This window comes from Solanum dulcamara, chromosome 11 (assembly GCF_947179165.1).
Source record: "Solanum dulcamara chromosome 11, daSolDulc1.2, whole genome shotgun sequence".
In the NCBI taxonomy this organism is placed as follows: Eukaryota; Viridiplantae; Streptophyta; class Magnoliopsida; order Solanales; family Solanaceae; genus Solanum; species Solanum dulcamara.
The window spans coordinates 7,817,441-7,889,529 of record NC_077247.1 but is presented as its reverse complement, the minus strand read 5'-3'; the positions used below and the strand labels follow the sequence as shown (position 1 = coordinate 7,889,529).

The 72,089-nt window shown below is 38.3% G+C and overlaps 1 protein-coding gene and 1 pseudogene across 3 annotated transcripts; both read left to right on the top strand.

Moving 5' to 3' along the window:
* Positions 1-1,745: 1,745 nt before the first annotated feature.
* LOC129875418 (5S ribosomal RNA) lies at positions 1,746-1,865 on the top strand (annotated as a pseudogene).
* A 25,700-nt stretch (positions 1,866-27,565) lies between these two features.
* Positions 27,566-70,239, top strand: LOC129874143 (uncharacterized). Of its 3 annotated transcripts, none has more exons than XM_055949385.1 (10): positions 27,566-27,906; positions 35,618-35,840; positions 35,975-36,061; positions 36,281-36,450; positions 37,632-37,774; positions 40,477-40,651; positions 40,724-41,318; positions 41,934-42,046; positions 49,228-49,471; positions 69,561-70,239. In XM_055949385.1, exons 1-10 carry the CDS (start codon positions 27,692-27,694, stop codon positions 69,825-69,827), a joined length of 2,232 nt encoding a protein of 743 aa, XP_055805360.1. In that variant the 5' UTR covers positions 27,566-27,691; the 3' UTR covers positions 69,828-70,239. The 3 variants fall into 3 exon arrangements, with proteins under 3 accessions (XP_055805360.1, XP_055805359.1, XP_055805361.1); XM_055949384.1 differs by having other exon boundaries at positions 35,963-36,061; XM_055949386.1 differs by lacking the exon at positions 69,561-70,239 and adding an exon at positions 60,513-61,005 and having other exon boundaries at positions 35,963-36,061.
* Positions 70,240-72,089: the final 1,850 nt, after the last annotated feature.

The following is a 72,089-nucleotide window of genomic DNA, read 5'->3' as shown; positions in this document are numbered from 1 at the left end:
TGTGTGCCTTGTGTGGCTGCAATCTGATATGATCTGAATATATACATGTGTGCCCTATGAGGCATTGTTGGCATTTTCTGCGTGCAGGTGTTGAGATAGTAAGAAATATAGAGGAAACTCTGCCCAACGTTTCCTAGAAATAAGAAGAGAAGGATATACCGGACTGTAGTATGTCTTGGAAAGTCGTGCCCACAACTATAACGAGATTTGATTAAACTACGAGTATGGCTAACCCCGAGAAATGAGTTAATTGTTGAATTGGTGGCAATAGAAACTAGGAGGTCAATACTGGTATAGTAGAACGAAGTTGGAAAGGACCTATAAGCCAACGAAGCTGACTTAGGAAAGACTGATAGATCTTAATAGAATGATATATTAAGGCACTAACTGTATTGGCACATAGGGCTAAACTATGACAAGTTATTGTTAAAAGAAGTAACAATATGATGAAGACGGAAGTACAAGGGACAAAGGATGGTGACGGATGTGAAGTATTAATAAGACAGCTTGTGAGACGTTAAGGATAAGCCTAACTAAGAAGAGTAAGTAACCCATAGTAAGAATCGTGAAAAAGGTCAAGCGGTGTTATACTATGGGACTGAATGCGAACAGGGTACTAGGTGAATATAACAGAAACCATTATGAGAATAAGTAAAGCTTAGTAAGGAATTAACTAAAAGGTATGACGTGGTCCATGCGAATGGAATGAAAAGATAGGTGTGAAACGGAAAAGCAAGCTATGGAAAAAATAAGGAAAATTTATCAAGTGTTGTAAGAAAAGTTTCAAATAAAGGTTATATGATGACGAAAAGGATAGCCAGTGCAAGGAAATAAAGGGTAATATGGAATTCCTTGCACCCAACCAAAAACGGAGGATATAGGAGTAACATGGAACTCCTTGTACACAAAATCAAATGGACATAGACAAGAGGAGTGAAAGGATTACCAAGGGATGCACTATAGATAGATGTGATTAATTAAGTATGAGTATCGAACGAAGAGGGAAATAGACAGTTACGAACAGGAGGTATAGTACGATAAAGAGGTGATAAGATAAAGCCACTACTACAACAAAGTTGATATGGTTTTAAGCAGGATTAGAAGTGAGCCTTAATCACACGACAAAGATGAAAGCTCATGAGGCATAAAGAAGTATTGGGTATACGTGACTCCATTTTGGAGATTAGTGAGATCCTGCAAGGAGAGGGAATGTCGATTTGCAGAACAACTGTTGTATTATGAGGTTATTAGAAGAATAAGTGGTATCCACTGGAATCAGTCTAGTGTTATGATGAAGCTCGAAACACGGACCATCAGAGTATAAGTGGTCCCGAGTGGAGAATTTGAACCGATCATGGGCATGAGCCAATTACTGATTGGGATGGATGGAATATGGCTTTGAATGCACTGCTACATTACGGATATTACTCGAGTACCAACCGTCAGATGAGATTTTATATGATATATTGTGAATACCAAAGCACCCTATGGTTGTGCTAGGGGTTCTTATAAGAGCAACCAAATGTATGGACGATCTAACAGAAGATGTGGACATGGTGCAGCATGTTAAAAATGTTGGAGTAGAATCATTCGCGTGTGAATAGCTGAAAATAAACGGAGGATGACATGGGTACACCTTAAAAGGGGGGAAGTGGACAAGAGAGTACAAGCGTAAGAGAAAATCAACCGACGCTATCGTATGTAAATGGGAACGCTTAAACTTTAAACGAGACCCCATAAGGGATAGACGCGATCATACCCGCACTAATGCACCGGATTCCGTCTAAACTCCGAAGTTAAGTGTGCTTGGTTGAGAGTAGCACTGGGATGGGTGACCCCCTGGGAAGTGAAAAAGGGAACGAAACAAGTATGACAAAAAAAGATTGTGAGTGCGTGTTAGTACAATGACACATATAGAACAGAGTAAGCCAAGAGCAGAAAAGATGATGACTAAAATGGAATGCACTTCATGCAAATAGAACAAGAATAGTTGTGCGGCCTATGAATATTGGCATATTAAGAGTAAGATCAAGGGATTACTCGATAACAAGAAGTCGGTAATAGCAATGTGATAGCCACATTTAGAATCGATTAAGGAAAAGTGTAAGATGGTTCGAGGCAGAACTAGTAAGATATAATTAATATTAAGGAAAAAAGCCATAGTAGAGCCCTGACCTCGACTGAAGGAGGTAAGCCGCTAGTATAGCGATGCTAAGGCATTTTCTAAATTTCTCTAAGTACCTACATACGTTTGTGTAGGAATTACAACATAATGTTTGGTAATAAAATTGGAAAGAAGATCTGAGCATACCTAAGGTATTACAAGTTGAATTAAAAGGAATTGTATAATAGCTTAAATGAAGTGGAGCATCAAAGGCTTGATATCTTGTTACGGAGGATGGGAATCCCGACGAGGAAATGGAAGGCAATTAATGTAGGTTATAGTCCATGCTGACCTCACACTCTACGGAAGTATAAGTTTATATGAGTTAAGATGGATAAAGCTGCCTATGAGTGGGACGCACTATCCGATTTAAAGCAATACATGCAGTTTTCACAGATCAATACTCTGCAAATATATAAACGACCCTCCCAGAATATTTCTCGGGGAGGAGGTCTATGTAATAGAGAGTTATCCTACGAGGGGCACTTATTGCCATACTGGGTCGGCAAATTAAAAGGTTGCGAACTAAGAATGTAGCTTCTGTCAAGATGTTGTGGAGGAGTAAGAATCGTGAAGAAATAACTTGGGAAACTGAAGAGTACATTAAACACAGGTATCCGTACCTACTCCCAATGTCTACAAGTAACCTCCACTCCTGGAACTCGTATATTAATTACTTGGAGAAAAATATATGTTATCACAATAGAAAGGAATCTCCCTACAATTTGTATAAAGTCTTAAAGGAAGTTTTATTCAACATTCGGGGATGAATGTTCTAAAGGGGGGAAGTATGTTACATCCTACACTCTCGAGCTCAGAATGTCTCTTAAGTTCTTTAGACATTATCATGTGGGCCGAATAAGCTACGACACTATCAAATGACTCCAAGAAAAGGAGAATGTGATACCCTATAGTAGAGAAGGTTGGAAATAGAGTCATAAGAATCCGGAAGGAATTGGAGGCTAAGTAATGAGTCATAGGACTCAAGTTACCTACGTAAGCTACTAATTTAGAAGTCTTATACACTTGAGTTGCTTAAGTACATACCAAGCTTAGTAAGCATGGATTACATGGGCACCTAAAATAAGATGAGATTACGAACCCACGAGGAAGGGGAAAAGACGACATGTGGAAGCCAATGAAGGAGCGACACGTGGCAGCACCTCAAGCAAGCAGGTGACCCACCTACTTAGGGTCAAGTAGGTGACCCACCTACTTGGGAGGTGGGGCCTACAAGGACATGTGGCAGCCTAGGGGTAAGGCATGGATCTGTGGCCCGATAGGGTCTGGACACGTGTCACCATATGGGGATGACACATGTCACCTCCTAGGACCACATATATACATGTATATGTGTCTTATACTTCAGTTCTGATCCATTAAACTTCAGTAAAAACTCAAGAACAAAACCCTAGTTTAGAGAGAAACTAGCGACGGCTAGGAGAAAAAAAGAGGAAAGTCTCAATTTCGTTCCGTAAATTAATTATCTAGCATATACCACGATGATATGGAGGTATTATAAGTATACAATCATTGCTTGGTGCATCCAAAACGGAAAGCAACTAGTCCACACAGTTTCAGCACGCTAAGAAGGGTTCTGAGGCGCGATTTTGGCTAGTTTGGCCAATTTCGAGTAAGGTAAGGTTTCTCCTTTAAATTTGGATTTTATGGGGTTTTTATGGAGTGTATTATGTACCTTTTATACTGCTGGAAGTATGAAAATATTGTGGGGATGCTCAGCGAAAGAAACAATCTAAATTGAAGTCGCCGTAGTTAAATTGTAGTCAAAGTGAGGCGTGGTGTGTTTGGAGACTGCTGCTGGTTGGGTGGTGTGTGTTGCAGGGTCTAAATGAGTTCTAAAATAGGTGTGGAAGTTTCTGGTTGCAGCCACACGATTCCATGCTTCGTACGATTAAAGGTTTCGCAAAATAGAAACTAGAAACCCTATTTTGGATATCGTAATTTCGAGCGAGTCGTTTGGAGGTTGGAATGTTTAATGTTGCAAAGTTTTCTATATATACGATCTGATGGTTATGTTTTTGGTTGGATATAGATATTAGGGACGTGATTGATAATTCAGATAGGGCACATTATAGGAGAGGTGTTGTCCGATTTTCGTTAATGCCTTAACTAGTTAAGGAACTAGTCGAGATGGCGATCGAGGGAATGGGGTTTATGAATAATCTTAAGTAATGTAAGATGCTGAAAGGTCTAAATAGGTTGATGTTCTTATTGATTTTATTTTACCTAGGTTCACGGGACGACAAGGTGACCTAGACAAAGACTAACCCATAACAGGTATGTGAAGCTTTTGTTTTGGCGTGTTTTTTGGAATAAGTATGTAAAGCTATTCTTCTTTATTTTGGCATGTCTTAGATATAAGTTATGAATGGTTTGTATATGGAACTTGGGGATAATTCCATTCGTAAATCTCCGAGTACAGTCCATAATTCTTATCCACTTCGTAATGGTAGAACTCCTGTAATAGTTGAGCTATTGCCTTTTTAAGGCTTCTATAGGATAAAAGGTAATATATGTAGAGCCTATTGACTCGTGTTCACTTCTAAATGCTAAGTCTCTTAAGGTAGCTGAGCTTTTACCCTCAAGCCTTTTATACAGGAAATAGTAATCAGATGTATGGGAAGCATGAACTATAACTCCTATTCATTTCTTAATATCAAAGTTCTTGAAGTAGTTGAATTGCTACCCTCAAGTCCCTATATGATAAATACTAATTGAATGTATGAGCTCCCATGCCTAAGAACTCTATAAATACAAGTGTCTCAAATTGCATAAGTTGTTTGGTATTACCTTAATAAAAGCCTAGGACTCTTGAGACTCCGTCGATGTGGCCCCTAATGGAAGTTAGAGGATACGTGAGACGATGATAGTTTTGATCCTGAAATGATAATCGATGACGGTTGTTATATCGAATCTCAGAGGATAAACTAATTGCATGTGGTTCCTCGTTACTTTACTCATACAGGCTGTTAATACGTCACTCACCGCGTCTCATGAAGGGCCGGGCAGGATAAATTCACCGCATCCCATGAAGGGCCGAGCATGATAAATTCACCGCGTCCCATGAAGGACCGGGCATGATAAATTCACCGTATCCCATGAAGGGCCGGGCATGATAAATTCACCGTGTCCCTTGAAGGGCCGGGCATGATAAATTCACCGTGTCCCTTGAAGGGCCGGGCATAATAAATTCACCGCGTCCCATAAAGGGCCGGGCATGATAAATTCACCGCGTCCCATGATGGGTCAGGCATGATATATGATGAAATAATTATTCACCGCGTCCCATGAAGGGCCGGGCATGATTATGATGAAATAATTATGATACCGAGTTCACTAGAGGGCCGGGTACAGGGTATGATAAGGTATATGACTGCATGTCCTAAGCTGCAGGTGCAGTAATCTATTAACTGTTATACATGTTTTCTGTATCCCCATTTCAGTTGTTGTTTCAGTTATTATATGTTATGCTTTATATACTTAGTATATATGTCGTACTGACCCCCCGTTCTCCGGGAGGCTGCATTTCTTGCCCCAGGTACAGATGTTCATTTTGGAGATCGGTCAGCTTAGGAGTTCCTCTCAGTTATGTCGGAAGTGCTTTACTGTCCTGGAGCCTAATTTTTGATACTGGTCATTTAATATACATATTTATTTATTCAGGGTGCGGCGGGGGACTTGTCCCGCCATATGATGCAGTTATTACTCTTAGAGGTCTATAGACATGTGTATTGGGTTATTTTTAAGTTTGTTTCAGTTGTGCTCATACGATGTATTGCAAATGTTTTCGTTGTATGGCAGCCTCATCGGCTCGCGTGCCCTTTCCTGTTATGATACAAGTGAATAAGGCTACAAGTTCCTGAAAAAAAAGTTTTTAACCCACTGGGGTTTGTATATAGTATCACATCACACACGATTCAACTTAAGGGTAGCTAATAGATACGCATAAGGGGGTCCAAGTCAGACCCCAGTCGTGGCCTACGGGGTTGGGTCATGACAATCTCCATTCATCTCATTATCATCTCCAGAGTAGTAGTTCTCACCACCATGTTGTTTATTATCCCATGGACCATCATAGAACTCATAGGACTCACCATCATACTCATGAGCCCCATTACCATGTTCATAAGGACTATCATAGCCCTCACAAGACTCACTTTTGCCATGCTCGTAGCTCGCATTGCTACAAGCGTATTCACTAATATCATCTCCAATATATTCGAAAGTTACAGATGATATTCTTCCTTGTTATCAAATTTTACCAACCTACAAAACTTAGCAAACAAGGTTAGTAGCAAAAGTCCTCATGCCTCTCATATTTGAACTCACACTCACCTTCTAAAAGTGTCTTCCCAAAGTTGATAGAGAACACCTTTGCCCAATCAATTCACAAAATCACTAATTATTTGTGGTGGAGTGGATTTTTGTGACTCTTGAAAGAAATATGACTGAAAGGAAGCTTAAGAACATGAATTAAGAGGAGAAAAGTAGAAGAAAAGAGGCACACAAAAAATCAGACTCAATCAAAACTAAGTAACAAAACTAGAAGAAATTGCTCGTTGTTACTTAATTTGAAGAATCAAAGAGATGATTTGATATTTATAAACTAGTTAACAAGTAATTAATGATGTTAATTAGTTATTAATTAGTTGAGAAATACAAGAAAAATGAGTGTAGAAGAAGAAAAAAGTGAATTCGGACACTTAGAAAAATCTTGAAGCCTCAAAGAAGTTCATCACCTCAAAGAGTTTGATTGAATGATTTGATGATTAAAACTAGTTAAAAAGTAAATAAAGATATTAATTATTTGTTAAATAGTTGAAAAATGAAATAAAAATAAGTTTAGAAGAAGAAGAAGTGAATTTGGACACTTAGAAAAATTTTTGGGTCCCAAAGATTTTAGGACTCCAAAATTTAGCTAAGAATGGAATGCATACTCTCTAAAGTTGCACCGTACACGCATGCAGGTGCAAGTAGAGGATTATTGCTTTGTCTCTACTGATGTGGCACACGCATAGCTGCTGTGTTGGCAGTCAATGATTGATTTTGACCATTGACTACTGATGTGGCATGTCCATGTGGAATTTCAGTTTCTTTTTTTTTGGAAATTCAATTTTTTATTTTTTTGAATTTTGATTTTTTTTTCAAATTTCCACTAGTGTGCCAACAAACACTTTTGACCAACTTTGACCTGAGAAAAATGGATCAAATATTCCTTTGGTCTTCTTCCTCTTCAAAAATACTTGAAGATCTTCAAGAACACACACTAAATCCCAACACCCTCAAATCAACTCATAATTGGCTCAAAATTTAGGATTAGCATCCCCTTGACATAGAAAACAATCTTCAATAAATTAACCTCCAATTCCTCCTCAATCAAAAGACCCACTTCCAAAATTTGAAAAGTTTCAAAAGCTCAAAATCCTTCAATGGTAACTTCACTTATACAACTTCATATTGAATGAAATTTGAAACCTAGACTTAAAATACACTAGGAAACAAGGATTTAGTGTAAAAAACAACAAATCAAACACAAAATATTTTTGGAATTTTTTTTGGATTTTTTGGATGATTTTTTTTTTATTTTTGAATAGATCAAATTTCTAAGACTTAGATTTGTGGAAATAAACCTAAACATAGGCTCTGATACCAAATGATAAGATTTCAATAAGGGATAAATCCAATTGAAATCAAATTGTTACACCCCACAATTTCCAAACTCGAAATGTCTCTTAAGTTCCTTAGATATTGTCAGGTGAGACGGATAGTCTACGACACTATTAAACAACCCTACAAAAGGAGAATGTGATACCCTATAGTAGAAAAGGTTGGAAATAGGGTCAAGAGACGATGGAGGGAGTGGGAGGCCAAGTAATGAGTCGTAGTACTCGATGTACCTACGTATGCTCCTAACTTAGAAGTTTTTCATACCTAATCTATTTGAATACATACCAAGCTTGTGTAGCATGGATAACATTGGCTCTTAAAATAAGACGAGATTACGAACCCACAAGGAAGAGCAAAACAAATGACGCGGGGCAGCCAATGAAGGGGTGACACGTGGCAGCACCTCAAGCAAGCAGGTGACCCACCTTCTTGGGGTCAAGTAGGTGACCCACCTTCTTAGGGGAGGTGGGCTCCACTGCCACGTGGCAGCCTCTCCTTCAACGCATGGATGCGGTGGCCCAATAGAGGCTGGACACATGTCACCTCTAGGGGATAACACATGTCACCTCCTAGGACCACCTATATATATGTAATATGTGACTTTACCTCAGTTCTTATCCCAAAATTTCATCCAAAGTGAAGAGAAAACAGACCCTAGTCTAGGGAGAAAAACGTGACGGCTAGAAGGGAAAAAAAAGGTAAGTCCCGGTTTCATTCCGTGAATTAATTATCTAGAATATAACACAATGATATGGAAGTATTAGTAGTATAAAATTAGAGTTTGTTGCAGCAAAAATTGGTCAACAAGCTACCACGACATTACATCGCACAACAAAAGTTCCGAGGCACAATTTCGGCGAGTTCTAGCCAATTCCGGGAAAGGTAAGGTCTTCCCCTCTAATTTGAAGTTTATGATGTTATTATAGGGTGTATTACACACCTTCTGGGCTGATGTAAGTGGGGAAAAGTCATTAAAAGTTTGACATTCGAAATAAACGAAATTGGAATTGCTATAGTTGAATTGTAATTGAATAATGCGTTGTGCTTGTGGTGTGTGACTGCTGGTCATGTGGTGATATATGGTGGTGCTGGAATATGATTTAATAAGGGCGTGGGAGCTTCTGGTTGCAGCCACACTACCCTCCGCTTCGCACAAATTAAAGAATTCACGAAAGGAAGGATAAAAACCCTAGTTTTGGTATCGTAGTTTCGAATGAGTTATTTGGGGTTTATATTTTGTAATGTTGCTATAATATACATATATATGAGCTACTGTTTATGTTTTTGGTTGTCTGTAGGTTTTAAGGACATGATTGGGAAGTTCGGATAGGGCACATTATAGGGGAGGTGCTGTCCGATTTTCGTTAATGCCTTAACTAGTTAAGGGACTAGTCGAGAAGGCGAGCGAAGGGATGAATGCTATGAATATTCGTGGGTAGTCTAAGTTGCTGAAAAGTCTAAGGTTGTTAATACTTGCATTACTTCCATGTTAAATAGGTTTTGAGGACAGCGATGCGAACACAATTAAGGGGAGTCCATAAGAGGTATATGAAGCCTATCCCTTCTCTTCTTTTGGCATGTCGTAGATGTAAGTAAATAGTGATATAATCTCTAAAGTGATTCCATCCCTGAATGTCTTCTATTCACTCCTGAATGTCGAGCCTTTATGATAGTTAAGTTACTTGCCTTGAATCGTTTATATACTGAGGACTTAATGAAAATATGGACTCCTAGTCATAGGACTATACGAAGGCAAATACTTCCGAGTTCTTAAGTGAATAGCAATACTTTAGTATACGTCTAGGGACCTTGGGATGCTAATTAATGTAGCCCCTAATGGCATTTAGAGGGCAGCTAGAATGACTATACTATTACTTGAATCCTCAGACGATAGTTTAGTCCTCTTACATAGTTGAGTCTCTGATGTCAATTTAAATTGCATATAGTTACTCACGACTCTACTCGTGTATACTGTAACCCTTCTTTCACCGAGTCCTGGGCTGGGTATGTTATCGTGCACAATTAACTGCATCACTTACTGAGCCCCTTACTAGAGGGCCGGGTATGTGTGTATATATATGATGATGGGTTGGAATAAGGTGGTAATGGCGCCGGGCCTATAATGGTCCTACAGATGTTATTCACCAGACCCCTGAAAGGGCCGTCTATATTGTATAAACTGAGCATGCATGTTTTTGTGATTCACAAAGTTCAGGTATACGTTTTTGATTTGATAATTTGTTCCCCTGCTTCTCTGTTTCGGATATATCTCCAGTTGTACTATATTACGTTTTAATACTCAGTACATATGTCGTACTGATCCCCCCTTTTCTTTAGAGGGCTGCGTTTCATGCCCGCAGGTACAAGTATATAGGTTGGGGATCCGCTAGTGTAGGAGTCCCACTCAGTAGTCCAAGAGCGCTCCATTGTTCTGGAGCCTAATTTTGGGTACTAAACTCTGATGTACATATTAGTTTTATTCACGGGTACGATGGGGGCCCTATCCCACCTTATGTTATTGTTTTCTTACTCTTAGAGGTCTGTGGATACGGATGCGGGTTGTACGTATGTAAGTTGTGTGTGTATATAAGTGTATATAAGTTGTATGTGCACTATATATAAACTATATATGAGTGGTATATGAGTCGTATATGCGTGAATGTACAGTTGTGCTGATATGACTTATGGTTTAGGGCATTCCCTATGTCGTGGCGGTCTTGTCGGCTCGCGGATATGTGTATCACGGAACAACCCCACAGGTTATAATAGCCTTGTCGGCTTGTATGGTTTCTTACCTGTTGGTGTATTTTGAGTGTGATCAGGAGACATACTAGGTATAGTTGGTCGGGTATACAAGTGTGTCCAGTTTAAGCACCCGTCACAGCCTACGGGGTTGGGTCGTGACAGAAATAGTATCAGAGCAGTTCTTTCTTGGAGTGTCCACAGATCGTGTCTAGTAGAGGCTTGTTTAACAGTATGTTGTGCACCACATCTATAAATAGGAGGTTACAGGACATTTAGGATATTATCTTTTTCTTATCTTAGATCGTGCGATAGAGCTATACTTTCAAGATGACTCTTCACTAGCCAAGTTATATCTTTACAGTAATGCCTCCAAGGAAAGTGAACACTGCCCAAAAGGGCAAGTTGGCAGCAGGGGAAACTAGTCAGACCCCGAGAGTTACTAGGGCCCGTGCCCAGTCTATGCCAAAGATCGTACTTCAGTCGGCAAGCTCTACTACGTCACCGCCTCTAGAGGAGTTTAGGGCAGCAGCAGTTGTCAATCCTGAACCTCCAGTACAGGAACCTCCCATCCCGTAGTAAGGGGCAGAGGATAAAGCTATGAGAGATGCAGTGCAGCTGTTGACTGGACTGATGGCAGGGCAGCCTCGGAGGCATGGCCTAAATGATGCTAATAGACAAGACAGCCTTAGGGTCTGTGATTTCCTAGCTTGTAACCCTCCAGAATATTACGGATCGAGAAATGTAGAGGATCCACAGGAATTCATTCGACAAATGCAGCGTACACTACGAATTATTAGGGCTTCGGAGACTGATTCAGTTGAATTGGCCTCCTATCGGCTATGTGACGTAACCGCTAACTGGCACGAGACTTGGGAGTTATCGAAGGGCGAGGATGCTCCTCCAGCTGAATGGGATGAATTTGCAGAGGCTTTTCTTAGCCACTTCCTACCTCCAGAAATGAGATGATCTAGGGTAGATAAATTCTTGCAGTTGAAGCAGAACGTCAGGAGTGTTCGACACTATAGCCTCGAGTTTGACTCGTTGGCGAGACATGCCCCTACAATTATAACTGATATGGCAGATAGGGTGCATTGGTACGTCATGGGCTTGGATATTTATTTGGTTGATAGTTGTATGGCCGTGGCTTCTTAGCCAGGCATGGATATAGCCCGGGTACAAGCGTACGCCCAAGGGGTAGAAGAGCGACATAGAAGGGGTCAGCCTGACAGAGGGTTTGATAGAAGTCTGCCTAAGAAGGCTAAGTCAGATGGTTATCCAGGGGAGTTTCGCAGCGGGCGGTTCCAGCAGTTTGGTAGGTATCCCTCCCAGCCAGCTCGAAGTGTACCTCCATAGTTTCTAGGTGAACGAGTTGAAAGCGCTAGGTATTCAGGGGTCGGACAAGGCTCTAGAGCTTCAGGTATACAGGTGAACCAGGGTTCTCGACAGTCAATACCACCAATGCTCTAGTGTCCCCATTGTAATAGGCCTTATTTCGGGGAATGTCGTTGGAGTACAGGTGCTTATTTTTCTTATGGCCGTCAAGGCCATATTGCGAGGGAGTGTCCACTTAAAAGTACTCCAGGTGGTATGGCTCAGCCAATAGGGTCAGTTACGGGTTCTTCTTCTTCTGTGGCTATGCGCCCGATGGGGCGGGGAACGCAGATACCAGCAAGCCGTAGTAGAGGCCGTAGGGGATCCTCCAGTTTTGGCGGTCCTTCCAACCGTATGTATGCTTGGGCCAGTAGACAGGACCAGGAAGCGTTGCCGAATGTGGTCACAGGTACTTTATCAATCTTTTCTCAGGACGTATATGCGTTGATGGATCCAGGCTCTACTTTAACATATATATCTCCTTTGTTGCTAGTAGAATTGGAATTAAGCCTGAGTTAATAGAATCGTTTAAGGTTGCTACACCAGTAGGGGATTCTATTGTGGTAAAGCAGGTATATAGACATTGCCCAGTAAATGTGTATAGTTATCGTACCTTGGACGATTTGATAGAGTTAGATATGGTGGAGTTTGACGTTATTATGGGTATGGATTGGCTAGCTTCTTTTCATGCCAATGTAGACTATAAAAATAAAATGGTTCGGTTTCAGTTCCCAGATGGACCAATTGTCGAGTGGTTAGGAAACACAGCGTCACCAAAAGGTAGGTTTATTTCATACCTTAAGGCAAGGAAAATAATCAGCAAGGGGTACATTTATCATTTAGTCCGCGTACACGATTTGGAAGCAGAGGCGCCAACTTTTCAGTCGGTGCCCGTGGTTAATGAATATCCAGATGTGTTTCCAAATGAACTTCCAGGCCTCCCTCCAGAATGGGAGATAGAGTTCACTGTGGACGTGCCACCAGATACTCATCCTATCTCTATCTCCCCATATAGAATGGCACCCGCAGAGTTAAAAGAGCTAAAGGAGCAGTTGAAGGACCTACTGGAGAAGGGTTTTATTAGGCCTAGCATATCACCATAGGGAGCACCAGTGCTGTTTGTGAAAAAGAAAGACAGATCGCTGCGAATATGTATTGACTACAGGCAGCTGAATAAGGTAACAATTAAGAACCGGTATCCCCTCCCCAAAATTGATGATTTGTTTGACCAGTTTCAGGGTGCCTAATGTTTTTCGAAGATAGACCTGCGGTCAGGCTATCATTAGGTGCGGGTGAGAGAGGCAGATATACCAAAGACCGCATTTAGGACCCGATACGGGCATTATGAGTTTAAGGTGATGTCTTTTAGGCTGACAAATGCTCCAACGATATTTATGGATCTAATGAACCGAGTGTTTAAACCATTTTTAGATTTGTTCGTGATCGTATTTATTGATGATATTTTGGTCTATTCACGATCGGAGATGGAATATGCGGACCATTTACGGGCGGTACTAAGGGTACATCAACACCAAAAATTATACACTCAGTTCTCTAAATATGAATTTTGGTTAACGTTAGTGGCTTTTCTTGGGCATATTATTGGAACTGACGGTATTCGGGTGGATATATAGAAGATTGAGGCCGTAAAGGCTTGGCCAAGACCCACAACCCCTACGGAGGTACGTAGCTTGTTGGGGTTAGCAGGGTACTATAGAAGATTCATAGAAAGGTTTACTTCCATTTCAGCACCATTAACAAGACTGACTCAAAAAGCGGCTAAATTTCAATGGACTGATTCCTATGAACGAAGCTTCCAGCTGTTAAAAGAAAAATTGACTACGGCTCTTTTCCTTACTCTTCCAGAAGGACCAAGAGGCTTTGTTATTTATTGTGATGCTTCCGGTATTGGATTAGGGTGCGTTCTGATGCAGCATGGTAGAGTTATAGCTTACGCCTCCAGACAGCTCAGAAAGCACGAAAAGAACTACCCAACGCATGATCTGGAATTAGCTGCGGTGATTCATGCCTTGAAAATATAGAGACACTACTTGTATGGAGTACATATTGACATTTATACGGACCACAAAAGCCTCCAGTATATCTTCAAACAGAAAGAATTGAACTTACGGCAGAGAAGGTGGCTGGAATTATTGAAGGACTATGATGTCGAAATCCTATACCACCCTGGGAAAGCGAATGTGGTAGCGGATGCACTCAACCGTAAGTCAATGGGTAGCTTGGCAGAGGTACAACCAGAATGGAAGGAGATGATCTGTGAGATCTGCCAGCTCGCTAGCCTTGGAGTCTGCTTAACTGATTTAGGTGATGATGGGATTTCTATTCGAGGAGTTGCTGAACCCTCAATAATGGAGGAAGTAAAACGATGTCAATACCAGGACTCTGTCCTAGCACAGTATATGGATGACACTCTCCAAAAGGAAAAGACTCAATTTGAAATCACGGCTGGGGAGATATTACGATATCAAGGCAGAGTCTGTGTACCGGAAGTTGCAAGTTTGCGGCAGCAAGTACTGAAGAGGCACATTATGCCCGTTATTCTATTCATCTGGGATCAACCAAGATGTATCATGACTTCAAATTTTTATATTGGTGGGACGGTATGAAAAGGGATATAGCAGAATTTGTAGCCCAATGCCCGAATTGCCAGCAAGTTAAAGTTGAACATCAAAAACTGGGTGGGCTACTACAGGAGATGGAGATTCCAACCTGGAAATGGGAAGTGATTAACATGGATTTCATTACTGGCTTACCTCGTACTCCCCGGAAATAGGATTCTATATGGGTTATTGTGGATAGGCTGATAAAATCAGCCCACTTTCTCCTAATCAGGACCATATATTCAGCCGAGGACTATGCGAGATTGTACGTCAAGGAAATTGTCATGACCCAACCCCGTAGGCTGCGACTGGGGTCCGACCTGGACCCTCGTGTACCTATCTGTCGACTATAGTCAAATTGGACTATGTATAACGTGATACTACTCACAAAAACCTCAATGGGTTAAAACTTTTTCATGTTCATATAGCCTCCTAGATATAGGAACAAAACACATGAACCCTGTGGGTGATAAAATATTCATACACGTGTGGCCTCTTTCATTTGCATCATGTCATGAAAGGGAAAGCCAGCCGACAAGGCTGCCACAATATAATAGCTTTTACAACATATCGCATAGGCATAAACGAAATAAACTCCTAAACAACCCACACACATATGTCTACAGACCTCTAAGAATATGAACGACAACATATGGCGGGACAGGGCCCCCGCCGTACCCCTGCATAAACAAATATATACATCGTAAGACCAGTACCCAAAATCTAGGCTCCGAAACAGTGGAGCACTTCCAACATAGCTAAGCATAAATCCTAAGCTGGCGGATCTCTGAAATGAACATCTGTACCTACGGGCATGAAATGCAGCCCCCTAAAGAAAGCGGGGTCAGTACAATACATGTACTTAGTATAAGCATACATAACTGAGATAACAATTGAAATAGGGATGCAGGAAACCAAGTATAGCATTTAATAGGGTACTGTACTTGCATCTCATAAAATAAAGTCATGTATACCATTATCACATATCGTATCCGGCCCGCTCAGGGACTCGGTGTTACAAACACATCATCTAGCATGATAACCATATGCATATTGTTAGCACTTTGGAACGTACAGCCCGATCCATATATATTTTAAGCACATGCCGAGGAACGATGGCCCGATTCACATATCATGTAATAATGCCGAGGAATGATGGCCCAATACATATATCGCATAATAATACCGAGGTACGACAGACCGATTTATATAATTCATAACAATGCTGAGATACAATAGCCCAATCTGTATAGTGCATAACCTGTCATGGAACGTACAACCCGATCCTTAGATAGCAAAATGTGCCGAGGTACGTTCGGCCCAATCCATATATATATCATAATGCATATACGTGCACGCAAAACTCTGTAACATATCAAACATCCCTTAGATATCATCATAAAGCATGTTCAAGAGCCACTAGGTATAGGAGCTTACACATCCCAACACTATTCAACCTGTAGGAGACTCAAGGGTTGTAGTTCAACTACTTCAAGGCCCTTATCATTCAAAAGTGGGTACAAGTCATGAGTTTTATCCAGAATCTATAAATGGGGCTATATCCAAATCCATTTCCTATAGCACCTGTAGTCTAGTCTTTCTAGAAGTAGGAAAATACAAGCTTTACATGCACCACTTCCTATCACATGGAAGACTTGAAAAGTAATGACTCAACTTGTTACAGGAGTTCTAATCAGTAGGAACTGAACAAGTGTCTTAACTCACCCTTAGATTTTTAAGAGTGGAATAAATTTAAACTTCATATACACAATACTTACATCTAAGTCATGCCAAAAGAGAGAAAGAATAACTATACATACACTACTTCTCTGCATATAGAAGACATGAGGAATGGAAGCTTAACTACTTTAAGAGTCTTAACATTCAACAGTGAACACGAATTATGAATCATGAATCATGTTCAGAGCTCATGAATAGAGTTACCCCAAGCTTCATACACATATGACTTGTCACTTAAATCTAAGACATGCCCAAAAGAAAGAAAAGATAGGTTTTACATATTTATGCCAAAACATGCCAAAAGAAGGAAACATTAGCTTTACATACCTTTTACGGACTTCTCTTAATCACGTTCTCGTCATCGTCCTCCAAACTTATTTAACATGGAATCAATACGAATATCAACCACCTTAGACTTTTCCAACATCTTATATTACCTACGAGTATTCACAACATTCATTTCCTCGCTCGCCTTCTCAACTAGTTCCTTAACTAGTTAAGGCGTTAACGGAAATCGGGCAGCACCTCCCCTATAATATGCCCTATCCAAATTTCCAATTACACTCCTAATAACTACAGCCAACCAAAAATAACAACCCGCAGCATATGTATAAGCAGTTCACACCAACATAATACAACCCAAACTGCAAATGACTCGCTCGAAACCACGATACCAAAATAAGGTTTCTAGTTTTACATTTTGCAAAACCTTTAACAATACGAAATGGGGGGGTCAGGTGGCTACAACCAGCAGCTCCCACACCCGTTTTAGTATATTTTTAGGCCCTGCAACACAACACCACAACTTGCAGCACCACACCACAAGCACAATACCTTGCTTCGATTACAATTTAACTATAACAACTCCAATTTGGTTTGTTTCAAACGTCAAGCATATTTATGGAATTTACCTATTTCTAGCCACTTACACAACGTCTAATACACTTCATAACCACACCATAAACTCCAAATTGGAAGGAAAACCCTTACCTTAACCTAAACTCGTCAAACTCATCAAAATTATCACAATGTGAATTCTGGATAGCCTACCGTCTTGTATTGACGGTTAGTTTCGAAGGGGTAATTGAGGGAAACAGGATTTGTGTCCTTAATGAAAGTTATAGACATGTGTATTTGGGTCACATACAATTTCAAATTACCTCTACAGAAATTTTGTACAAAATGATATGCCCAAAATACCAACAGCAGTCCTTGTAGAATTTCTAAAACAAAATCTGGGCAGCAGCTCCCCCATGCTTCACCACCCTTTTTCGAGCAAAGAAAAGAAAAGTTGGGTTTTAGAGGCTTAATAAAAGTTATATCCCTATGAAATAGTTTTCCAAAACATCTTGAATCACTTGAAACGAAGCCTTACACAAGGAGTTATACTCATTTTACTAACAGCGGTATCATTCAAAAACGGGTCTGTAAACAAGAACAAAAACCTCCCCTTTTTCCTAACGATAAATTTTATGTTGTTAAACACCGTCATATCACCGTAGGATACCTTAAATAATTAATTCATGAAAATAAATTGAGAAACTTACCTTTATTTTTCTTGGCAAACCCGTAGGTCTCTCTATTGTTCTCTCAAGTTTTCCTTTAATTTTTCAAAGTGAAAGATGCTAAAAATGTGATGAATTAGTCATCACTTGACATATATATCCCTTTTTGGAAGGTGACACTTGTCATCCTCTAAGGGTGACACGTGTCACAACCTTAGGCAGCCATGTCACCTTATGCAACCAATCACATACTGCCACGTGGCGATGTAGGACCCACCTCAAGTAGGTGTGTCACCTACTTGGTCTAAGTAGGTGTATCACCTCCTTAGTTAGAGTAGGTGCATCACCTGCTTGCTTTCGAGTAGGTGTTACGCCTCCTTCTACCTCTCCCGTGGGTTCGTAATCTTGTCTTACTTTAGGAGCCTATGTAATCCTTTCTACGTAAGCTCAACATGTACTCCAGTGGCTTAGTTATGTAAGTCGTCCAAGTTGGTAGCTTACGTAGGTAAGTCGAGTCCTATGACTTATTATTTTGGCCTCCAACTCATTTCCAATCCTTATAGATATATTTCCAACCTTCACTCTTACGGGGCATCACGTCCTCCCTTCCTTAGAGTTATTTAATCATGTTATAGATAATCAAGGTCACGGGACAACTTTCAAGAAGCTTAAGCAGACGTTCCAAAGCATAAAGTTATGGGGTATAACAGAAATAGTATGACTTCATGGAGTTCCCATATCTATTATTTCGGACAGGGGAGCCTAGTTCACAGCCCACTTTTGGCGATCATTCCAGGAAGGCTTGGGAACACAAGTAAGTCCTAGCACAACATTTCATCCCCAGACTAATGGACAGGCCGAACGCACTATTTAGACACTAGAGGATATGTTACGAGCCTGCATAATTGACTTTTAAGGCAGCTGGGATGATCATATACCACTTATTGAGTTTGCCTACAATAACAGTTATCACTCCAATATCCAGATGGAGCCATATGAAGCTTTATACGACAGAAAGTGCAGGTCACCTATCGGTTGGTTCGATGTTGGCAAAATGCAACTAATGGGTCCAGACATAGTCCAGCAGGCAATAGAAAAGGTAAAGCTTATTCGGGAAAGATTATTAACTGCCCAAAGTCGGCAGAAGTCATACGCAGACAGTCGACGTCGACTATTGGAATTTCAAGTGGGGGAATGGATGTGTTTGAAAGTGTCTCCCATGAAAGGAGTAATGAGGTTCGGCAAGAAAAGAAAGTTGAGTCCGAGATACATTGGCCCTTACTTGATCCTTTGCCGAATAGGCAAGGCAGCCTACGAATTAGACTTACCAATGGACCTGGAAGCAGTACATCCAGTTTTCCATGTATCAATGCTTCGTAGATGTGTAGGTAACCCATCCCGAGTGCATTTCCTGGATGACATCCAGGTCACTGAAAAGCTAGCCTATGAAGAACAGCCAATCGCCATCCTGGATCGACAGATTAGAAGATTACGAACTAAGGACGTAGCTACAGTTAAGGTATTGTGGCGGAATAGGAATTGTGAGGAAATGACTTGGGAAGCCGAGAAGGACATGAAATGCAAGTATTCTCACCTATTCCCGATGTTAGCAGGTAACCCCAACTCCTGAAACTTGGATATTAAGTACTTGGATAGAAGTATGGGTTATGGAAACAATAAATAATCTCCCTACGATTTATATGAGGTGCTAAGAGAAGTTTTGTCTAACATTCAGGGACGAATGTTCTAAAGAGGGGAAGGATGTTACACCCCATAATTTCCAAACTCGAAATGTCTCTTAAGTTCCTTAGACATTGTCAGGTGAGCCGTATAGGCTACGACACTATTAAACAACCCTACAAAGGGAGAATGTGATACCCCATAGTAGAAAAGGTTGGAAATAGGATCAAGAGACGATGGAAGGAGTGGGAGGCCAAGTAATGAGTCGTAGGACTCGATGTACCTACGTACGCCCCTAACTTAGAAGTTTTTCATACCTAATCTATTTGAATACATACCAAGCTTGCGTAGCATGGATGACATAGGCTCTTAAAATAAGACGAGATTACGAACCCACGAGGAAGAGAAAAAAAATGACATGGGTTAGCCAATGAGGGGGTGACACATGGAAGCACCTCAAGCAAGAAGGTGACCCATCTCTTGGGGTCAAGTAGGTGACCCACCTGCTTGGGGGAGGTGGGCCCCACTGCCACGTGGCAGCCTCTCCTTTAATGCATGGATGTAGTGGCCCAATAGAGGCTGGACACGTGTCACCTCTAGGGGATAACACATGTCACCTCCTAGGACCACCTATATATATGTAATATGTGACTTTACCTCAGTTCTTATCCCAAAATTTCAGCCAAAGTGAAGAGAAAACAGACCCTAGTCTAGGGAGAAAAACGTGACGGCTAGAAGGGAAAAATAAGGTAAGTCCCGGTTTCATTCCGTGAATTAATTATCTAGCATATAAAACAATGATATGGAAGTATTAGTAGTATAAAATTAGATTTTGGTGCAGCAAAAATTAGTCAGCAAGCTACCACGACATTACATCGCACAACAAAAGTTCCGAGGCACAATTTCGGCGAGTCCTAGCCAATTCTGAGAAAGGTAAGGTCTTCCCCTCTAATTTGAAGTTTATGATATTATTATAGGGTTTATTACACACATTTTGTGCTGTTGAAAGTGGGGAAAAAGTCGTAAAAAGTTTGACATTCGAAATAAACGAAATTGGAATCGCTATAGTTGAATTGTAATCGAATAATGCGTTGTGCTTGTGGTGTGTGACTGCTGGTCGTGTGGTGATGTATGGTAGTGCTGGAATATGAGTTAATAAGGGCGTGGGAGCTACTGGTTGCAGCCACACGACCCTCCGCTTCGCACAAATTAAAGAATTCACGAAAGAAAGGATAAAAATCCTAGTTTTGGTATCGTAGTTTCGAATGAGTTGTTTGGGGTTTATATTGTGTAATGTTGCCATAATATACATATATATGAGCTGCTGGTTATGTTGTTGGTTGGCTGTAGGTGTTAAGGACATGATTGGGAAGTTCGTATAGGGCACATTGTAGGGGAGGTGCTGTCCGATTTCCGTTAACGCCTTAACTAGTTAAGGGACTAGTCGAGAAAGCGAGCGAAGGGATGAATGCTATGAATACTCGTGGGTATTCTAAGTTGCTGAAAAGTCTAAGGTTGATAATACTTGCATTACTTACATGTTAAATAGGTTTCGAGGACAGCGACGCGAACACGATTAAGGAGAGTCCATAAGAGGTATGTGAAGCCTATCCCTTCTCTTCTTTTGGCATGTCTTAGAGGTAAGTAAATAGTGATATAATCTCTAAAGTGATTCCATCCCTGAATGTCTTCTATTCACTCCTGAATGTCAAGCCTTTATGATAGTTAAGTTACTTGCCTTGAATCATTTATATACTGAGGACTTAATGAAAATATGGACTCCTAGTCATAGGACTATACGAAGGCAAATACTCTGGAGTTCTTAAGTGAATAGCAATACTTTAGTATACATCTAGGGACCTCGAGATGCTAATTAATGTAGCCCCTAATGGCATTTAGAGGGCAGCTAGAATGACTATACTATTACTTGAATCCTTAGATGATAGTTTAGTCCTCTTACATAGTTGAGTCTCTGATGTCAATTTAAATTGCATATAGTTACTCACGACTCTACTCGTGTATACTGTAACCCTTCTTTCACCGAGTCCCAGGTCGGGTACGTTATCATTCACAATTCACTACATCACTCACTGATCCTCTCACTAGAGGGTCGGTTACGTATGTATATATATATGATGATGGGTTGGAATAAGGTGGTGATGGCGCCGGGCCTATAATGGTTCTACAGATGTCATTCACCGGACCCCTGAAAGGGTCGGCTATATTGTATAAACTGAGCATGCATGTTTTTGTGATTCACAAAGTTCAGGTATACGTTTTTTATTTGATAATTTGTTCCCCTGCTTCTCTGTTTCGGATATATCTCCAGTTGTACTATATTACGTTTTAATACTCAGTACATATGTCGTACTGATCCCCCCTTTTCTTTAGAGGGCTGCGTTTCATGCCCGCAGGTACAAGTATATAGGTTGGGGATCCGCTAGTGTAGGAGTCCCACTCAGTAGTCCAAGAGCGCTCCATTGTTCTGGAGCCTAATTTTGGGTACTAAACTCTGATGTACATATTAGTTTTATTCACGGGTACGATGGGGGCCCTATCCCACCTTATGTTATTGTTTTCTTACTCTTAGAGGTCGTGGATACGGATATGGGTTGTAGGTATGTAAGTTGTGTGTGTATATAAGTGTATATAAGTTGTATGTGCACTGTATATGAACTATATATGAGTGGTATATGCGTCGCATATGCATGAATGTACAGTTGTGCTGATATGACTTATAGTTTAGGGCATTCCCTGTGTCGTGGCGGCCTTCTCGTCTCGCGGATATGTGTATCACGGAACGACCCCACAGGTTACAATAGCCTTGTCGGCTTGTATGGTTTCTTACCTGTTGGTGTATTTTGAGTGTGATCACGAGACATACTAGGTATAGGTTGTCGGGTATATAGGTGTGTCCAGTTTAGGCACCCGTCATGGCCTACGGGGTTGCATCGTGACATAAATGTGGAATTAATCAACACAAAATAAGATAGATGAGAAATAAGGGATGAGAAGAGAAGAAAAAAAGGCTAATTGAATCTACAATTAACCAAGGGGGAAGGGAAACTTGATTTAGGAAAAGAGAAACTTACTTGAAATACACAAATAAGTGATTCAATATGAAATCAAGGGCAAGAAATCTTCAATCAACAATGAAAATGCACCCATCACTAATTAATATTTAGCTACACTAAACTAAACTAATCTAAAGGGAATCCAACCTTAAATTATACTCTTTAAAGAGTTTCTTCATTCAACATCCAAAATCCCCTTTTCAAATTAAAAAGACTACTACTTATACTAAGAAATAAAGAAAACACTTTCTTTTATAATTTTACCCTTAATGAGATAAAAACCTTGTTTGGTTGTCTTCTTTTGTGAATTCTTGAGTTTATGAGATGACCACTTGCACACATGGCCTCTTTCTTCTTTCACTTCACTTTGATAGACTTTTCACACATTGTATGTCTTTATTTGGTGTCCATAAAGATCCTCTAAAGATTTCATTTTATCTATGCAATCCATGCTGGTATCAACGAGGGACCCTAGTAGCAACCCTTAGTTCTAAAACTATGTGCCGTCGTACATGACTTAATGGTTTAGCTAGTGGATCTACATATAGCTCATGTTATGTTTATGATACAGAGTCTACCTTGATAAATAGCCTTTCTCTTCACGGTGTGAGAGTTATATTAGATTCCATATTATAGCTCATATGGTCTTACATGTCGGTTAAGGTTAATATCCCATATATGTATATGCTATGTTATAGGCTCTTATAAATGATTTGATGATGCATTGACCTTATTAAATATTTTAAGTGTTTTCAAGTTTTATTCATGTTTTCAAGATATTGGTCATGCATCACATGTTCATATTGACTATGTCCGATTATCATTGTTCATGCATACTTCTCGCATATTTAGTGCATTTTATGTACTAATACATATTTTTGTCTACATTATATCATAATGTAAGGTCCGACTATCACTCTACACATCTCGCTCGTGGTTAGACTTTTGGAGTTTACCTTCCTTGCTAGTGAGTCCTCATATTTCGAGGACGCGATATTTATGATTTCTCTGATGTTTCATGACTTTCATTCTATATGTTGGTCTGTCCTGCACCCCATTTAGACTAGTAGAAGCATATTAGAAGGTTATGGAGTCTATGTTGTCCCATATTCGAAGATTTTAGCTTGCTTACCCATATGATGAGATTTTCTTGTTGAGACTTTTTTTCGTATTCATAATGTCACTTGTTATATTCTTATTTACCTTAGTATACTCATGTATGATATGCTAAGAGACTTGATTAGAGTCCTTCAAGATTTTAATCGTCGTGTCACGCCTAGAGCCTAGCTTGGGTCGTGACAGTGTCACATATTTAAATAATGCAGATTCAAGTATTCAGGATTAGAAACAAACGCTTCACTAGAATCTTTCTTCGTGAGACTTCCTTACTTTCGGAGGGCTCCAATTTATCTAGTTATTCAATATTTAATATACATTGCTAGTGAAGTATTCAAGTAGCCGGGGATTTTATCCCGACACCTATTTGCAATTCATTAGAAGCTTCATAGACGAGTTAGATAAGCCAATCGAGTCATTATTTTAAGATGCTTTCAAATGCATAAATTATTATTATAATGATTATTCAGTCTTTTCAAACTTTTATGAAGCTTTCACATAAGTTGTTCAGTCTTTCACATACTAGTAAGTTAGGTCAAAAAATTGCTCGAGAACAACAATGATTCTGAGTGTCGATCACGTTGAGGTGTATACTCAGTGCTGACAATTTAGACGATCGTAATTGGTATAATTTGAAGAGGACATCTGTAATATTCAAATTCTTTTCGGCAGATAAAAGCTAGCTAACAAAAAGCTTGCCCTGGGACAAATTTGAGCTGAGGTTCCCTCCACGGGCCTTGCTTGCTTTTCCTATTCCGTATGATCAAAAAACTGTTAAAAATGATCCCTGACTATTGGAGTAGGTCTAAAATAGTCCTTTGACTATCTAAAAAAGTTATCAAGTTTGGTCCCTTAACTATACACTTACCGTTTTTAGTCCGTTAACTATACACTTACCTATTTTAGTTCTTTAACTATTCAAAAAATTATCAGGTTTGATCTCTATCTAATTTTTATACACATAACTTAGGTTTATATTAACGGAACTCATGCCTTCATGAGATTAAATCTTTAAACCATTTTCTAGTTGTTCCTCTCTCCCTCTACTTTTTTTTTGAAATTACTATTATGAAAAGAACCTTAACCTTAATGATTCAAAATAAAATTTACGAGCAAAGAAGATATAAGTGCTGATATTATTTGATGGATGATATAATGAAGCATATTATTGCTACTAATGACTTAAATATGCTAAATTTTATAATAAGAAAAAAAGTTATTACCCGTTAGGTGTGGGGAGAAATTTATTTATATTTATTAAAAATAAATTTCTTGTAATGAGAATAAATTAAAAGTTCTGTACTCATATTTTTTATTCCAAATTTTATACTCCAACGGCCTTATTGAAGGAAATTTATTTAATATTTTAGAAGTTGAAATTAATAAAAGTAGATTAGCAACTTTTTTTTTAGTTTTTTAAAATTTGTAATTAAATTGATTTTATTTTTTTGTTCGCTTTACTTTACATAGAGAAATTTGATTAATAAGATAAAATCTCTTATTTTTCTTTTGTATGAAAAATAAAATTAGAACAATTCACGTTGATTATGAATCGTTTAGAGCTAAAAAAAGGAACATAATATTTAAGTCATTAGCGATAATAATATGCTTTATTTTATCCTCCATTGAATAAAATTATGATTTATATCATCTTTTCTCATTAATTTTATTTTGAATAGTTGAGGTTACAACTCTTTTCATAAGTGTAATTTGAAGAAAAAATAGCGGGGAGAGAAACAACTGAAAAAATGGATTAAAAATTTAATTTCACGGAGGCATAAGTTTCATTAATATAGACCTAATCTATTTGTATAAAAAATATTCACAGACCAAACCTGATAAGTTTTAGAATATTTACCGATGAAATAGTTTTTTCTCCTTTTTAGATTTGGCACTCTCCTAGGCTAGGATTGCTATATTCAATTATTCAATTAAATAAAACTCAAAATTCTGCCTGATTTTCAGTGAAAGGAAATTTTAAAAAAATTAATGCATCCTTTCATGAAACGGTGTGTCTCTTCCTGTTCATCAAATTCAAAGTCATTGTGAAATATATCTTCACATTACTTTGAATGAAGAGTGCATATATCGAATTAAGAAGAGAAAAACAAAAACAAAGTATACAATACCTCTCGCTATAATAAACAATTATGATGAAAAAGCCAAGTAGATCAGTAAAAAATACATAATTTCCGATTTATATTTACCCTTTATTTAATATTTGCTAATAGACAATACGAGGCTCTAACTTGATCACAATTTAGTCTATTATTCAGATTCTATATAGTCTAATCCCAAAATGAGAAGACTCATACAATATTAGTTAAAATAAAACAAAGTTAGTTATTTTTTTGAAAATTTAAGTTGTATTGAAGATATAAATTTGTATATTTATATTTTTATTCACAGAAAAATTTACTTCTTAGTTATGTAATCTCACGCTCTTCTTATTCTTAATGGCGTTCTTCATAAGCACTTATAACACTATTGTCATTGCTACTAGCAGATCAAGATACTGCAAATATTTTACCAACTGTTAAAGATAAGTTTTCAGTCGTAGATGTGTTTGAGGCCTTCTATATATATATACTGTGGGATGACTATTGAAGGCCAATGTAATAAGATACAAGATGCTTTCTTTGAATCTCTCCCTTTAGATCGGCGGAGAAGGTAAAACTTTTGTTAACGGTGTTCAAGATTAAATATATGCCTAAGAAAAATAATTTTTGATGTATATATTTTGTACACTATTTTTATAAATATAATATAAGTTTTCGATGAAGAATAATCAACTGACCAGTACCCTTCACTATACGTGGTTATGCCATTATTTAGGGTACTATCTAAAGGTTGCTATTTACAATATTTGATTTAATAATTTTATTACTGTTTATTAGTTAGTTTAACTTTTCTACAACTTAGAACCCGTTTGGATTGACTTATAACTTGCTTATAAGCTGTTTTCATTTTTTTTTTTGAGTATTTGGCTGGCCAACTTAAAGTCATTTTGTGCTTAAAATAAGCTCGAATAAATAGTTGGATTTATTTGGATGAACTTATTTTAAGTAGTTTATAAGTTGAAAACAATTTATAAGTCAAAAAAAAAAGTTGGTCTGCACCTACTTTTTTTTTAAACTTATAAGCAGTTTTCAACTTATAAGTTGTTTGAAAATAAGTCAATCTAAACAGTCTATTAAAGTACTTCTTTTTCTCATTTTAGTGTTCCGAAGCAATTAGAGTTCAGGTTCTACACTAACTTTGGGGTGTCGATCTTTGTCAACATGTCTTCAACCTCTTCCGATAAGTAACTGTGAATTATATAATAATTTTTGTCAACATGTCTTCAACCTCTTCCAATAAGTAACTGTGAATTATATAATAACTTTCTGGTGTCGATCTTTGTCAACATGTCATAGTTTTCTATTTTATTTTATAACTTGGTTAGTCTTTACAAAGTAATTTTATTTAGTGTGAGATGAATTCTATTAAGCCCATACTTTTAATCTTGAATATTTATTTTTTAAATTAGTGAAATCATAATCGATTGTCACATTAAAATATTTTCTATTTTTAGACTTTAACCGAAATTAATTTTGAAATATATATGTGATATGGATAGTTTTGGAAATAATATATATATATATATCAAATGATTTATTTTGACAAATTTACAATAAATTCATGTATAAATTAATTTTTTTTATAGCCGAAGCGCAGACAACTAGTAAGTATATATTTAAGAAACTAAAAATAATAAATATATAAATAAGAAACCAAACTTCATAATATTTTGAAAAGTTAAAAACTAAATCACATAAATATATAAATATATAGTTAAAGTAGTTCAGACGGCATTTTCACCCGTATGATCAAAATCTGAAACCAATTAATTTAAGTTGAAAAAAACAAACCACATTATCCGCCGGCGTTCACCCCCGGCGGTCGATCTGAGGTAGGAAAGGTGAGAAGTAAACGCAAAACAGGTAGATGGAGAATGAGAATGCACTGGGGAAAAGTAAAGATCAGAAAAACAATGGCAACGAGATAAAGAGTTTGTTAGCGTTGAAATCCATATTCTCTTTCAACGGAAAAAAGCGTAGCGGTGACAGTGAAGGTGCCGATGATGCCGCCAGGACTCCGCCTTACCAGCCTTTACCTTTTCTATCTTCACTCGCTAATTCTGTTGTCTCTCGTTGTTGCAAGTAAATTCCCTCTCATTCTATCTTGAAATTACAATTTCTTTTTCCATTTGTAGCTTATTGTCACTGAAATGCAGCTGAACTATTGAAGGATAAGGCATGAGGTTGGTATTACTGGCGTGCCCAAGCTGAAATTTTGATTAATGTAGGTTGGAGAAGATGGTTTCAAGAATCTACTTGATATCTATGTTAGCATGCATAACGATGTCAGCGGGTTCATTTTGCATCTTATCATGGATTTGTAGTATGCATGAGAGTTATGAGCTTAGATTCAAAATTTACCAACTACTGTTAATATTAGTACGAAAAACCCTCTTAACAACATCACTCATTTATTTATTTCCCCCTTTTCTCTATTTCGATCCCAGATCATTACCTTTCACCAATCTTCAATATCATCCTTATCCTCAAGGATGTACAATATTTGCTTCCCAAAATCTGAAGAGTTAAGTTTTCCACTGGACCAACACCTTCATTGCTGCTGCATTATTCTCCACCACCACCCTTGCTCTGCAAAATGACACAAGGCTGAACCAAAATCTGTCCATCTTCTCCCGCCAAGAGAAACTGCTGCTGAGGTTGTATTGTATGCTCAATTCTCTTCTCCAATAATGACACATGAAGCAGACGATGAATTGGGGAATGATTGGTGATTGCAGCTAGTATGCCACTGCTTCCTTTTTTTTTTTTTTGAAAACTTGACAGGGTTCATAATGCTTTGGACTCACCTTAAATTGCTTCCTGGCTGCAGTTGAAGTCTGTTTATAAGGTTGCAGTTTCAGATGTACCTAATCTCCAACTTTAAAATGCCTCTCACTCCTCTTCTGATTTGCATGCCATTTCGTCCTAGCTTGTGCTTTAACTAAGTGATCCCTCAGGAGCTTCTGAACTTGCAGTCTTTGTTGAATGACGTCCTGCACTGATAGGACTGGAGATTGTTGAAATGGTCCCATAGGAATTTGAGGAGGTTCATATCCATATAATAGTTGAATAGGAGTGCACTGCAGTGAGGTGTGAAAATTTTGTATTATACCAGCATTCAGATTGGTGCTTGCCCATTTCTTGGTTTAGACAATACCATGGCTCTCAAGTACCCTTGAATACATCTATTCAATCTTTCAGTTTGTCCATCAGTCTCAAGGTGATCAGCAGTGCTTAGACACAGTTGAGACTTGAGTCTTGGATGCCTTGAGTAAATGTGCCAGAATTGACTAGTGAACATCTTATCCTTGTCTGATACCAGAGTGTAGGAAATTCATGTATGTTTTTAATCTCCTCAAGGAATAACTCTGCTACTTGCACAGCTGTAAATGGATGCTGTAGAGTCAGGAAGTGCCCATACTTAGTAAATCTATTAATAACCACTAATATCACATCTTTATCCTGTGACTTGGGTAACCCTTCTATGAGCTTATGCGGCAATTTTTAGAGGTTGCATTAATCCTAGGTCTGCCACAATTTAATCTTTGCTTCTTTTGTACATCTTTCTTCATGGCTGGCTAGTAAAACAGAGTTGTAACCTCTTCACAACTGACCTCCAAGGGCATGGAGTTGACTTTCCTACATGTCTTGGAGCTAGAGGCTTGCTGTAGTAGGCAGTTGTCTGTTTTCTTGATTTAGTCCTGTTCCGATTCCCTGGTGGCTAGCATTAGTTGAGCTAACAAACTCTGGCTTTTCCTCAGTAACTTTCCCATTGATTTAGCTGTGATCTGGATTCGTATTTCCATTCCTGTATCTCTCTTAAGCTCCACCGATTTCCCAGCATGTTTGACTATGATTTTATAGTGATCATAACTGGACTATATGGTCTCATCTAATCCCCTCCAAGAGCCATGTCACAACCTTCAGTTTCTGCAGTCTAAATTTCAAGGAACTCAATCCTTTTTGCCTTCAATATGACATTTGCACAACTCTGATGACCTAACATTTGATTTCCATCAGCTACTGTTACTCTCAAGGGAATATCATCTAATAATTCAATCACAAGCTCCTTCACAGTTTGGTGATATATGATGTTATAATTGCTCCCTGAATCCACCAAAACTATAAGTGATAAGAATCAGGTTAATTGAATAAAAATCCACATGTTCTTCTTAAATACTTGTAGCAAATTAAAAATAAGGTAATCTTCATAAGTTCTTAAATTCTTCAATCCTTTATCTAGTGTCCTTGACTGGAGCAAATATCCCCTTGTGCAGCCACTTGTTTTTCTTATCCACAACAATCATTACCTTCTCCTGTTTCGTGGCCACTCTTGAGACAAAATGAAGTGAGTGAGTAGCCTCTCTCTATATCTGAGTTCTTCCTTGAGATGACCAGCAAAGCACGTTAAGAGGAAATTTTCTGAAATGGTTGGGTTCCTCATAAACAGTGATTTGGTAGACATTGAAATATAATTCGTACCTTCTCAGCCACTCGAGGTTCGCTACCATCGAACATTGGAAACTGTAAGTTAGATGGATGGTTACCTTTGAAACCCATCATATTAACTTCTTCAGCATATGAGATCCTAGTCCTCAGAAGTTTTCCATCACCCCTGTTGGTTGACTCATTCTCCATGGATGCCTTCCCACCAGAGTGGCCAATCATGATACTTAGATGTCCAAACATTTTTATACTTGAGTTTTGTAACTCCTCCATTTGTTTAGCATTACCGGATAGCTTAGAGTTCAACTTTCATTGTTCTTATCTGTCCCTTTGAATCTCGCCCGTGTATCACCCATGACTGCTTGCATCTTCGTATCCAGCCTCCGATAGTTCTCATCCGCCTGTTTGGATCCCGTTGATTCTGGACGATTCATTTGCGCCATTAGTCAAGTTCAGGTTTGCCGTGCTAATACTGAAAGTAATGGGCTTATCAATTTACAACTACAACAATATATCTAGTGAAATCCCACAAGTAGGGTCTGGGGAGGGTAATATGTACGCAGACCTTACCACTACCTCATAAAAATAGAGACACTGTTTTCGAAAGACCCTCGGCTCAAAAGTCACAGTCTCTAGTAAGAGAGAAAAACAATACATATAGCATAATGGCAAAAAAGCGATGCAATTTTTACAAGACAAGAACAATAACGATAGCAAAGTAATGTGATAATCAAAGGCAATAACAACACAACTATAAAGGCACGCCTAGACCTACGACCACCTTAAACTGATACACGACAAGACACCATTTTATCCGTATTATCCTTCTACCCTAATCTACGAACTCCACTCATTTCTATCTAAGGTCATGTCCTCGATGATATGGAGTATCGCCATATTTTGTCTAATCACCCCTCTCTAATACTTTTTCAGTCTACCCTACCCCTCTACATAGCCCCCAACTCCACCCGCTCGCACCTTCTAACTGGAGCGTCGACACCCCTCCTTTGCACATGTCCAAACCATCTGAGTCTCGCTTCTCCCATCTTGTCTGCCACAGATGCCACTCCCACCTTCTCCCGAATAAACCTCATTCCTAATCTTATCACTCCTAGTGTGTCCACACATCCATCTCAGCATCCTCATCTCTGCAACATGCATCTTCTGAACAAGAGAGTTCTTTACTGACCAGCACTCCACTCTATATAACAACGCTGGTCTAACCACCATTCTGTAGAACTTACTTTTAATTATCAATTTGAGTTCCAAATTTAGACCAGAAGGTGGATTTATCAATAAAATTATAAATTAAGGGAAAATTGAAATTCTTTACAATACAGTCTCACAATTCACAGTTGTAACCAGTACAAAACAGTGACTCACCGATGAAACTAAAAAGGGCCATAGTCTCTGAAATTGTGCCCATCCATGACCAGCATAGTTATTGTAACCTGAAGAACATAATTTGGTAGGAAAAAGATAAGGAAAAAAAGAGGGGAAGAGAAGAATCAGATAGAGAGAAATGCATTAGAAAGGAATGAGAATAACCAGATTTGACACACTACATCCTACATCAAATTGGTTTACTTATACCTTTGCAGAATAGATCCTAGCCGTCCACTTCATTTATTTAACAGTAGTTGTCTTTTGTATTAATGTTAAAACTAAAACTAATTACGCTCTAAATGACGTCACTTCATTATTTATGTCCCTCATTTTCTCCTTTCTATCATTACAGAGAGGGAGAGTGATGAAAACTTTTTTGGCTCCTCCAGAAGTCATAAGAAGTTGAGTTAGTTTTTTGGGTACTGTCTTGTGCATCAATCAAACCAACGAGGAAAAAATGGGCTTTGAAATTTTTATCTGCTCCCTTACAACTTTCTACAACTGCCCTGTACAGGTAGCGAAAGAAGAATAATTTCTACAATTTGTTGATTGAAAGGAGGCTTACATGCCGGAAATATCTCTTTGCATATTGTCCTCTGTTTACTTTTAGAGACTTGCAATTTGAGGGAGGGATTTGACCCTAATCATTTGCACCTAATTTGATATATCAAAGAAAATTTGGAATTGCCTTACTTTGGATTAGACATGCAAACCCAAATCACATTTAATTTCAGCCTTGTTTTGGGTTCATTTCAATGACACTTGAAAACATGTCATTTGCAAGCATGTTAGATATCTAAACTCAATGTTTCAAGAGAATGAATGATAGACGAAGATGTAACACAGAGAATCAAAATATGATGATTGAACTAGATGAGTGCTATGGGAATATTGTATGATACAATGGTACCTACCAAGTGAGACAAGTATATAGAATGTTTGTCTGGCTAACCATGTTATACGAGAGTGATTATTGAGCTTCTAAGGGCCAACATATCCACAAGGTGAGTTCCAAACGAATGCAAATGTTAAAATGGATAATAGATTTGTGGTTATACAAGGTTAATAATATCAGAACATATCACATCCAACAGAAGGTGCAAGTAGCACACATAGAGGATAAAGTGATAGAAGACAATTGAGATAATTTCGTCATGTCTTACGTTTGTTGAAGATGTTAATAGGAGGCAGGTAGATCTAAATTATATGAAAGGAAGTACATGCGAAGCGAAAAATAAAATACAATGTATGTAAAAGATCTACACATGCAACACCCAGTAGGTGGATTAAGTCTTAGTAAGATTAGGTTCAATATTTGTTAGGATTTTTCTTTAATGTCTGGAGATGTCCATAGAAATTATGTAGAAGTGCTAGTGTTAAAGAACATCACGTTACTGAATATAGGTATGAAATAGATACAATAAGAAAATGGATAGTGAGAATTCATATAACTATCACCAATCTCAAGTAGCTTGAAATGAGGTGTTGTCTTTTTTTCTCATTTCTATATCTGAATGATGTATGAAAAACTCTGTTTTCTGGTCAGCTAGCTGTGCTTTGTGGTTTAAATGATCAAACATATTATATAAGGACATCAATCATTAATGATGTTTGTCTGTGACATGATCTCATTGTTATTGAAATTTGAAATCATCCTTAGCCTATAGGATGCTAGAGAGCATCGGCCTCTTACTCTTCTTTCTGGATGATTGATTAGAGTTGGTGATTGTTCTTGGTTTCATGCCTCTTATGTCACGTTCTAGGGTCCTCATATCCCTTGAAGAGTGTCAACTGTACTGGATAGCTGAGATGAATGTTGTATATCCACATTTTATCGATTACTTTTATCTCGAGAATTTGTATGGTAATATGCTGTCTTCTTTCATAGGAAGCTCTTTTAATAAATCTTACAATTTAAATTAGTAATGTTCTAGACCTTGACCATTTTATCTTAACATAAATACATAGATATCATTTTATCTTCTTATGAATATACAAATTATTTCTGCTAAGAAGTTGGGTGACTGTAGATCTTAAAGATCAACATGCATCTCTAAACTGGGATGTAATTTTGTCTAGCATCCAAGCAAGTGTGAGAGAAATACCACTTGGAAATAGTATATTCACTACAAGCAAAACGAGAAATCTGTCGTCGTCCTTTCCTTGGAGCTTAGATATTAATGTAAAAAAGTCGAGCACTCAAAGAATTGAGAATTTAAGCTGTTGCATTGCCTTCTTTTCTCAAAAGGTTTTGGCTAAAAGACATAAAATTCATGCCTACTAACTTCAGCAGATTTGTTCAATCAGTATGAAGGTAAAGCTGGTCCTTCTAATGTAAAAGGCTCCAGATCCTCTTTGTTTTTTCCCCTCTGCTTGGAGAGAGCATGCTCGGTGCATGTTTTCTGCAGTACTCTTATATCTATGGATACCATTCATTATAAGTTCTACTAAAGCCAGAGATGGATAGAGATAATGTTTTTTTTCTTTTTAATCAGTTAGGACAATAACTTTTCCAGTAAAGCATTTGTTTCACAAGGTTTAGTATCTACTTAACCGTTCGATACAAAGCCACAGCATAATTCGATCAAGCTGTTTATGTACTCTTCTGGATTGTTTTTTTGATAATTACTATGTTGGTATGTAATTTTATTACTATATCTGTATACCAACACTAAGGTAGTGCTTTAAAAATTACATCAAGAGTCTAGTCGAAGTCCTTTCACAACTGCAAGGAGTCGATCATATTCAGTATATCATCTAACATATTAATAGGAATCAAGCAAAAGCTATAGATATTTTGAAGATATCTCTATACATGATATATGATGTTCTATTCCATCAAAAATCTATTGTTGCTATCTATCCACACTGTCCATATAATGCAAAGGATAATTTCATCAAAGTTGAAAACAATGTGAAGTGGAATTCTCCAATCTAGACTCTGCATCTTTTTTATCCCCTGACCCACTGGCTGCATGATACTTCTTTTTAATCTTCCTGCCTATATTACTGCACCCCCCAAACAAGTTCCGAGACATACTCCAAAGAGGCCAGGTCAGGTGCCAATGTAGAAGAAGATGATTAACAGATTCTATTGGAGATTTACATTGTAGCACCTATGCATAAACTGAATGTTCATTCTTTGTAGATTATCTTGTGTAGGCTCACAAAATTTGACGATGTCCATTCATAAAATTCAGATTTGTCAGCAACTTTGTGACAAGATTTTACAGGAAACCTTCATCTGCCTTGGCTGTCAATGGAAAAGAATCTGCCAATCGGCTTGTTCACTACAACCTCCAACTTCTTGAACTATAAATTAACTCTATATCAATTTCCGAATATAAAGTATTCCTTCTGAATTTTTCAAAAGATTATAGATTTCTGCTTACTGCATGTTCTTCTGTTTTGTTCATGATTGTAAAGATGTGACCCTTGGGCCTAACTCAATTCCAAAAGCTAGCTCATGGGGGAGGATTCCTCAGGTCCACATAAGCAGACCACCAATCCATTCATCAACCAATGTGGGACTCTAACAGCCCCCTTCACGCCAAAGCCATACTGGAGTGTGGAAAATATAAAATGCCACCCCAAATATGGAAGAGCTTGCATGTAAAAATATGACACTGGGGCCTAACTTAATCCCAAAAGCTTTGTTTAGGAGGGGAGGATTGCCTAAGTACATCCAAGTAGACTACCACTCCTTTCCCCAATGAATGCGGGACTCTAACAATAATCCATAGACAAACTAGACCACATTCTAAATGCATCCTAACCCTTTTCTGAAAATACTTTAGTGATAGATTTTTCTTTTTTACCTTTTTTCTATCGAAATCAAACAAGAGGTGACCTGATGAAAATCTTGCCATGATGCCAATAGAGTTCTAATCTTTCCTGTAAGCTAAGATAATAGGCTTATGAGATATCTTATTACTTATTGTCTATCGTGCCTCAATTGCAGGGTTTTGCAGGTAGAGATTGAAGAGTTGCAACATCGATTTGATTCAGATGTTCTTGATGATGTCAAACAACCCTTAGTGTATGCTAGGAACTTTCTGGAATTTTGCTCCTTTCAAGCTCTTCAAGTTGCAACCATCCGTCCTGATTATCTGAGCGATAAGGACTTCCGTGGGTTGATGTTCGACATGATGCTAGCATGGGAGGTCCCTGATGTTGGAAATCAAGTACTTAACTACATGAGCTATACTCTATTTCAAGATTGCTTTCTTTTCTAAATTTTGCTTGCTATGCCATAGGTTTGGCTGTCTATTTGAAAGTCTAACTGTCTAACTATACCGTCACGGAGATGTCTTCACAGGAAACTGCTGCTTCTGATAAGAGGGAAGTGGAGGATGAAGATAGCTGGTCATTGTTTTATTCGGATTCCACAAACATGGCTGTTCAGGTAGTAACTGATTTAACATTTCCCTTTATTTAGTACTCCCTGTGTCTCAATTTATGTGATGCACTATAGAAGGTTCTATCCTCTTTGAAGGCTATGTTCTTTCTTGTGGTTGATTGAATTGCAAAAAAAATAAAATTTCTCAGAAGAGCATCATATGATTTTGTCCTGAAGTTTTCAACTGGCTTTTATTTATCCATTTTATTTCTCGTCTCTTGTCAGGTTGATGATAAAATGACAGTTGGTGCAGATTCATTTTCACGAATTGCTCCTGCTTGTGCTATTGTTGCAGACATTATAACAGTTCACAATCTTTTTGATGTCCTAGCAAGTTCATCAGGTCACCGGCTCCATTTTCTTATATACGACAAGTACCTTCGGAGTCTTGAAAAGTATGCTCCATTACTTGAGCATTAATTGTTGGACCCCACTTTACCTTTTTTTCTTTGGGTACTTTACTTTCTCACAAAAGATTGAAATCAAGCTGGTTACAGATCTTTTGAGATTACAGTCAAACCTCGTTATAGAGGCAAGGTTTGTATGAAAATTTTATGGCTGCTATAGTGAGGTGCTGTTATATATGTATACTGACATTTGACGTTTTGATCTCATTTTATCTGTTATAAACAAAACTACACTAATTTTTTTTAAATGATTGTGTGCATCAAGAAGAAGGAATGTATTTGTTAACCAAAAATATAGAAAGAGTATACAACAACAACAACAACCCAGTGAAATTCCGCAACGTGGGGTCCGGGGAGGGTAAAGTGTACGCAGACCTTACTCCTACCATGGTAGGACGGCTGTTTCCGAAAGACCCTCGGCTCAATAAAAGCATAAAAAGAGGTTAGATAAGGCTAAGAAGTTAAGAAGTTCAAGGCGATATGGTAAAGCAAATAACGAGAGCAATACAGACAAAATAGAATAATGAAAGTACAGAAGTACAGAAAGTAAAGTAATAGATAATAGCAGAAATCAGAGCACATGAAATTATAGTGCATTAATGCACCTACTAATAAGGTAGAATAATGTGACTATGTACTAGTCTTCTACCCTAATGTGGGTCCTCCACACCCTCTTATCTAAGGTCGTGTCCTCGGTAAGCTGTAGCTGCGCCATGTCCTGTCTAATCACCTCTCCCCAATATTTCTATTCTGAATTTGGTCCAAATGTTATAATTTTATCGGTTAAGGTGCATATACTAGAGAGGAATTCGTGTAGTTATCTAATAGCTATCCTTTTTATGAAATTAATTATATTAACAAAAACATCAGATGAGAATTTTTGTGATTCTGGCCTTCTAATTTATGTTATAAAATATATGATTTAAGTTTTCCATCAGCCGGAAAAAATCATATATCTGTCTCCCATTGGGTGCGCTCTCTCTCTCTTCCTCCCTCCTGTGTCAGCAGAACCGTCATGATAATTATGTGTTTTAGGAACTTTACATACATTATTTGGATGCACTTGTAGACTTGCTTTTGATATCATGCCTTGGTATATCCAGAGTACAATCTGGGGCTTAATGAATGATTACTAATAAGTTATTTCCTCGTTCCTATTCCTACTGCAGAGTGATAAAGGCAGTCCAGAATTTCAGTGGCCCTCAATTGGTGTCCAACCTTTCACTTGCAGAGGAAGAGATAGTGCTAGAGGTGGATGGTACGGTTCCCACACAACCAGTTTTGGAACATATTGGAATATCTGCATGGCCTGGTAATCCATAGCCTTTTTTTTCACGAAGGATAATTGTATGTCTGATGCTTTTAATACTATAACTCTACTAACATCATCTACGATAGTATATTTCTTTTGAAATATGAAACAAAAGATGCTTCTGAATTTTAACGACTTCCTCTGCTCTGAAATTGAAAATTGCATATATAAAGAAGGAATTTCTGATAACAATTGTTTTGCAAATGATAGTTTTTCCTCATTTTCTTTTTCAGTTTTGAGTGAAGGCTTTGGAAAACTTAGTTTTAGAGGTTTAGGCTGACAAGTCACAAGTGGCAGCAAAGCTGAGAGGATGTGAACCTTGCATTCTTCAAATGCTATAAGAAGCACCAAATTTACCATATGAACCATGTGAGAAATAATGGTGAAAAATATTATTGAATTGTGTAACTACATAGTTACAATTAGCCCTATTTATAGACACTACAATACAATCCTTATCCACGTAGGATACTATATACAAATCCTGTTCCTATTCTAACCCTCCCCCTCAAACTGGTGCATGCAAGTCATATGTACCGAGCTTGTTACAGATGTAATTAATACGAGGACCAGTGAGGGACTTGGTGAAAATATATGCAAGTTAATCACTTGACTTCATAAGTTTTGTAACAAAATCTCCAGAGAGATTTTGTCTCTGACAAGGTAATGTCAAATCTAAATGTGCTAGGTCCTCTCATGAAATACCAGATTTGATGTGATATGAAGGGCTGCTTGGTTATTACACACAAGTTCTATCTGTCTGATTTCTCCAAATTTTACTTCTATGAGTAACTGTTTCGATGAGTAATTGTTTAATCCAAATAAGCTTTCAAGTTGCTACAACCATTGCTTGATATTATGTTTTTGCACTAGATCGAGCACCTACATTCTGTTTCTTACTCTTCCAGGACACCAAATTACCTCCTAATAAAACACAATATCTGGATGTAAAACGTCTATTCGAAGATGATCCTGCCGATCTTGCCCAATCAACGTGTATATATCCAACGATCTACTCATTGCCTCAATGCTCGAAGAGTAGTTCCTTAGCTGGAGCTGACTTTATATATTGCAAAATGCGGCCATCTGTATTCAAATGACTTCCACTGGGAGAATCGATAATTTGGCTTACAACACTTGCAAGAAAAAAATATCAACTCTAGTCACTATGACATAATTCAACTTACCAACCAACAATCTATATCTTCTGGGATCACCAAGTGGCTCCCCTTGTCCTCCCCTTGTCCTTGCAGGAGTTTAGCATTCAGATTGATAGGAGTGTCAATGGGTTTACATCCAATCATTCCCGTCTTCTCAAGAATGTCTAAGGTATACTTGTGTTGCGAAATAACATTACCTCATCTTGACTAAGCAAACTTAATGCCTAGAAAATACTTCAGTATGCCTAGGTTTTTAGTCTAGAAATGTCGACAGAGATGTTGCTTTAAATTAGTAATACCATCTTGATCATTGATGGCGATAACAATATTGTCAACATAAACTACTAAACAAATATGCAGATTTGGAGCAGAATGTCGATAAATATTGAGTGATCAGCTTCACTATGGTCATGCTAAAATCCTAAATTACTGTGCTGAACTTTCCAAACTAGGCTCGATGAGACTGTTTCAGACCAGTAAGTGATAGTCACAATCGACACACCAAGATAGACTCGCCCCTAGCAACAAATTAGGTGGTTGCTCCATATAAACTTCCTTCGCAAGGTCACCATGGAGGGAACATTCTTAATGTCCAACAGATAAAAAGACCCATGACGGAAAACAACCATGGATAGAACATAGAAAATGACGGACAAATGCTATTTTGGCGACAAGAGAGAGTATAACTGTAATCAAGCCCAAATATCTGAGTATATCCCTTAGCAACAAGGTGAGCTTAAGCCAATCAACTTGGCCGTCTTGACCAACTATGGCTCCATAAGTCCTAGGACAACCAATAATAGATTTACCCTGGAGGAAGAGGAACAAGCTCCCAAGTACCACTCACATGTAAAACAAACATCTCTTCAATCATAGCTTGTCGCTCAGAAGACAAAAATGTTTCAAAAGCATAGTGGGTTGATGATAGACGATGATAACTTAAAAAGGTACAATGAACATTGGCATTACGAGTGAGCTGTATACCTTTTTAAATTGCAAAAGGTTGATTAAGAGGAATAAGTCTGCAGTAGGTGTTGCGTCCGGTGCAGGACATGAATTATCTGGGCTTGATGTTGAACGTGGACGATGATGATAAATTCTCGTTAGGTGCACGGTCCACACTTCTCCTTTTTCTTTGGAAAAGTTTCTTTTTTAAAATAAGAAAAGCGTCCGCTTCGTCGCTGCCTCGCTTCATGCTTCGGGGATAGAAGCGACCACTTCATTCACTTTGCATTGCCCAACCCTCGCCTTGCTTCGCTTCATCGCTTAAACCGATCTTTTCACAACACTGGCTTAAGCTGTTCGATCCTTATTATTTACTTAATTTTGTCTTCAACTCATCCATTCACATATGAGTCTGATTCTTTTTTCATAGAGCAATCACGTGAAAAATTCTTTTTTGATAATAGTCTGCGGTGAGGCTGGAAAGCAGGACCTTTGTGTGCTCTGATAACATATTGAAGTGTGTAACTATCTCATCTAAAAACATATTTTCTATTACTTGCTAAGATGCTTTATTCTTCCATTTTCTTTTTCATCCAGGAAGGTTGACATTAACTAACTATGCTCTGTACTTCGAGTCTGGAATGGGCTTATATGATAAAGCAGTGCGGTATGATCTAGCTTCAGACTTGAAACAGATCATTAAGCCTGAGCTTACTGGACCTTTAGGTGTTCGCCTCTTTGACAAAGCTGTTATGTACAAGTCCTCGTCTATGTAAGCTGAATGTTTTCTGTTGAAGCTATATACCTTAATTCACCAGGAACTTCTAACTTTAAGTTAACACAGGATGGATTCTGCATATTTTGAATTTCCGGAATTTAAAGGAAGTTCAAGACGGGACTATTGGTTGGATATTTGTCTCGAGATCTTCCATGCTCACAATTTTGCTCGGAAGTATAAACTCAAAGAGGGTCAGCAGTCCGAAGCACTTGCTAGGGCTGTTCTTGGAATTTACAGATACAGGGCAGTAAGAGAGGCTTTTAAGGTATCTTCTTCCAATTACAAAACGCTACTGTGTTTTAACTTGGCAGAAAGTCTTCCTAGAGGAGATGCCATCTTGGAAACTTTATCAAGCCGCTTGAAACTCATGAACTCTGCCGGCAATCGACGTGGATTATTGGGTTCTCCTAGTGCAAGGAGACAGGTGATACACCCAGTATCACGGGTGTCACTTTGTAGACTTGGAATTATCTCATGCAAGGAGGTCGACATAATTAGAGAAGCAACAACTTTAGCAGGAGATGTCTTTGTTGGTGAGGTAAATCCTCTGGAAAATGCGGTCAAGCAGTCAATGAAGAACATTGGAAGAGCTGAAGCCGCACAGGCGACAGTTGACCAAGTCAAAGTTGAAGGAATTGATACTAATTTAGCTGTAATGAAGGTATAAATGAACCCCTTTGCCTTTTTTTTTTCTTAATGTATCATTTCTGTGTTCTGGAGATTGCAGCTGCTTGTTCTCTTATTGATAGTTGATCCCTGCTAAGTACACTTCTGCATACAGGAAACTGCCTTATATAGTGAGTTACTTCAGTTCATCCTATATTTAAAAGCTGTGCAAAGTTGAAAAACTGCACTCCTTTTTCCTAGGGAACTAAGAAGGTAGCATAACTGTTCTTTAGCCGTTCGTATGTCTTCTGTACATCTTTGATTTTAGAGTAGTAAGTAGTTAGCAGCTCCACTTATTCGTGGCTCCCTTTGTTGCATTTTCTTATTATTGTTAAATTAGAACTAAGGAGTTCCTGCATCCTATCTTTGAAAGTATCACTTCATAAACAGGGATACTTTGTTATCTCTGCTTCTTGTTGTAAAAATTGAATTTTGAAATGAGTAATACTACATAATGTTTCTTCATTCCTTGGGATGAAATAATGTTTGAGTTGTGATATGTTATTGCTGTTTCCTGCTTAGAAACGTATTTACTCACAGAGTTATTACTACAGATTGTTTCTTCATTCCTCAAGATGACACTTTTAAAAAGAAATAAATTTCTTCACAGGAGCTGCTTTTACCTCTCATCGAACCAATTAACCGCCTTCAACTATTAGCTTCATGGAAAGATCCATGGAAGTCAATGTTATTTATGATGTTTGTAAGCTATGCTATAATCAGGTATCTAATACTTAACTTTTCCCTTGTTTCACGTGTTAGGGAGAACTCAAATCCAAGATGTCGAAGGATTATACAAATATATCTTGGCAATATTTCAATAGCAACTCTCTATCTCTTGAAATTCTAGTTCGATTGATTTAGATGACTTTTTTATTTTAAAAAATTGTTAACAGAAATTCTCCTTTTAGGATGTGTATTGTCATTCCTTCCTATACCTCATTACATTGTAATAGAAATCTGTTGTGACCAGTGTTGTGAAAGGCGATTGCCTCGTCACCAATGGCGAGAGGCGAGGGGAGGGGACCCTTCATCGAGGCGATCTTCAAAAGGCGACGCCACGGCGAGAAAGGCATCGCCTTTTGTATTTTCTTAAAAAACAAAAGGCGACCAATTTAGGGTTTTAAAAGTTAGAAGGTAACTCTAGGATTTTCTTTCCAAATTTGCACACTTGCACTCTCAGCCTGCGACTCCAATCAGTCAACTCGACTAGACTTCTCCGGCAACCAACCAGACTTTTCCGGTGACTCCAAAGTCCAACCAATACGTATTTCTTCTTTTCATTTTTTCTTCTTTTCTTCTTCCTTTGTTTCTTTTTCCTCCTTCTTCTTCTTCTTCTTCTTCTTCTTCTTCAGTGTTACTTCTACCTCTGTTTTTTTTTCTCACTGGTTTGACTTTTGTTCTGTTCTTTTTCTCATTCACGTTCTAGACTTTTAGTATGTACTATCTATTTTCAGTTTTTGAATTGAAATATTTGCTAATATGTTATTGCTATTGAGATTTTGATTATTTATATATGTAATTAAATATTTTAATCTTTTGATATTAATTGGCCACTTCAAAAAGGCGAGCGACGAGTGACGAGGCAGACCCTTGTTGCCTTGTGTCGCATTTCGCCGTCCAAAACACTGGACTGACTCTTCATAGGATTCCAAATAAATCACAATATGGCTAGAGTAAGGGAGAAGACAAAGCTGTAATTTACCTAGTTCTTGTGTTGTTTCAAATTTTAATAACAGTTAAAAGAAGCCTGTAAATTGAGTTTGGCAACATGAGTGTTCTGTTACAAGAAGCCACATTGCTCTCCCTTCTTTTTAAGAAGCCAAATTCCTCTTACAAGCCGATAACGTCTCTTCCTTTCTCATCTTTTCATAAAGACTAGTAATATCTCATTATATGAATCAGCCAGTTAACCTACATCTATTTATTAAAGAGAATATGAAGATAAATTCAGTTGGCTTGTGACTTTTAAAACAAACAGTTAGCTTGTGAATACCTGAAGTAGGAGGAAATACATTTTTTCGGGTGTATAGAGCACCAAGGGTTGTGTTGGCCAAAATGGGATAGTCCAGATTAACTATCTCTCGCGACTGGCTAGTAGCGAGGGGTTAATTAATAAGCTCACTACACTTTAAACATGGTTGTGGCCCAAGAAGAAAATTTCAAGGATAAAAAGGAGAAAGGGAAAAGAAAAGAAGAAAAGACATCAACAGGAATAAAAAGAAGAATGAGGTGTTGACCGGACTCTTCAAAAATGTCAATGGGTGCGTGTCGGATTCTCCAAAAATAGTGTATTTTTGGAGAATCCGATAGGGGTGCGGCATCAAAAGGGAATAGTTCGCCTATTTTAGCCGATATTTGCTAGGATCTTTTAAAGGCTCCCCCTTCCTGGAATTAGCTTAGTAGTTGGATCCATGGGAGTGTCCACATGTTTGCAATCCAACATACCAATATCTTCCAAAATATCTTAAGGCATATTTCCTTTGTGTATACCATTGCCAGACTGTGCCAATTCAATGTCTAAAAAGTATTTCAGCTTGCCCAAATCTTTAGTCTGAAAGTGACTCGAAAGGTGTTGCTTAAGTTGAGAAATACCTTCATGATCAACACTTGTGATAACAATATTATCAACATGAACAAGTAAAAAGATATGTTTGCCATGAGATGAATGCCTATAAAATACAGAGTGATTAGCTTCTATTCAGGTCATTCCAAACTCTTGGACAATAACCCAAAAATGACCAAATCATGCTCTAGGAGACTTCTTGAGACCATAAAAGGATCAGTGAAGTCTGCATACTAGTCCAGACCCCCCAAGCAACAAACCCTGGTAGTTGCTCTATATAAACCTATTTCAACAAGTTCTCCATGAAGGAATGAGTTTTTGATGCCCAACTGGAAAAGGGGCCAATGTTTCATTGCTTCCATAGAGATGAGAAGACAGACATAAGCCATCTTGGCAACTGGTGAGAAAGTATCTCCATAGTCAATGCCATAAATTCGAGTTTATCCCTTTCTAAAATGATACATGCTGTTAGAATAGGAATAGGTATATACAGTCCTACTTAGAATAGGAATATGAATATGAATAGTAATAGGAATACAACAACAACAACAACCCAGTGAAATCCCACATCGTGGGGTCTGGGCAGGGTAAAGTGTACGCAGACCTGACTCCTACCAATGTAGGACGGCTGTTTCTGAAAGACCCTCGGCTCAATAGAAGCATAGGAAAAAAAGGTTAGACAAGAATATTAAAAGTAGGAAAGTAGATAACGGAAGAGTTCCAAACAATAGCATAATCAAAGCACCAAAAAACAGTAGATATCATCAAATAATAGCATAAATACCATAAATAACATAAGATAACATAACATACATAACATAAATAACATAAATCAGAGTACAAGAAATCATAGTGCGTTAATACGCCTACGGATAAGGGGGAATAATGTCACTATGTACTAGCCTTCTACCCTGATATGTGTCCTCCACACCCTCCTATCTAAGGTCATGTCCTTGATAAGTCGTAAATGCGCCATGTCCTGTCTGATCACCTCTCCCCAATATTTCTTCGGCCTACCCCTACCTCTTCTGAAATCATCCATGGCCAACCTCTCACATCTCCGCACTGGTGCCTCTGGGACTCTCCTCTTCACATGCCCAAACCATCTCAGTCGCGTTTCACGCATCTTGTCTTCCACCGGGGCCACTCCTATCTTGTCTCGAATAGCCTCATTTCTAATTCTGTCGCTCCTGGTATGCCCACACATCCATCTCAACATTCTCATCTCGGCAACTTTCATCTTTTGCACGTGTGAGACCTTAACTGGCCAACACTCCGCCCCATATAACATAGCTGGTCTAACCACCACTTTGTAGAACTTGCCCTTAAGTCGTGGTGGCACCTTCTTTTCACATAACACACCGGAGGCGAGCCTCCATTTCATCCATCCTGCCCCAATACGATGTGTGACATCCTCGTCGATCTCCCTGCTGCCTTGCATGATAGAACCAAGGTACTTAAAACTACTTCTCTTTTGGATGGCTTGGTCCCCGAGCCTAACTTCCGCGCCAACCTCTTGAGGAGTCTCACTGAACTGGCACTTTAGGTACTCTGTCTTGGTCCTACTCAACTTAAACCCTTTAGACTCCAAGGTGCGTCTCCAATCTTCTAGCCTAGCGTTAACTCCGCTATGAGTCTCATCGATGAGGACTATGTCGTCCGCAAAAAGCATACACCATGGCACCTCACCTTGAATTTGTCGCGTCAATACATCCATCACCAAGGCAAATAGAAACGGACTAAGAGCTGATCCTTGATGCAACCCCATCACAACTGGAAAGTGTTCTGAATCCCCTCCTACTGTCCTTACCCTGGTTTTGGCACCCTCGTACATGTCCTTGATCACTCTTATGTACGCTACAGGTACACCTTTAGCCTCCAAACATCTCCATAGTATCTCTCGTGGGACTTTATCGTAGGCCTTTTCTAAGTCGATGAATACCATATGCAAGTCTCTCTTCCTCTCCCTATATTGCTCCATTAGTCTCCTCATAAGATGGATGGCTTCCGTAGTTGAGCGTCCGGCATAAATCCAAACTGGTTCTCTGAAATAGACATGCCTCTCCTCACCCTCATCTCAACCACTCTTTCCCACACTTTCATAGTATGGCTTAGAAGCTTGATACCTCTATAGTTGTCGCAACTCTGGCTATCCCCCTTGTTTTTGTATAGAGGGATCATGATGCTCGACCTCCATTCTATGGGCATCGTTGCCGTCGTAAATATGACATTAAATAACCTAGTCAGCCATTCCAAACCTACCGAGCCCGCACTCTTCCAAAATTCTCCAGGGATCTCGTCAGGTCCGGTCGCTCTTCCCCAGCGCATCCTACGAACGGCCTCTTTAACCTCATCGCCCGTAATACTCCTACAACCTCCAATATCGTGACTATTTCCTGTATGTTCCAAATCTCCCAACACAATTTCTCTGTCCCCTTTGTCATTCAAAAGTTTATGGAAGTATGACTGCCATCTTTGTTTGATAAGGGTCTCCTCTACCAACACTTTTCCGTGTTCGTCTTTAATGCACTTCACTTGATCCATATCTCGTGCCCTTCTCTCCCGGGCCCTGGCTAGCTTGAATAATTTCCTGTCCCCGCCTTTCTCTTCCTGTTCAGCATAAAGGCATTCAAAAGCTGCCGTTTTTGCCGTTGCAACCGCCGACTTCGCCTCCTTCCTCGCTATCTTATACAGTTCCCCATTCGTCCACTTCTCCACCTCATCCTTGCTCTCCATCAACTTAGCATACACTACCTTCTTTGCTTCCACTTTCCCTTGTACCACCACCAATAGTAATAGGAATATAAATAGTAAATAATATCCTACTTGGTAAAGGATTGTATTGTAGTGTCTATAAATATGGTCTCTATGTAATAATGTAGATACACAATTCGATAATATTTTTCTCTTATATTTCTCACATAGTATCAGAGCTTCTACGATCTTGATAGAAAATTAAAAAAGCTTCTGTTGCCGGCGGGTAGCTATGACCCATATATGACACTCGTCTGGCCATTGGTTATGTTAACAATAGTAGGGCCAACGATATATGCATGAACTCCATATTCAGGGGAAGAAAACTTAGTTAGAGAGGTCCCCGTGCGTTAATTTCCGGTGACTGCTACACTGTGAAGAAGTCTACATGGAGCAACCACCTAGTTTTGTTGCTCAGGTGGAGTCTGGTAGCCTTGTATGACGATTGTATAAGTCACTCTATGGTCTAATACAATCTTCTCAAGCTTCATTTAGGAAGTTCAACACTGCAATTTTATTACTCTGTGTTTTATCGACATTATGCATCAAATTCAATATTTCATGAGAAGACTAAGCACATTGAGATTGACTGACATTATGCATCAAATTCAATATTTCATGAGAAGACTAAGCACATTGAGATTGACTGCTAATTTTGTGAAGTCCTGTGATCAACTTACAAATATCTCACCAAGCCCCTTATCGGTCCTCGTATTAATTACATTTGTAACAAGCTACGTACATATGACTTGTATGCACTAGCTTGAGGGAGAGTGTTAAAATAAGAATAGGTATATACAATCCTACTTAGAATAGAAATAGAAATATGAATAGTAGTAGGAATAGAAATGAGGGTGAGTGTTATAATAGGAATAGGTAGACAAAACCCTATTTAGAATAGGAATAGGAATATGAATATGAATAGTAATAGGAATAGAAATAGTAAATTGTATCCCACCTGGTAAGGATTGTATTGTAGTATCTATAAATATGATCTCTATATAAAAATGTAGATACACAATTCAATAATATTTTTCTCCTATATTTCTCACACATGCATTGGGGTTTTTGTTAGATTAAGGTTCTTGTTTTAATTTGTAATAGGGTCAGATGGGTTTTGGGTTGGGTGGATTTTTTAAGTGGTGGGTTGGGTTCTTCATTTAGAGTGTGCCATGTGTCGGTTCCATCAAATGAGAGGTAAATTTAGAATTTTGCCCAACTACAGGGGTATAAATAACCAAAAAGTATAACGGGGATAGGATTAAAAAATAAATGAAAGTAGAGGGGTATCTGACCCTTTTCCATATATTAATTAAAGATAATGGTTTTTCTAATCTTATATTCCAGTTAAAGAGTAGTAGTTTTCAATAAATAGGGCTATCATATACTTGGTCTCGGAGACTTTCAGTAGCATTTGATGAAATCTTTCTTTGTTATTGTTCTATTTTATCTTTCGTAATTTTCTCTGTTGTTTCTCCTTCCCTATTTCTCATTTTTTTTTGTGCTACATCAATCTTGGTGTTTGAGCTTAATTTCAGATTCATTAGCTGCTACACTTTTAGCATCCCTATTGTTGAAGACATAGTTAAGAAAATAAAAGCGTGCTCTCTCTAACAACTTAATTTTTTAGATGAGACTTCAACATGAATCTGAGTATGACCGCCACCCATTATTAAAAGATTTTTCAAGTGCTTGGCCTATGAAAAAGTAATAGTCCTGCACGTTAGGGGACATGTTGAGGGCACAATTTTGAAAATAAAAGCATTTTGTGTCTAACAACAAAACTTTTAGATTAAATAGCCACACACTTCAACATCCATAAAGACAAGGTTTTGTTCATCAGGGGGAGTCTGGTAGCCTTGTATGTCGATTGTGTAAGTCACTCTATGGTTTGAAAGTCTTCTCAAAGCTTCGATTGTGTAAGTCACTCTATGGTTTGAAAGTCTTCTCAAAGCTTCGATTAGGAAGTTCAACACTGTAATTTTATCGATAGTATGCATCAAATTCAGTATTTCATGAGAAGACTAAGCATATTGAGATTGACTGGCATTATGCATCAAATCTAGTATTTCATGAGAAGACTAAGCACATTGAGATTGACTGTCAATTTTGTGAAGTTGATTGATCAACTTGCACATATCTCACCAAGCCCCTCATCGGTTCTCATACTAGTTACATTTGTAACAAGCTAGGTACACATGACTTGTATGCACTAGCTTGAGGGGGAGTGTTAGAATATGAATAGGTATATACAATCCTACTTAGAATAGGAATAGGAGTTGTGTAATAATGTAGAGGCACAATTCAATAATATTCTTCTCTAATATTTCTCACATTTAGCATACAAAAGCAATTTCCCAGCGTCGTAATGTTGGAGTAAGATTCGGTTCCACTATAATCCTTTCTGCTTAAGGTGAGATGGAAATTGATCAGGTTCCTTTGGTTTGAGGTGACCAGAAATTCATTGTGCTTTTACTTGACAACTCTGACTTTTGGGATTGTTTCCATCTGTCTAAAATATACTGACTCGATCCTTCTCTTGTGGTCCCTAGCTGTTCTGAAATGTGTAATTTTTTATATGCAGGGAGTATATAAAATATGCATTGCCTTCTTTGTTGGTTGTGCTTGCAGTTATCATGTTTTGGCGTAGGAATGTGAGGAAAGGGAAGCCATTAGAACCACTAAAAATCATAGCTCCTCCTCCAAAAAATGCTGTTGAGCAGCTCTTGATATTGCAGGAAGCTATTAGTCAACTTGAGGCGTTAATCCAAAGTGGCAACATTATTCTGCTGAAAGTACGAGCTCTTATTTTTGCTGTTCTTCCACAGGTATTATCATCTGTTCTCCTCATCCTAAACTGCTATTACCCAATCCAATATTTGGGTTTGATATTGTTATTTTTTTATTCTTAGCATAGCTGCAACTTGAAAACTTGACATGGAAGGGGATTACACTTTAATTGTTTGAGATGTTTAATGCATATATAAAGTGATTGTGAAAGCCAAGCAATAATTGGACCTCAAAGAATCGCTAGACCTTTGATACAAAGTTGTTTTCTTGCCGCTGGTAATGTTGAAGAGTCAATATACGTCGGTTTATTGTACTTCATGGTTTGCGATATTTAATGCATACATGGAAGTGATGGAAAACCTAGTTGATGCATTTCATTTATAAATACTAGTTTCGGAGACTTACAGGTTTGCAGATCAATAACAACCACGATTTGAGTCATCGCTCGTGGTCGTGATCTTCATGATATAGATGATTTCCCTTTGTCCACAACCTAGATATCCTCTTGTGACACAAGGAAATAGTAACCCGAGCCGTCCTTTTCCCCCACAAGAAATGTTAGAAAACCTTATTTCTCTACGCCCATAATGGTGTAGTTATAGTCAATCAGTTAAGGTTTAAGTGTAAGGTTAACTAATGGACTAATGGGCTAAAACACCCCTTGTGGGTGAAATCGACCCAATAATGTTTTCCAATATCTCTTAACTCACACATAAGGGAGTGCTTAAGCTTCACCAAGCTAAGGAAAGTATGTTCTCTTTAATTTCTCTTGTATCATTTCATACTAAATAAATTGGTCGTGCGACTGACATACTAAAAGAGAGAACTTTTTGCTATACATCTTCTAGGAATATATAGCCTACCGTTGTCATGAAAATCACCACGTAGATCATATGAAGTATGCCTAGTGCCCTAGATAATTCGAATTATATTGATACGTCTCATTTTTATCTCATGTATCATAGTTTATTATGTTCACAATTATGAGTCATAAGTCATAACTAGTACCAGTAAACACAAACTAAATGGATATTCCATCATATCTTCCTCTTCTCACGAGTCTCTCAACTCATATCTAACCCGCTTTTCTAGTCATGCCCCGCCAAACTGAGTTTCTCATGGTCATTTGGTAACATGCTAAAATAGCTAACATCTAACCAAGCTTCAGCCACAGATAGGAGTCGTGAGGGTACTCAATTTGGGTATCACACAATAATAAGTCGAGATAAGACTTGTTGTTAACCCTTTTAGTCGACATTTACACACATGGTATGAAACATGTCCTGCAACTTTTTCTCCTTTTTCCCATGGAGCATATGCCTTTATCTGATAAAATAACGCTGCACAAATGATATTCAAACACATGCATCTGAATCGACTCCTTAAACATGACCTCACATTTGTCCTCTTAAGGTAAACTAGGTGACTTATTATCACCATCCAAACACTGCAATGACCTTTACCATTAGTTGTTTGGCACAAAAGCTTTTTAAGTCGTGTACTGAAATTTTTATAATAATTTGCTGAAAATCTTGTCTCATCTCTCATCAACACGAAGATGGTCACTTGTGTGAGAATGTTGACCTATGTCCACCTGATATACCTTTCAATAACATCAAAGAATGCACCAAAAGCATTCCACGGTATGAAATGTACAATAAACATTCAAATAATAAGTGTATGCAAATCAAACTTTTTTTGATATTAAAAATACAACAATCATTTTTGAATGTCAAAGGAAAAATAAATTAAAAACCAGTGACTCTATCCTTAATCCCGACACAGTCCTTTAGATCTTGCATGAACAAAAACATACATCTCTAGGAATCGACTTAGTTAGTGGATCTGCACCCATTTGTGCAGATACCTTTATGTTCACTTCTTTGCGTGCAATAATGTCTTTCAACAACAACAACAACAACCCAGTGGAATCCCACAAGTGGGGTCTGGGGAGGGTAGGATGTATGCAGACCTTACCACTACCTCATAGAGATAGAGAGGTTGTTTCCGAAAGACCCTCGGCTTGAAAGTCACAGTTCCAAGTATGAGAGAAAAAAATAATATATATAGCATAAAGAAAAAAGTAAAAAAAAAGTAAAATAGAAATAAAAATAAAAATAAAATAAAATGCAATGCAAAATTTACAAGACAAGAACAATAACTATAGCAAAGTACTGTAATAATCAAAGGCAATAGCAACACAACTATAAAGGCACGTCTAGACCTACGACCACCCTAAACCAGCACACGGTAAGACACCATTCTATCCCTACTAGCCTTCTACCCTAATCTGCGACCTCCACTCTTTTCTATCTAAGGTCATATCCTCGGTGATATAGAGTACCTCCATATCTTGTCTAATCACCTCTCTCAAATACTTTTTCGGTCTACCCCTACCCCTCCACATAGCCTCCAAATCCAACTGCTCGCACCTCCTAACTGGGGTGTCGACACCCCTCCTCTGCATATGCCCAAACTAACTCAGTCTCGCTTCTCTCATGTTGTTGACCACAGATGCCACTCTCACCTTCTCCCGAATAACCTCATTCCTGGTCTTATCACTTCTAGTGTGTTCACACATCCATCTTAACATTCTAATCTCTGCGACATGCATCTTCTGAACATGAGAGTTCTTTACCGACCAGCACTCCACTCCATATAACAACGCTGGTCTAACAACCATTCTGTAGAACTTACCTTTAAGTTTAGGCGGTACCTTCTTGTTTAGGCGGTACCTTCTTATCACACAGGACTCCAGAGGCTAGCCTCCATTTCAACCATGCTTCCCCAATGCGATGCGTGACATCATCATCGATGTCCCCACTACTCTGGATGATGGATCCAAGCTATTGAAAGCTTTCTGTCTTGGGGATAGGTTGGGTGGCAAGCCTCACTTCCCTGCCCTCTTCATCCATCGCAACACTAAATTTGCACTCCAAGTATTCTGTTTTGGTCCTGCTCAATCTGAACCCTTTAACTCCAGCGTTTGTCTCCAAACCTCCAACCTATCATTAACATCGTCCCGAGTCTCATCAATAAAAACTATATCGTCCGCAAATAGTATACACCATAGAACCTCTTCCTGAATAGACCGTGTCAGCTCATCTATCACCAAGGCAAAAAGAAAAAGGCTCAGCAGCGATCCCTGGTGTGTAGTCCCACCTCAACAGGAAAATGCTCTGAGTCACCTTCCACCGTCCTAACCCGAGTCTTGGCTCCAGCATACATGTCCTTTATCGCCCTAATATACACCATCGGGGCACCTTTAGCTTCCAGACACCTCCAGAGAACATCCCTCATAACTTTGTCATAAGCCTTTTCAAGGTCAATGAACACCATATGGAGATCTCCTTTTCTTTCTCTAAATTTCTTCACTAGTCTCCGCATAAGATGGATTGCTTCAGTAGTCGACTGTCTCGGCATGAATCCGAACTGGTTCTCTGAGATTGACACTCTCGTCACCCTCATCTCCACCACTCTCTCCCAAATCTTCATAGTGCGGCTTAGTAGTTTGATACCCCTATAATTATTACGGTTTTGGATATCACCCTTGTTCTTGTACAATGGAACCATAGTACTCCACCTCCATTCATTAGGCATCTTAGCAGTCTTTAAAATAACATTAAACAACTTAGTCAAGCACTCCAAACCTGCCTTGTCCACTGACCCTGTCGCTCTCCCTCTCCTCATCCTGCTAACAACACATCTAACCTCCTCAACCTTAAAACACCTGCAGTACCTAAAGTCTCGAAGACTACGAGAGTATGCCAAATCTCTTAGTACAATGTCTCTGTCTCCTTTTTCATTTAGGAGTCTGTGAAAGTAAGTTTGCCACCTTTGCTTGATAGAGGTCTCATACACTAACACTTCATGTTCGTCGTCCTTGATGCACTTTACTAGATCCAGATCGCGTGCTTTTGTCTCTCTCGCTTTGGCGAGCCTATACAATCTCTTATCCCACCTTTTTCCCTTAACTCGACATACACGCGTTCAAAAGCTGCCGTCTTAGCACTGGTGACCGCCGACTTTGCTTCCGTCTTTTCCTTTTTATAGATATCTTTAAACCTATTCTTCTCCTCCTCATCCACACACTCCAACCACTCCGTATAGGCAACCTTCTTGGCTTTCACTTTGCCTTTTACAATGATTTTTAGGGACCCTGATGCTCAAAATAGCAGTTTTACTATCACAAAGACTGTCACTAGATCAATACTAACTGTAGCACCAACAAGTTTTCCAAGGACCCTTTAAAATAAACATCCACTTAAGCTACTGATGACAGAGGTACAAACTCAATTCCCAACATGGATAAAGCTACACATGATTGCTTTTCATTTACTCTATGATATAGCGCCATTATAGAGCAGAAAACACATTCAGAGGTGGACCTAATGTTGTTGATATCTCCTCCACAATCAGCATCAGTGTCTCCTTTTAGTTCCATGTCATGCCTTTATTGCAAAGCGCATAATTAGAAGTTCCTTTATCATACCTCATGATTTTTATAACTGTTTTTACAATGTGCTGGGTCTAGGTTGGTTTCATTTTGTTTACAAGCCAATTGCGAAACAAATATCAAGTCTAACAAATGTTAGCTTGCATATATCTACAAACTGCACTCATTTGTTGCTCTCGTTTTGGAGTCTTAGGACTCTATCTAACATAGTATGCATTTGTCTTTGGTGGTTGGAGTTTCAATGATGTCACCAGTTTGCGAATTGAATCATTTGGATAGGGCCTGTCTTTGTTCTCGATCAGTGCTTTTAAGCCAAGTTTTCACTCATCTTTTAGACCTTTTGCTGTTCTAGTGTTAGTTTCAATGATAAATATTTATTGTAGACTAGTTGAATTTCATTTTTTTGTTGACCCTAGATATTTATTTGGGATAGTTACCAATATATACCATTTGGCCATCTAAAAAAAAAGGGCAGCCCGGTGCACTAAAGCTCTCGCTATGCGCGGGGTTCGGGGAAGGGCCTGACCACAAGGGTCTATTGTACACAGCCTTACCTTGCATTTTTGCCAGAGGCTGTTTCCAAGGCTTGAACCCATGACCTCCTGGTCACATGGCAACAACTTTACCAGTTACTCCAAGGCTCCCCTTCACCATTTGGCCATCTAGTTTACCAAAAATGGCCGAACTACATAAACACTCTATTGTATATGGTGTTTATTTTTCTCTTTTTATTATCTGCGTTAGTGGCTTCAGGGTTTGATGGTAGTTGAGGGACGGATAGGGAGCGGGTGGCAAGGGTACCAAGGGAGCTTCTAGGTTGAGAGTTAGGTCTTAGAACATTTGGGACTGTTGACGGGGAAGTTGGTAGAGTTGGTGAAGATTCTCAGGCAGGAAGAGGATCAATTAGCTTTTATCCAGGAAGCCAAATGGGTGAGAACCAAGGCTAGGAGTGTAGATGGGTTTAAGTGGTGGCACTCAAGTAGCTCAAGGAATAGGAATGGAGTAGGCATTTTAGTAGATAAGGAACTTAGGGAGCAAGTGGTAGAGGTTAGGAGGGTGAATGATAGGATGATGGTCATTAAGGTAGTTGTCGGAGGGCCACGTTTAACATAATTAGTGCATATGCAGTATACACTGCAATCGGCACATTGTAGAGGTCTCAAAAATACTTTGCTGAGATCTCTACTAGTACATAACTCAAATGGTGTAGATGTTATTAATTTTACTAGCACATGGTTACGAACAGACAACAAACTATGATGATCTCCTCAATAGGAAATTGACAGCTTTGCTTGAGCCATCATTGATCTAACCATTTCGATGAACGTTTTATTTCTTCTTCTGGCGACACTTTGTTTTATTGTAGAATTTTGGAATTGCTATCTGATCAACAATTCCACTTTCATCACAAAAACTCATTTGATAGGCCAAGACGTATTCATGATCTTTATTGGTATCATGTATTTCCTAAAGCAATTCAAAGCCTCAGATTTATGTAAAATTTAATAGATGTGACCAAAATGAGCAAGTCTATCTGTAGACTTTCAGAAGAAAGATTTCATTAATTTTCCCGTATATCTATACAACCAGTTACAGGGGTATTTATACACAAAGCAATAGCCTAACCATGAAATATATAGTTAAAGAAATAGAATAAAAGCTCTATAATGTTGGAAACTAAATCAGAGAAAAATCTACCTAATTAGGATTAGAGATCTGATCATATCAGAATCATATCCAAAAGAGATGAACCGGATCTGAATCTGATTAAATCTGAATAGAATCAGATTTATTAACACTCCCCGTCAAGTTGGTGCATAGATTTCACACATGCCCACTTGCAAATTAAGTTGTGAAAAGTTCTATAGCTAAGACCTTTAATAAAAAAAATCAGCTAGCTGTTTGTTGGACACATGGAACAGGCTCAAGGTGTCATCTGCCAACTTTTCCTTGATGAAGTGTGATCAATTTCAATGTGTTTTGTTCGGTCATGTTATACTAGATTATGGTCTATACTTATGGAAGCCATGTTACCACAGTACACAGATAATTTATAAACTCCAGGTAATTTCAGTTCTTTTAGTAGCTTTCGCAACCACAAAAGTTCACAGACACCCTGAGGCATAACTCTATACTCTACTTCAGCACTTCATCTAGCAACTACACTTTGCTTCTCCAAGTGACTAATCTCCCTCTCACAAGTGTAAAATAACCGGTTGTAGACCTCCTATCATCTAGATATCCAGCCCAATCAGCATCTGTAAAAGCTTCTATACAGAGGTGACCATGTTTGGCGAAAAGAAGACCTTTTCAAGGAGCAGATTTCAAATATTGCAGAATGCAAAAGACAACTTGCACGTGAAACTCACGCGGATCATGCATGAACCGGCTTACCATACTAACTGCATAAGCTATGTCAGGTCTAGCATGTGAAAGATAAATGAGTCTTACAGCCAATGTCTGATATTTTTGTCTATGAACCGATTTCCTATCCCTGCTTGTAGCTTGTGGTTGCTCTCAATTGGTGATCTTGCTGATTTACAACCTAACATCCAGTTTCTTTCAATAGATCTAGAATATATTGCCTCTGAGAAATGAGGATTCGTTTTCCTGATCTAGCCACTTCAATTCGCAAAAGGTATTGTAGCTTCCCTAGATCCTTGATATCAAACTTCTGAGCCAAGAGCTTCTTTAGCCAAGCCATCTCTTCTTTGTCATCACCTGTCATCAACATAAACTATTAAAAGAGTGATATTACCCTTGTGATGTCTTATAAAGAGAGTGTGATCAACATTGCTTTGTTGATAACCAAAAGAAAACATAGCTTTGTTGAACCTATCGAACCATGCTCTGGGAGACCGTTTTAGCCTGTATAAAGCTGTATTCAATCTACACATCTTTCCTTGAGTTTTTTCACTATCAAATTTAGGATTAGTCTCCATATACACTTCTTCTAAGTCACCATGTAAGAACGCGTTTTTTACATCAAACTGTTGCAATTCTCAATCAAATTTGATTGCACAAGATAACAAGATGTTGATTGTGTTCATCATTTCAACTAGAGTAAATGTCTCATGGTAGTCCATTCCATACATGTGAGTGAATCCCAGCTACCAATCTGGCCTTGAACTTCTCAATTGAACCATTGGCTTTATGTTTCACAGTGAACACCCACTTTCAGTCGGCCGATATCTTGTCTTGTGAAGGAACGACTAATTCCCAAGTATTATTTTGGCTAGAGCCTTTATTTTTTCAAGCATAGCTTCTTTCCGCTTGAGATCTTTGAAAGCTTCCCTCCAATCTTGTGGAATAGACATAGAGGAAATGGACAAGGCAAAACCTCTATAGGAGGGGGGACAAGGAATCATAAGACATAAAGTTAGAAATAGGATGCTTGGTACAAGATCTGACCTCTTTTCTTTGAGCAATAGGTATATATATCTAAATCACTCATAGTATCAAAGATTAGAAGATGACTCACCAGAGGAAGAGGATTCTTGGCAGGAAGTAGGCTGCATGATGGCTTCTTCTATCTTGTTTCTCCTTGAATAACTCATCAAATCAGGTTTATCCAAACGTCCAATAGTCTCTTCCTGAACAATACATCTTACCGTTTCCTTCTGACTGATGAAACTCTCCCTTGGAGTATCTTCTGACTGATGGAACTCTCCCTTGGAGTAGGGTCATAAATAAATCCAGAACTAGGTATCACCTCGTCTGTTTCATTACTGCCCCCTTGAAGAGGTGGTTGAGTTCACTAGGAGAAAAAAATTCAGCAGAGGTTGTCTCTGACAAATATGCTTGAGCTCTCATTGAGTTGACTCGTTTTCCTCCATGACCTATAGAGGGTCAACCATGTAACTTCCAACAAGTTTCCTTGGTATGTCAGGACTTCTCACAATAATCACAATGTAAGAGATCTTTATCATAATTGGTGGCCTTTTGGTGCTCACGAGAATCACTAGCATTTAATCCAGACATCTCAATTTGTGTTGTGTAATCACTAGTAGCCAACCGAGACTTCTCTATTGGTGTTGTGTAGAGCATAGCACTCCTGCTTTCTTCTTGCTGGACATAGGAATATGCCTTTTCAAGAGAAAGAAAAGGGGTTTTACCAAGTACTTGAACCCTTATCTAGTCATATTAATTGTTCAATGCGGCCAAGAAGTCATAGATCTGCCCCTTTACAACCAACTTTTGAAAGAGTAAATACATCAAATTTCACTTGGCAGCAAAACTTACTTTAGCACTTTAACTACACAGGCATTTAAATACCCTCTTTAAGAACTTTGAAGTGAATTAAATACCACCCTGAGATTGTAACACCACTCTCACCCGCCATATTATATTCATGTAAGCACTACGTCATCAATTTTTATTTCTTTTTAATTTATTCACCATTTTTTCTTAAACACTTTTTAAATTTAATTACACTAATTAATTAATTAAAAAAATACATTTTCATGTATCAAGATTTAAAATGTGGGCCATTTTCATTAATTTTAGTTTATTAGTGTTAAATATTTTTAATTAGTGGGCCCCATCTTCTTAAATCTTTTCTCCTCCACGCCCCCCTCCCCCTTTCTCTTTCTTCTTCCTTGTTTTTCATCATTTCAATCTTCAATGCTTTTTTTTTCCTTCTTCACCCACCATTAAACAATTTTAAAAAAAATAACTTTAGAGGAGAAAATTCATTACAATATTCACAGTATCTTCTTCGAACCTTCCCCACAAATCTGCCCTCTCAGAGAATGACATTTTTTGAAAGTCAATCTTTTCTTGACAACTCAAATAAAAAATGAAGGTTAAAAATTTGGTATATCCATATTTTTTGCACCACAAAACAAGAGAAAATCAAAATAGGTCACTCAAAATTCAAGAAAGTTTACATTTGTGAAATCAAAGTCAATAATGTAGAGTGAAATCAACGTCAATAATATGGTGTTGGTGTTGAATTTTATAGATTATTAAAGGGATAGTGGAATGAAAATAGTTGATAGAGGTAGGATGAAGATGGAGGAAAAGGTGCTTCAATGGAGAAATAGGTGTATTGGGGAAGACAACAAAACAAAGAGAAAAATTTTTATTTTTTTTTAAAAAAGGGACCTACAAATTTCATTTACCTCTAATTAAGAAAAGTTACATATTTTTTAAAGAGTTAATATATCAGGAAAAAAATATTAAAAATGGTAGTTATATATTGGCCAATAAAAAAATGCCATGTGTACAATTTTATAAATTCACCTTTTTTTCTCTTTTTAAAACTCTTTTAGGAGACTGAGTACACTCAGCCACGTTACTCCTTAAGGGGATATTTAAATCACTTCAAAATTGTTAAGAGGGTATTTAAATGTCATGTAGTTAAAGTGCTAAAGTAAGTTTTGCTGCCAAGTTCAAGGGGGATTTAATGCGACTGTTGCCGAGATGAGAATGTTGAGATGGATGTGTGGGCATACCAGGAGCGACATGATTAAAAATGAGGCTATTCGGGACAAGGTAGGAGTGGCCTCGGTGGAAGACAAGATGCGGGAAATGCGACTGAGATGGTTTGGGCATGTGAAGAGGAGAGACACAGATGCCCCAGTGCGGAGGTGTGAGAGGTTGGTCATAGATGGTTTCAGAAGAGGTAGGGATAGGCCGAAGAAATATTGGGGAGAGGTGATTAGACAGGACATGGCGCAGCTACAACTTACCGAGGATATGACCTTAGATAGGAAGGTGTGGAGGATCCATATTAGGGTAGAAGGCTAGTACATAGTCTCATTATTCTTCCGTATTAGTAGGCGCATTAGCGCACTATAATTTCTTGTGCTCTGATTTCTATTATTATCTATTAATTTCTGTACTTTGATTACTCTATTTTATCTGTGTCGCTTTCGTTATTTGCTTTCCCATATCGCTTTGAACTTCTTAGTCTTATCTGACCTTTTTTTATGCTTCTATTGAGCCGAGGGTCTCTCGGAAACAGCCGTTCTACCTTGGTAGGAGTAAGGTCTGCGTATACTTTGCCCTTCCCAGACCCCACGTTGCGGGATTTCACTGGGTTGTTGTCGTTGTTGTACTCTTTCTGAAATGTTACTGCATCCTTGGTACAATCTGCTTGGAAGTCTTGATAATAATCTAGCTCTTGCCACAAACCATTCAATTCAGAAAAAATACTAAAAAATTGACATATCACCTTGCTTTGTGCCATGAACTTTGTTATGGATCTCAAAGGTCTGAGCATCATTCCTTTGCGTGAGTAGGTGAACTTAGTTGCATCAGATTTTTTCAACAGTGTCTAGCAATCGATATTGTCGGGTAATCCGGGGTTGCGTAGAGTTGGTAAGCCATGACATGACAAGCGAATTCTCTAAGTACCACTGGCTATAGGTGGGATCAGAGCCAACTTCCTTTATTGAGTGGCTCTCTCTGTTGACGATAAAAGCCATGGTCCGGGCTTGGTTGTCTGAAATAAGCGGTAATTTTTCTCAGTCGTAATCCTATTAAATGCCACATGAAGCGCGTGATTCCCCCAGATTCCTTAGTTTGAAAGGCTCATTGACCCTCTAAGATGAGGAGATATAGGGCAAAGAATATTCATGATATTCCGAAAGATTTATGTTTATTCGCTTTGCTTGCAGAGCGGTATACCGGAAAAAAGAAGCAACAACAAATTCAATTACAAAGAAAAGAGAAGGTCGATTTAGTCCCACGGGTTAGGTGCTTAGCTGAAGGTGGAATAGGGGCTTTATAGGGGTCCTTACTCAAGGCTAGTCGCAAGAAAGCAAACTAAATGGCTATCCTGGTAAGAAGATGAATCCTGATTATGCCAAATATGAAAGCAATCAAAGGAAGGGGTAGAACATGTTATATTTTTCCGACTCTTTCAAGATGAAAATAGAGGGATTGACTTAACATCATCTTCAACCAACCTCCACCGTACTTTCGGTGTGACCACTAAAGAATTGCTTATACACTAAAGAGTTGCTTATATATGTTTACTGAAAGACCGACTTTCATTCATTGTCATTACTAAAAAACTAAAAAACTGCTTATATGTATGATTGAAGGAACGGGACAGAAGACAACCAGAACCATATCCTTCACATACTCCACCCCTTTTTTCATTACTAATGGAATATCCTTTAAATTTTTATGAAAACTGGAATGAAATGATCTTGTTTTGTTCCTCTGTTGAAAAGAGATGTCTTGAGCAACATAGAGACAAGGAGCGTTCAACCACTTGACCCTATGGAAAGGGTCCAACTCTTCTCAGATCCAAATATGTGCCTTCACCTCATTGAAGGTTTAGAAGCCTTGGACACCAAGAAGGTTCAATCTGCACCTGAAATCTATGAGGTTCACCTACCCGGGTTACAACATTCCTTTCGATTGCACCTAAAATCTCTATTTCTGCTAATATTTCATGTGTTTCTATTTATGGTTCTTATGGAGCTACATTGTACAGTGCAAATATTCTTAAATAAACCACCTAGCAGCATGCTGATGGTGTTATATCAATGTTTTGGAAGGCTAAAGGGCGACAAGGGCCTGCCTCACGGAGGCGAGAGGCAAGACACTCACCTTTTTGAAGTGAGGCGCCAATTAATACCAAAAAATCAAAAATATTTCATTGCATATATAAATAACCAAATCTCAATAGCACTAACATATTAACAAATATTTCAATTCAAAACAGTATACACCTAAACTGAATTGGGCAGAAAATAAAATAAATGGACTAGAAAATGAAAAGAAAAAAACTGGCAGATTCACAGAAAATAGAAAACAAAGGAAGAAAAAGTTGTGCACAGTGCAGCTGTAATTACTAGTTAATGTCAGAAACAGAGGGAGCGGAGGAAGAAGAAAGAATAAGAAAGGAGAAGAAAGACTGCTGAAAAGAAGAAGAAAGACTGCGGAAACAGAGGAGATAGAAGAAAGGAGAAGAAGAAGATGACCTACCTTTTTGTCTTTTGCAGCTGAAGAGAATGAAGGTGAAGAAGAGAGCTAAGTTGACTCTTATTAAACCCTAAAATCGCGTTTTAACTTCTAAATTGCTGCGTCAGTTTTTTTCCACAAAAAATGATGACGGTAACCTTGCCTTGCCTCGCTCCTTTTCGATGTATGCTCGCCTCTCCTCTCGCATAAGGTGCTAAGACGAGCGCCTTACACTGTGTTATGTAAATAAAAAAGAGTCTTAAACAAAGTACAAAACAGAAAGAAAGAACAAAAAGAAATGAAAAGCTAAGTCTGTTAATAGACAATAATCTTCAACAGACTATTTAATTTAAGCTAGGACCTTAAGCTCTCAAAAGAAGATTACTGCAAAAAACTCCTGCTTTGGTTTGAATTCATCATAAGGTTCTATAAATTCAGAACCTATGAATATGCTTCAAGCAGAAAGACATTGCATTTGTCAACTGTTTCTGAGCCTTCAGTGTCCATAAAGTCATCTTTCGAAATGATCTTGAAAATAAGACATCCTGCATCTAGTCCTTGTAAAACAACTCTGATTAGTAGCCTTTAACTTAGATAATCTGTGTCTTGTAGTACTGAGATTAACTGTTTATTGATCTCCTTCCACTAGGGTGAACATTACTGTTAGTACCACACATTGGATAGGAATTCATTAGATAGTTATCCATTCTTTTGTGGATTATCACAGGTTATCAAGTATGAACTGTCCTGTCCTGTGTAGTCACAATGAAACTGCTGCTTTTTGATTTACATTAATATAATATCAAACAGTAGGCATTACCACATTTGAATTAATGTGATAATTGTTTGCATTCTGCTTGTGAGTCTGGTTCCCTTCTCTTGATGGATTTGAATCTCAAACTACTGTGCTTCGTCTGTTATTAAAATCTTTCTTGCTTCTGATGGCATCTCCTGGAAAGTGTTAAAACTGTATGGTATTTTCAAAATCAAAAACTAGGTTAGCTAAAAATCTGCCATGTATTGCCCTCTCTTAATACATGACACATTGCACTTCGCCCTTATTTTTCCGGTGTTTGATTCTCTGCACGTCCATACTTATCTTCCAAGGTGTCTCCCACCTATGATCCTTCCAGAATTTTTCTCTCTGTCAATGAGTCTCTTTCAATTATCAATGGCTGTAGCTGATTGTTCATGTAGTATTCAAAGCCATCTTGTATGGCTAGAGCTTCAGCATATGTGTGCTGTGTCTGTCAACCTTCTTGCACTTGCGTACACCAATCTCCTCCACTATCCCTAACACAGAAGAAAGCAGTAGTAAACTAGGATTGTCTCTAGATGCCCCATCTGTATTGCACTTGAACCATCCTATAGCAGGAAAATTCCACTGCACTAACTTGCATTGCACATGTGGTCTGTACCCTTCCAAGAAATGGTAAGTGCTGGCCAATTGGATGACAAATTCTTCAACCAGGGGTACTTAACTCTTGCCAGCTGATACAGGTTATGATTGATGTTATATATCACTCTCTTCCTGATCATATTGCCACCATGTGTAATGGTATTTCTTCTGTTCCATAGTTGCCAGCAAACAAGAGCTGGAACTGCTTGACATTGTTTATAGTATTCAGAACGTTTTGTTCTTCCAGCATATATTACAGTTTAACACTTTAAAGTCTTACAATTGTTACCGTTAGGGTTTTCTCTTTTGATAAGATCAGTAACAATATTTTTGAAAGCAATACATGGTGTTTGTGAAGCACAATAGTTCTACACATTTGTAGAGCATAAAGTTTCAAAATTATTTTAATTTGACATGCAAGTTAAATGTTTTTGGCATACACACAGACGTGACTTTAGCATATTGATAGGGCTAATAAACATAAACATAAAACAATTATTTTTATTTTTAAAATTAGGTATATATACAAACACATATCAATGATAATTCAGATCTTAGAGCTTGTTTGGATTGACTTATTTTAAGTGATTTTAAGCACCCAGCGAAAAGCCATAAGTTAGAAATGCCTACTCATAGGTTTTGGCTTATAAGTCACAGACTATAAGCTCAACCAAATAGGTTCTTATTCTAGATATACTTATATATCTTTTTGGTAATTAGATATACTTATATATCAATATCAATAGAATAAGTTAACTAGACGTAAAGAATTGATTTTCGTACCTTCCAAGAAGAAATCAAGGAGAAAATTAACCTTTGTATCTAATTTTTCTTAGAAAATAGGATATTTATTTTTTATAGACATCTAAGGAGAGGACTCACATAGATAATCTCTAGGATCATAAAAATAAGTTTCCATAATTTTTATTTTGCAAAGAAAATGGTTCTGTTCGTTATTTTAGAATATCATTTGACAAATTAATACATAATTATCTATCTGGAGTAGGAAAAATATTTTTCAGCATCAAAAAATAATTCAAGAATATGAAAAAAAAGTCAGATATTTAATTTCAAGCAAAAAATAAAAGAGCCTCACTCTCCACCACAAGCTTCAACCAAGAGTGGGCTTCGCTAGCGACCTAGGGTGGTCACCTTCGCCCAATAGGTCAGCCCGACCCAACTTGTTGAGAAACTGGTCTACCGCGACCCAATTCCAGTTTTCTACACTTTTTGGCCATTTTCATCCAATCAAAACACAGTTTTGTCCCAAACATATTTTAGGATTGGTTTCAAGCGTTAATTGCTCAAGAAATCGTTAGTATAATGCCAAAAAATTGATCAAAGGCGAAACACCAGCAGATCGTATGAAAATCCGTCCAAAAGTTTATTTTCCAGCCAAATTTCTTCCATTGAACACTGGGTTATTAGGACTGATTTGATCATCAAATCCAAGAAAAAACATTCAAAACTTGATTAGTTTTGTTTTAATCAAACCGCTAATAAACTTTCTTGACCCAATTTTTGGATGATAATCACAATGCTTAATTAGTTTTGCTAATGAACATGTGGATAAGTGATTACCCAGCTCAATTTGCATAAAAATTGTATGAAACACGGATTATTGAATTTTGTGGTTAAGTTTGTGATAATAAAATCTTAAAAACTTTAAAATTAATATCTGATTAAATACATGAACAAAAATTATCATATTCATATTGTTGGAAAGCTTTTGACGAGCTTTATGCAAGCCCTAAAGTTTCATGCAAATAATAGGCAAATACAAACATGAAACAATGCAATTAAGTTACGGGAATAACATATTAAAATCCTAAAAATATGTTTTGCATACCAATCATGTTGACAACCAGAACACGACCATATAGCTCTGCTACCAAAGTAGTATTTCAATTTAAATACTAGTTTAGGAGACTTATGGGTTTATCCTTGAAGAGGTGGACCGATAACAGGTTAATAACCACGAATTGAGTCACTGGTTGTCCGTCATCCGAAATCCCCACGATACTGCTGGATTCACTTTGTCCATAATCTAGATACCCTATTGTGATGCAAGGAAGTAGTAACCCGAGTCGTCATGTCATTTGAATTCGGACCATGATGACATCTACTATAACCTCCGAGTAGACAAGCCAAACTCAAATCACGCCAAAGTCAAACCTCAATTTAATTAAATAATAAATAACATAAGAAGGCGGAAGCAAAAACAATATAATAAAAGAATAGTCGGGCCAGAGCATAGATATTTAAGTACAATACAAAATATACAAAAGGCCCGATAGTGACAAAAATGATGAACTGACACTAGATCAAAACCCCGGACCTGGTGTCACCTATACCAGAGCTATTAAGTACAAAAGCTGACAATATGTATAAATATACAACGCAGAACTGACTGTCCAAAAATACAAAATACAAGTTAGAGCAAAAGAGAGAATGTAGCAAGTCTCTAAACCCCGGAAGCTCACCACAATCCGAATCTGGCACCACTACGCATGATCAGGCACGTGCTGGGGTCGCTCGAACTGGGAGCTGCATCCAAAAAAATGCAGAAGTGCAGTATGAGTACTAAAACACAGGGTACCCAATAGGCATTAGGCCGACCGAGCTCAGAAAGAATAAATATATAATAGGAGAAATCCATCGGTAACCCTCTAAAGTTGGCACGAACTTTCACTTAGACACCTCAACTAGGCTTTGTTCATTTTAGACACCTAAAGTAAGGCTCCAATGTGTCATTTTGATACTTTTTTGACAATCACCAAAATATATTAAGTGTGTGTAATGCACTCGCCTGACGTGTCAAAAACAATAAATTAAATAAAGACACGTGGCATATATATATATATATCAAAAATAATTATCAAATAATGACTTTTGAATAGTAAAATTGATCAATAATTTGATGACATGTGACATTTTTTAATCCAAATAATAATATTTTTAAAAAATAAAAATTAACAACTATTAACCCCCACCCCCACCCTATCAGTGGTCTTCCAACACCACCCATCCCGCCGTCGTCTTCTCCAACCCCACCCACTCCAACCCCAACCCCTCCCCCACTCCACAGATCTTCTTCTCCTCCAATTCCAGATCTTTATCGAGAAGATGAACCATGGTGTAAGAGAGAGATTTGGGGATGTGGTTTGAAATCACGGAAAAAAAATTAACTTCTTAGGAATCGTTTTGAAATAGTCTTACAAATGCTATGGAAACTTACAGTTGGCTCCTCTGTAAGTAAAGAATGAAGTAAAGTAATTTTTTTTTAACCTTTAAGCCGAAAATCCTTGAATTTTAGCCAAATGGGGTTTCTCTATTATGCTTCTGAAACTTCAAAAAAAAAATTAATCAAAACTATTTGTAATCAAATGAAGAAGAAGAACAAAAAAAAATAAGAAAAAACGTTGTTCACGCGCTTAAATGGGTGCAACATACGCAATGTGCCAAGTCAGCACAAAGTGTCAAAATGACAAATTGGAGCCTTACTTGAGGTGTCTAAAATGAACAAAGCCTAGTTGAGGTGTCTAAGTGAAAGTTGGTGCCAACTTTAGGGGGCCACCGATGAGTTTCGCAGCACGAGATACTCATAACATTAAGATAGAAGCATAAACCATAAATATGGAGAAAGAGGGTATGGGAATAATCATACGGTAGTCAAGTAAGCCCATCCAATCATGTAATCACATCAATAATCTCAACTGATAAAATATCAGTGAAATACACATTGTAAACTTGTAACTAAGGCTCAATATCCTCCAAAAGTATCATGAAGCGCCCAAAATTCATGCCTTGAGCTTCTCAATAATAGTAGTATTAATAGTGACCCGAATATGTATCTCGGGCCGCCTGTAATTCACACCTCGAGCTTCTCAATAATAAAATGCCACAGTTAAATAAAATATCACCGGTATTTCCTTAATAAAACCTTACCTTTATTCATCATTCAAAAATTCTTAATCTCATCATTTTATTCTTTATCTCATCATTTTATTCTTTCTTTTAAAAGGGTTTTTATCTCCGGCAAGGTAAATAAGACAAATAGCATGTCAAAGAGTCATATAACACTCACCTGAGACTCCGGTGTACCGAAAGCATGGCCTCGGGCTCAACATTTCAATATCAAAAGTAAGTAAGACATAGGCATAAATTGAAATTTCATCAAAAGGCAACCAAAACCAAGCAAGTCAAGCAAACGATAGCCTATGTTCAATTCACCTAGGGCCCAACATTTCAATATCAAAAGTAAGTAAGACATAGGCATAAATTGAAATTTCATCAAAAGGCAACCAAAACCAAGCAAGTCAAGCAAACGATAGCCTATGTTCAATTCACCTAGGAGCAAGCTCTAAGGATTCTAATCGATGCAAACAAGCCAACATATCACCTAGACTAAGGATCCAACGACTAAAACTCCAAACTAGTCACTAACGATGATCATCGACTCTAAATTTCTCAATGGGATACAACCCCTAAATCACCAACCTAATCATGCGCTACAACTCAAAATATACCAATTCTAACCAAGCTAAGTCTAACAAGAGTAAACCATAATCTATCTCAAAGCCGAAACTGCACACGAACCACTAGACTTGAGCCTTTCCTTTTTGGGCCACCTCCAAATGATGCCACTCTCTCAAATTGTTAATGAACACATCAAAACAAGGCCAACGATAACCATATTGCTATAATTAAAAATGAAACTAAAATCGGGTTAAAATTCGACATTGAGACCCGCGAACGAAATCGAAAAACCAACTCCGTCATAAGGTCCCAAATAACTCAAGGAACTTGTGCCCCAAAAATGTGCACATTCCAAGCACCGGAAAAGCTCAAACAACCCCACCAAATTAAAGCCCTAGAATAGTTCAAAAATGCAAGAAACAACGAAATTTACGCGAAACTTACAAGGTTTTTAGGCCCACAAGAATTCCCAACACACCGGAACAAAAATGATCGAAAATGGCCAAGAATTGCTCTCCAAATCACTCTTTTTCTAAGTCCCAAAATTAGACTTAGACCGTTGAAAACGGGCATTTAATTCACTCGATTCAAGGATTTTTTTCACCGTGATCGTGAGGCTTTGGCCCGCGATCGCGAAACCTGAACAAATTACCCTTCGCGATCATGGCACTCATCTTTGTGATCGCGAAGACCAATGACCCTGCTCTTTGCAATCGCAGCCCCTAGCTCGCGAACGCGAAGGGAAAAGTGGCCTGCACCAGCAGTTCAGCTGGTGCTGAATTTTGAGGAAGGGATTTCTCTCCGATGGATGTTCAAAATTCATTTGGAACCCCGCGAACACAAACGGACTATGCTACCCAACCAGAAACGGCATTTCAGACTCAATGGACTCGACAGATTTTCCAACGGAGGTTGTTTCGCTGAAATGTTGATTTCCAAAAAGAGCATTCAAAACGCACAAACGGCCTAGAACTCATTCCGAGCACCTCGGGAAACTGAACCAAAGGTCGTTCCAAACCAAACTCGATGTTTTGGAGCTAACCGCGCTGACAAAATTTTCATCCGAACGCATTTACTCAAAATGTTGACCGAAGTCAAACTTGACTAAAATTTCAATGTTAAAACGACAAATCGCACAAACTAAAAATGAAGACTCCAAAGTCTAACCAACCTTCCTTCTAGACCAAAATAGACCTTCCGAAGCTGATGGAACCGTCAGAATTTTCATACAACGCTCGAATCTCTGGATGTTGACTAAAGTCAACTCTTTCAAACCTTAAGCCTCAAAAATGGCCAAACCACCTCAAAACTCAACCGTCCACCCATCCCAACATCATATAAGAGCTATAAAGAAGTTACGGAAAGGGATAAAATGGTAAAAATACGCAAAAGCACGAAAATGACCATGAGGGTCATTACACGTCATCTGTTTCCCATCAGAAACTTTAGGAAAAAAATGATTTCCCTACACTACAATGTTGTATTTATTGGCAATCGGTTAAAGTGGATGTCTAACTAATGGGCTAATGGCTTACTAGCACCCCTTACTGGTAGATCGGATTCAATATTTTCCCAACCTAGCAAAAGCTGGACTTGAAGAAGCTCTAGAGATTGGATGTTGGTGCTGTTTTTTTACAGTAATAATTGATTGACAACTTGAAGGTTCTAATTCCCTTGGTTACACCAACTTAAAGAGTTTAGAAGTTATCTAGATATCTACAAGTTCTGTCTAAGCTGAGTTATTGCACTCGCTACTTAAGGAATGTGTAAAGATCATTGTTAAGTTAGAACTTCTAGTTATACTTAGCTTGAAGTGTTTACTCTTGGCGATATATCTTACTGTTTGTTTCAATTTTATTTTCTTCATCTTTAGGCAACTGACAGGACAGCTCTTTTACTGGTGATAGTGGCCTTGTCTTTTGCTTTTGTGCCACTTAAACATTTGATTCTTTTTGCGTTCTTGGAGTCTTTCACATGCAATATGCCTCTGAGGAAAATTAGCAGTGAAAGAGATCTTCGACGGGTTAGAGAGTGGTGGATCAGGATACCAGCAGCCCCCGTGCAACTTATGAAACCCGATGACAAAAAAGACAAGATGAGTAAAAAACCTATATTCAGAAAGGAGAAGAACCATGAATGAAGATAGATGGCACAAAGTCAAAGAAAACAAATTTGACTTGGTAAAAGAGTTCCCGGTTTCTGTTATTGTGTTATTTAACTACATTAGTGATTGTGTAATATTCTTGAATGTTAATGCAAAACTAAGTGGACAGAATTGGATGTTTTATTGATTAATTGTACAATCTGAATCGGAAGTAATATTACTATCTAAAAGCTTTGGCAACTGAAAAAAAGAGTGGAAATGAGAGAGAACCAGAGAACATTGGAAGAGATGGATACATGGAGATTTGCATGAATAGTGTAGGTTAAGAAAATTTAATCGGCTCTCCCTTGAATGGCTGGGATTTAGTTTTTGTCCTCGTTTTTATAACTTGTGCAAATATAGTTTCATGTTTGATTTATATACATTGCAATTGATTTTTTTACTCTCACTCTTCTGCGCATGTCCATCTCTTCTTTAGCAACATCTTACCAACTTTGCTACTACACTGAGGGGTTGTTTGGTGTGATGGAGAAGACAAAATAATTTTGAATTTTTTTTTAGTACCCATCAATAGTTTGTTTGGTTACAAAGTGTGGGATAACTTATCCAGGATTAATAATTATGACTAGGATAAGTTATCCCTACTTGTGAGTGGAATATTAATCTTGGGATAGCTTATTCCGAGATAAAAATATAAAAAATAAAAGTACCTCTTAAACCCTCTTTTTGTAAGTCCCCGAAAATGTGAAAGGTCCTAAATCAAGGAATCAAGGATGAATTTTCAGAGAGACTACAAAAAGTGGCACCTGAAGCCGACCACAGAAGCTGTACGGATTGTGGTAAGGACCACGAGCCTTGGTGAGTCGTCGTGGTGGAGATTCAGACTCAGACTGCAGGGGATGAACCACGATGGACGACCACAGATTGTGGTGAGCACCACAAGCTGTGAAGCCCTCTGTGGTGAGCCTTTTCCCAGGAGTCCTCGGAGTTATGAAATGGTCCCCGGAGTCCAACATACGGCGTCAAATAGGGTCTTGTTCATGGTTGTGAAGCGCGCCACAATTACGAATAGGAGACTATGAGACGTTTAGGAAAGTTTTCACTTCTTTCAAATTTATGTCGTATCGTATAGTGTCCTAAGCCTTCCTCTAACTAACGACTCATTTTGTATTCTCTAGATAATGCCTCAAGGAAGAGCACCTCCAAGAGCAAGGGTTAGTGATGAAGATGAAGCTCCTCCGATTCCTGACGTCCCACATCAAGAGGAAGGGGTAGCCCATGTCGAGTTTCGCAATCATTGTTGGCTCAAGCCGTAGCCAACCAAGGGCATCAAGATGTATCTCCTCCTCAAATGCAAAATTCGGCCTCTAGGATTTAGGGATTTTCAAAGGATGAATCCGCCCAAGTTCGATAGTTCTAAACTAGATGAGGATCCTATGGAGTTTATCGATGAGGTGTACCGAATTATGGCCATCATGGGTGTGCCATCAATGAGAAGGCTAAGCTAGTGGCATAACAACTCAAAGGTGTAGCTCGAGTGTGGTATAAGCAATGGGTTTTGGAGAGGGATGAAGAGATGGGGCCGATAGGATGGGAAGAATTCAAAGGTGCCTTCCTAGACCCCTTCTTTCCATTGGAGTTAAGGGAGACCAAAATCCAGAGTTCATCAACCTCCGCCAAGGGAGTATGAGTGTGAGGGAGTATGCCCTCAGATTCACGAAATTGTCAAAGTATGCTCCCTTCATGCTATTCGACCCCCGTTCTAGAATGAACAAGTTTATCTCCGGTGTCTCAAGCTTGGTGTCCAAGGAGTGCAAGACGGCCATGTTGGTCAAGAAAATGGACATCTCCTGGTTAATGACTTATGCCAAACAAATCGAAGAAGAGAAGTTGAGGGAGAGGTCTAGAGGATTCAAGAAAGCTAGAGTAGATGGTGGAGGATTCAACCCTCAAATGTTCGGTTATGGTAGCAATGGCTAAGGCCAAGGTGGGCAATGGTTTATGGGACAAGGATCTTTAATACTCCTCCTCCCAAGTTTAACAAGGATAAGGGTCCTAATCCAATGGTCCCAAGAGATAATGTTGGTGCCCAAGCTTTTCCCCCATGTAAGAAGTATAGGAGGACCCACAAAGGGGAGTGCTTGGCGGGCTCAAATGCGTGCTTCAAATGCGGAAAACCGAGTCACCATGCTCGGGATTGTAGAGGTGGTGGGGGTGGTAGGCCTCAAAGCCAAGTTGCTCATGGCCAACAAGCTCAAGGAGGTGGCCAACACACCAATTGTTTCTATGCGTTGCATG

What these genes read in the sequence shown, in the direction of transcription:
- LOC129874143 (XM_055949384.1), top strand. Translation starts at nt 27,692, where the DNA reads ATGGAGAATGAGAATGCACTGGGGAAAAGTAAAGATCAGAAAAACAAT. An exon ending in TCCCTGATGTTGGAAATCAA is followed by an intron (nt 35,841 to 35,962) that starts GTACTTAACTAC and finishes ACCGTCACGGAG; the next exon opens with ATGTCTTCACAGGAAACTGC. An exon ending in ATGTACAAGTCCTCGTCTAT is followed by an intron (nt 40,652 to 40,723) that starts GTAAGCTGAATG and finishes AAGTTAACACAG; the next exon opens with GATGGATTCTGCATATTTTG.